General features: G+C 42.0%; 1 protein-coding gene across 2 annotated transcripts; it reads right to left on the bottom strand.

Moving 5' to 3' along the window:
- Positions 1–6,019: 6,019 nt before the first annotated feature.
- SGCE (sarcoglycan epsilon) lies at positions 6,020–48,685 on the bottom strand. Of its 2 annotated transcripts, none has more exons than XM_065398925.1 (9): positions 48,577–48,685; positions 40,019–40,123; positions 32,703–32,825; positions 29,257–29,414; positions 23,734–23,806; positions 18,330–18,528; positions 16,468–16,630; positions 7,704–7,915; positions 6,020–6,212 (listed from the first exon to the last, which is right to left on the bottom strand). In XM_065398925.1, the coding sequence occupies exons 1-9, from the start codon at positions 48,683–48,685 to the stop codon at positions 6,020–6,022; spliced, it is 1,335 nt and encodes a 444-aa protein (XP_065254997.1). The 2 variants fall into 2 exon arrangements, with proteins under 2 accessions (XP_065254997.1, XP_065254998.1); XM_065398926.1 differs by lacking the exon at positions 40,019–40,123 and adding an exon at positions 6,935–6,961.
- Between the last annotated feature and the right edge of the window lie 12,263 nt (positions 48,686–60,948).

The following is a 60,948-nucleotide window of genomic DNA, read 5'->3' as shown; positions in this document are numbered from 1 at the left end:
CTAGGGTATGTCTAGCATAGGACATGCCGCATATATTTGCGATTAATATTTTCAGTATACTAAATCAAATCCACACAATTTCTGCATGCCTAATTGTAAAACTACAAGACAAAAACTTAGGTGGCAGAAACCATCTTACATATAAAATACAGTATCTTAAAAGATTTTTTTTAACAGATGAGCTGTTTTCTGACTGACTATATCAAAAAGCAAATAGGGATACAGTTTTCCAATAATGGTAGAATAATTTCACTGCACAAAATCCATCAGTCACTATAAACATTTCCATCAGTCACTTAGTATAATGGGAACAAACTGTTTTGGTACTAGAATATTGTGAAAGGATCAATGCTTCCTGCTTTAAAAATAAATACTGAGGCAAAGCCTTGGTATCTCTTTAGCATTCATCTATCAGCAGGAGCCCATTATGCTGTGACAACATTGTATTCCAGACATAGTCTCTTCTAGAAAATATGTTGTGTCCTTTCTTGAAGGAACTTCCCCTCACTGTAGTAAAAAGTAAAACAACATTCTCAATGTAACTACCAAGAATGTACATATTCAATTGATATTTATCATATACAATATTAAGTTTTATGGGAAAACCACAGCAACCTTCACTCAGAAATATAGGACAGCATGACAATGTTACAACCTCCATCTTTTCTACATTCTTTACTTGTATCCAATTTTATAAATACATTTCAGATGTAAATTAAATTTTTACAAAGCATCCACATTGCTTGTTTTACTAATTTAGAGTAATTAAAAGTGTAGTTCTTGTTTCCATATATAACACTTATGACAGAGAATGAAACCTCATTGAAGCTGATGGGTGTGAGAGACTCCCTTCATTCAGGATAAATGAAAGAAACAGTTAAGCTCCTTATTAAAGCAAAATAGCTGAAACAATAGGAGCCACCATCCAAAACACAGGCCACAAATAAGGCAGTCAGAGAATCTGAGCTATGTGGATGGAGGGGTTTTGCTGCAGAATGAATGCAAACAAGTGAGGGGTGTGTGGCTGGGTATTGTTTGGTGAAGGTGTTTGTGTCTACCACCAGAAGAAGCACTGGAAGCATGGTCCTGAGAGAAAAAGAGGAGAGAGATTTTTGAGCAGAGTGCTGGCTGGAAAGGCAGGCCTGGAACTGTAAGCAAAGAAACTACCTCCTGTTGTTTGGTTCCTACTGTGTTCAGGGAAATGGGATTTAGTGTGCATTTTTTTGTAAATAAACAAGATTGCATCAAAGAAATATCTGATTCCATTATCAATTTCTCCACCAGATGGAAACAACCCACCAGACCTTGAAAATGGACTAGCTGCCTGGATCAAAAGAGATAACAATACATAATCTGAGAGAGGAAGTAATGAGACTATCATGTTGAAGATGATACGGACTTTGGTTCTGCTCCTATAATTCACTACATACAGACATGCTGCTGCATCTGCAAAGAACCCCCATTGAAGCCATCAGGGCTTCAAGAGGGCAGAGCAGTGATTGGCCCCTTAGTATTATCACTAGTACTGTATTAATTTTATTACAATAACAACTAAAATATGCTAGTGTTGTACAAATCTATAGGGAGAGATAGTCCTTGTAACAAGGAGCTAGATGGGGAGATGTTCCTCAGTGAGATATGTCAAATTGTGAAGTGAACATCATGAAGACTGAGCAATACAAAGAAATCTAAAAAAGTCAGAAATGTGGTCACAAAGTAAGAATCAATTTGAAAAATTATTAGCTGTCATGTGGGGCAGGAGATAACAATTGTAAAAAAGACACAGTTTTAAATTTGCTATTTGCCTACAAGGATAGCACAGCCTGATAATGGCCTCTTGCATTTTCACTTTTCCTCAGCATGTGTTTATATCTGGAACAAATGGGCTACAATCCTGATTATGGGCTGTGGGCATTACCATAATATAAATAATAATATTCCCCAGAGACAAAAAGTGCTTTCATGGAAGGGAGCTATGTCATGGAGCAGGGACATGATAGTCCCTCTTAGTAGACTCAATAATGTGAGGAATGGACAACCTTCAATTCCCATTGCATTGTGGAACTACACCTAAAATGCTGTGTTTAGTTCTCAGTACCTCAATATCAAAAGACAGATAAGTGGGAGGGATATTAGAGAAAAGCAATAAGTAAAATTAGGAGGCGGCAGAGGCATTGAATAATGAGGAAAAAGGAAAGGAACTAAATAGATGGGGGATAGCATTGCTGTCTAAAATATTTGTAAGATCTGAACAAGGGAGAGTGGTTAGAGTGGTAAATGGGGATATAAGGAAAATAACTGGATCAATAGCTAAATGGTAGGAAAAGTTATCAAACAGAGATGTGTGAGACTGTGGAATAAATGCCCAAGAAAGGTGCAGGATTCCCCATTACATGAGACATTTAGGGTCAGATTCTGATAACCTTATTCAGATTGATTAATATCTTATTTGGTAAGTAGTCACACCGAAATCAGTTAGAGGAGTAAGCTACTACACAACTTGAATAAAGATATCACAATTTGGCCCATAAAGACCGATGAAAGCACTTTAAGAAACAACCTCTTTTTGGCAGGAAGATGGACTAGCTGGGCATACACATTCTTCTCATCTCCAACATCTTCCTTATTAATGGCAGATTCTTTCTTGGATTGATTTTCCCCCACATAAAGATAAGATAAGCAGTTTCTTTGCCTTTGTTTATAATGCTCTCAGATTTGGAAATATAACAAACCTTTCAAAAAATCATGGGGGGCAGCCCTAATTTTAAACTAGAGGTTTACTGAATATGCTATGTATGCTGAAGAAATTAACTCCATCATATTTTGTTTCCTGCATTAACAATGTTATTGTGTCCTTCACATTAGATTACTACCCCACATTTGAGCATTAGCAGATTGTTACTGTATGTTCCCTACTAATTTTGTCCTATTCTCCATTACATCTTTATAACTGAAACAGAAGCCAATCAATGAAGGTGAATTTGATGTTTAAATCCATTAATTACAGCAAAAAAACAAAAATTATTTATTTAAAAGCACAAATAGGAATGCTTCTTGCTCTTGGAAATGTCAATTAACTGCTGATGATGAGCCAGCAGAGGGCGCATGGGAAAACGTTTTTGTGAAACTTCAACAGTAATGGCTATTTTTTGTTTTGTTTCCATTGACTTCAGAGGAAAAACAACTGAAAATGACTGCAAAGGGCTGGAGTAAGCATGTTTGAGCAGAGGAAAGCAGAAAAACATTTTTCTAAACCAATTTATTTCATATTCTCTAATGTATTTTTACTGAGATATCTATTTAAAAGTACAGGTTGAGACAAGACTGCAACAATGTTGCCTGAATAACTCTGGAGAGAATTTTAATCCCTTCTATTTAATCCACTATTATGATGTTGGTATCCAAAATATGTCTTAATATTTATACAGTGTAGATATGAAACAAGATTACATTACTAAAGTGACATTCAGTTAAGAACTATGTGTCCTATATGAAATACGAATCAGAGGTAGTCCTTACTCTGGCCCTAACCTGCTACATATAATTCTTCTTTAAAATGAAAATCTTATACTCTAATGCAATGACAGTAAAGAGACACTGTCGAGATAAAAAATAATACACAATGTTTTAAAAAGCTCTTTGTGTTACTAATTATAAGATTATTTTTATTACCATATGTGTTGTTTTATTTACTTTTTGTATTTCATTCAGTTTGGCTAGTGAAACTTCAATTTCACTTTCTGGTTTTCCTGCACTAGCGCAATATTATTACTGAGATTTCCAACACTCAAAGAAATTTGAAAGGTCAACAATAGTTCTAATGTAAACATTAATATTTTCTTTGGAGAACTAGAGAAAAAATAGATTTTCTCTAATTATTGCAGTGTTCTATTTCTAATATCATAGTATTGCCAAGCATTTACAAATTATGAGTCAGGCCCCAAAACAATCATGTTTTTTATAAAACAAAAAGAACCCAACATTTACTTAGCTACTGGTTTTTGAGCCATTAGGGTGCACTTAGATAATATTTTCAAGCTTCTCTTTGCAACCATAAGGCCTACACATTTTAAGTAAAAACTAAAGCTGAGATGCTCACCTAATCACATGCTTCCCACAGGTAAGGGCTTTAAGAAACACACCATATTGCAAGAGTTGGCAACACTGCTTATCATCCTACACAAAATTTAATGGTAGAAATATTTGGACTGAGGATGCTGGAGGAGAGGTAAATATAGGTTAAGAAGGGGAATTGACGAGTGAAGTAGTGTTGATCAGGAATTTTTCAACAGATAATACCCTTTTTGCATAATCAAATTTTTGCCCAAAAAAAAATTCCTGACAGAAAATTAAAATGACAGCTCAGTTTCACTTACAAGTGCCTTCCCAGCTTGTAGCCAGCAATCCTAATTATTCTGTTTTGGTTCTCTTGAAACAGAATTTTTCTGGAACTCCCTTCCCATTAAATTTTTGTCCAAATTTGGGATGGGTTTTTTCCACCCCAAAAATGTGAAATTTTTCATGAGAATTTTCTGGCCAGTTCTAGAGTGGAGTGTGGACGGCCTACTAAATGACTTAACTGCCAGCTTATTTCTTTGCTTTTTACAGTTTTCAGTGATGGAATATGCAGACTGCTAACCTTAAACCAAAGCTGACTAAACTTTTTGGTGGGGGTATTTCACAGCCCCATTTCCTGTCCTAAAACCTGCAGACTTGCCCTCACCTATGTCAACCTGTACAAACCTGTTCCCACTGTCCCCTCCACAATATGTTCTCCCTCCTGTATTGCTGGTCCGCACAGAGCTGTGGGGGGCCTAGGGGTGGCTTAAGGTGGAGGCCTGGGGGAGCAACATTGTGGAGGAGCAACTTGGAAGAAATTTGTGAGCAATAATGGAGCTGTAGGGGGGGCTCAGGATGTGCATGTGAATGAGGCTATGGGGAAAGAGGCACATGGGGAAGAGGGGGTAACAAGGTTATAGTGGAGAGCTCGGGGAAAACAGCAGACGAGCTAGGAGGGGCTTTTGGGAAGGAGCAGCTATACTCTTAGCAACTTATACTGCTTTTTCTTCCCCATTCCTATGATCAATGGTTCTTGCAGCTTGAAGTCCCACTTTTTTCCAATCCTCTCCCAACACGCCTCTGCTGTGTACCCCTATATTCCCTATTCATTTCCCTGCATCCTCATCCCACTGCTTCATGGCCCTTCACCTTTCCTTGGTTTCCTATAGAGCTGCTGTATGGTGCATTATGAGGAATTGGAAGAAGCGTCAGAATATCTGAGGAGCAAAGAGGTTGATTAAGGAAGAAGGGGAGCAAAGGTGGTGACTGGGGATATGTGGGGGTGAAAAGGTTTTTGGTGGGGGAACAAAACTGTGTAAGGAGGCTGAGAGAATGTAGTGTTTCTGCATCAAGGTATCAATACTTAAAGAGCTCCCTCAGTATTACTGCTTCTACTCTCCAATGGACCCAGGCAGTAATGCTATGGGAAGCCTATGATATGCCAGTGCCTTTGTGAAAAGGCACCTGCCTCCCCCAGCATTGTTGCCTCAGTGAACCAGGGTATAAACCCTGATCCTTCAAGCCCCACTTTCAGGCTACTGCCTCACATCCCTAGTGACTCTTTCTACAGCCACATCTCTTTCCCAGAGTCCAACCTTCCACCTTGACTCAGCAGAGATATGTCCAGAACACCACAGGTGCATCAGGGACAGAGCAAGACTAAATTTTTTGACAAGCTAAGTTTTGAAGAATGGTAATGATCATTTCTGGTTTTCAGTGATGTTTTTCCTCTAGTCTGGGAGGGAGGCTGACAGCAATGGAAGTAGCTGATGTATCTGCATAGTTCTGTTGGTTCATCTTAGTGAAACTAAGATTTCATTTCTGCTTTAAATGCAAATTTCAAAGCAAATTTAACTATGGACTTACATACTAAATTAATATATTCAGAGAAATAACATTGGCTTCCACAGCTAAATTGTATAGCATAATCATTATAGGCATTAAAGATCTAAATTGATACTTACTGCTGTGTTTGCATTAGTGGCATGCTAGTATTATCATAGCTGTCTGTGTGAAGAGGTGGTACAATCTCACCAGTAACTGGGTGAAACACAGGAAGTGTTGAAAGAGGCCATGCTATCTCTCTATTTTTGGACATCTCACGAAGCTCTTTGGTGGATTTCTGTATAGCACTGTGGTGGACCAACTGGATGCTATGTTAAAAGGAAATAAAATAAATATTTTTCTTTAAAAGGGTTCTAAGAATATGGATAGTTTTGTAAAACCATTTAAAATTGTTTTTTCTTTAAAATACAAGGACTTTGATCCATACTACAGACTATCAGTAGAACAATTATAGTAGAGCTTCAGTATAAAACAAATATTTAAGTTATTTAATTTTGAAAACAAGAATTGTTCTATCAGACTGCTGTGTGAAGAAGTATTTTTCTAAAATATCTTAGACTATGCAATATAATGTTAATATTCCATTTATTTACTGCTGTAAAAATAAAAGTTTTGGTAACTTTTATATTGTTGTTTCTTGTGGTGGATTCCTAAATACTCACAGAAGCTTCAATTTTATGGCAGAATATTATGTAGGCACGGGATACCTTTCATGAAAGTTCTTTCATCTGTCCATTGTCTTGTAAAAATGTAGACTGGGAGTCACATATGCATGAACATTAATTACATAATAATATTATTACTCTAAATGATTTTACATTAAACTGATCTTTATTAATTACAAACCCTTTTTATTCTGACCTGCTAGCCTTGCCACACCTCTCTGTTTTATAGCAGCTTTCACATATATGAATTAGACTGTGAATCAAGGAGAGTGAGAGAAGAGCATGACACATGTATGAAGCATGACAAGCTACTGAGAAATGAAAATTAAATGAGAAAGAAAAATAACGGGAAAGAAGACACTTACTCTGGTGTTTGCATGTTTCTCTTTTCCCTAAAAACAAAACAAAATTTATGAATTAAATAATAGCATTGATAGTTGGAACATTAAATCTATCTGCTGATGGAAAAAGTACATGATGTGGAAATGCTGACACTGTTACCACCAAATCAAGTTGATAGCATTTGCCACCAGGTTAATGATAAGAACTGGATGAGCACACGTATAGAGCTGTTGATACTGATGACAGACAGACAACCACACACACACAAGTGAATGAAAATGCAAGTTAAGGAAAAGGCTTCTGGCTAAAATAAATTCTATGACAAAATGAAATCAGGGTACGTGTAAGAGATGGAAGAAACTACGTTACTTGCTGCTTTTGTTTCATATGTTTGGCTTTTATAACCCTAAATTCAATTTAGGTCCCTGGCAATATTTATTTTATTAGTGTTAGGATCTTTAAAATTAATGTTCAGTGAATGAAAATTTTAGTCAAATTAAGTAATTGTCCTGAATTGGTGGGTCCTTTATTTTTATTTTATTTTTTTTGTGCATAGACAATTTAACCATTTTGAATAGAACTACAGTCCCTAAATCCATTCTCTTGGAGATTACCAATAATTTTAATGCATGTTTAGATGGAAAACAGTACAATATATATATTAAATATTTCTGCTGGTCTGTTTAAAAAGTATTTTTATGAACTGAATGATACTCTTCTACAGAATGCTTTCATATGGATTACAATCTCAGAAAAATCTACAATTACTAATTAGTGTTTTAAAGTACTCACACTCCTTCCCGTCGGCAGCACATGATATAAGCAAGTATTAGAAAAAGCACCAGTGCTACTGCCGAGGGCACTGCCAGTGTAATTAGGAAATCCGAGTAATAGTCTCTGCTTTTCAGTGTATCAGACGGTGGTTTATATTCTCCACCATCAGGTAATATTCCCTCTCCTCGGATCACTTCCTGATAGGTGGAAACTTGTTTTGTTTTATCAACCTGATACAAAAAAAAAAAGACAATTACATAACCAATTAACAAATGTCTGTGGAAAATGAAAAGAATTTTAACCAATCATAAATCAGAAAAAGCAACACTACACAGCACAGCCTTTCAAATTATATGAAATCTCACAACTCCATTTATTTTTCCAAGGACATCTTCATGTAAGGTATTCCATTGTCTTAATTAATGTTAAAGACCAAATCACAGAAAATGCTCATTGACCAATGCTGTGACTACCCCAAAATGGTACAATTTGTTATTTGAACTTGACTGAGACCACCAATTAATTTTATTTAAGTCACTGAATAGCTACCAAATAACAGCAGCGGTCAATGAGCATACAATAAACTCTCTGAAAAATTATCAAAGACAGAAAGGTACCAAATAACCATTTTTTGGTCAATATCAACCAGGGCAAGCTTTTGTACTTTTAACTAGAGCTATGGAAATTTTACAGCCAAAGAAAAATGATTCAGTGACACCAAAACATTTCTCGAATTAGTGTCAATTTAATCAAATTGTTTATTTTTTTGCGGGGTGGGAGGGATACCCCCAACATTCTGAAAACCTGAAATGTTTCATTTGGATATTTTCAAAATGAAAGTTTTGATTTTATTTGAAATTATTTGTAATTTCAAATTTTCCTTCGATTCTAAAAAGAAATAAAATACAAAAAGAAACACTGACAATTCTTTTTTTTAACTTTTTGATTGGCTGAAAATTTCAAAATTTCATTTTCGGTTCAAGCTGAATTTTTTTTTTTTTTTGGAATTGCCATTGACCAAAGAAACTCATTATTCACTCTTCTCTTCTTGTAACATAAAGCAGAAAGGGTGTATAGATCCCATTATTAATTCCCTCAGATATCCAGTTCCCCTGTTTTTAATTAGGTAATATTTATCCTGCTTCTGTTCAATTATTCATCCCACTAACACTCCCAAAGTGTACTGTAGTCACTAGAAAGTAGAAGAAAGAAGCAATGTAGCACTTTCAAACCCTAATAAAGGGGGGGAAATTAATGTCATCAATTACTGTATAATAGTAAAGCTCAATTATTTAGTATTAACTTCACAATAAGGGATTTTGAACTTAATTATATGCCCTGGTTGTGCTTGTGCCTGTTCAATCTCAATATAAAATAAAATAATCCCATATAGTAACATATATGAACTAGTATCAGAGGGGTAGCCGTGTTAGTCTGAATCTGTAAAAAGCAACAGAGGGTCCTGTGGCACCTTTAAGACTAACAGAAGTATTGGGAGCATAAGCTTTCGTGGGTAAGAACCTCACTTCTTCAGATGCAAGTAATGGAAATCTCCAGAGGCAGGTATAAATCAGTATGGAGATAACGAGGTTAGTTCAATCAGGGAGGGTGAGGTGCTCTGCTAGCAGTTGAGGTGTGAACACCAAGGGAGGAGAAACTGCTTCTGTAGTTGGATAGCCATTCACAGTCTTTGTTTAATCCTGATCTGATGGTGTCAAATTTGCAAATGAACTGGAGCTCAGCAGTTTCTCTTTGGAGTCTGGTCCTGAAGTTTTTTTGCTGTAAGATGGCTACCTTTACATCTGCTATTGTGTGGCCAGGGAGGTTGAAGTGTTCTCCTACAGGTTTTTGTATATTGCCATTCCTGATATCTGACTTGTGTCCATTTATCCTCTTGCGTAGTGACTGTCCAGTTTGGCCAATGTACATAGCAGAGGGGCATTGCTGGCATATGATGGCATATATAACATTGGTGGACATGCAGGTGAATGAGCCGGTGATGTTGTAGCTGATCTGGTTAGGTCCTGTGATGGTGTTGCTGGTGTAGATATGTGGGCAGAGTTGGCATCGAGGTTTGTTGCATGGGTACTAAAATACTTCCTAGACACCACCGTACAAATAAGCGATGGCCACGTTAATACCACCCTATACCGAAAACCCACCGACCGCTACGCCTACCTTCATGCCTCCAGCTTCCACCCCAGACACACCACACGATCCATCGTCTACAGCCAAGCACTGAGGTACAGTCGCATCTGCTCCAACCCCTCTGACAGAGACCAACACCTACAAGATCTTCACCAAGCATTCTCAAAACTACGATACCCACACAAGGAAATAAAGAAACAAATCAACAGAGCCAGACGTGTACCCAGAAGCCTCCTGCTACAAGACAGGCCCCAAAAAGAAACCAACAGAACTCCACTGGCCATCACCTACAGTCTTCAGCTTAAACCTCTCCAACGCATCATCAGTGATCTACAACCCATCCTGGACAATGATCCCTCACTTTCACAGACCTTGGGAGGCAGGCCAGTCCTCGCCCACAGACAACCCGCCAACCTTAAGCATATTCTCACCAGCAACCACGCACCGCACCATAACAACTCTAACTGAGGAACCAACCCATGCAACAAACCTCGATGCCAACTCTGCCCACATATCTACACCAGCAACACCATCACAGGACCTAACCAGATCAGCTACAACATCACCGGCTCATTCACCTGCATGTCCACCAATGTTATATATGCCATCATATGCCAGCAATGCCCCTCTGCTATGTACATTGGCCAAACTGGACAATCACTACGCAAGAGGATAAATGGACACAAGTCAGATATCAGGAATGGCAATATACAAAAACCTGTAGGAGAACACTTCAACCTCCCTGGCCACACAATAGCAGATGTAAAGGTAGCCATCTTACAGCAAAAAAACTTCAGGACCAGACTCCAAAGAGAAACTGCTGAGCTCCAGTTCATTTGCAAATTTGACACCATCAGATCAGGATTAAACAAAGACTGTAAATGGCTATCCAACTACAGAAGCAGTTTCTCCTCCCTTGGTGTTCACACCTCAACTGCTAGCAGAGCACCTCACCCTCCCTGATTGAACTAACCTCGTTATCTCCATACTGATTTATACCTGCCTCTGGAGATTTCCATTACTTGCATCTGAAGAAGTGAGGTTCTTACCCACGAAAGCTTATGCTCCCAATACTTCTGTTAGTCTTAAAGGTGCCACAGGACCTTCTGTTGCTTTATATATGAACTAGTAGACTTCAGAAAATAATTAATACATAAAGTGAAAGTTTCTTTTATTCGTTTAAATCTAAGTAACAACAGACTCATTCATTTCATTAGATGAAATATAGTCTTATCAATTATTGGATGATTTAGAAGACCAGCATAAAGTGACAAATTAAAACTTAAAAAGACAAATTTTAAAAAGATTACTAAAATATTTATTCAGTAGCTGAATAGTTGTACAAATGAAAACAGTAATTTAAAAAAACTGTTGACTAGAAGACCATTTATCTCCAAAGAATCTATGACATCACTAAAAAATAGATATTTTAAAAGCACTTTTGAAGACTCATTCTAAACATTGCCATAGCACAAGATAAACATTTTTGATCAGTCATATAAATGAAGTTAGAGGATCTATTCAAAGTTCTGGTTTCACCGAATTAAAGAAATTATGCTGATTTTCAGATATATTGTAAGTAATACTTTGACTAACTCATTCTCATCCTGCATTATTTTATTTTTATATACGGAAGTAAGATTAAATATAAACATGTATTTATTAAGAAATAGATCAATAGCAAATATCAGATTATAGTAATATAAAAATACGTCCTTTGAATTTATTTTACCAAACAACACTAATTTTTGTTATTTGATAAAATAAATTCAAAAGACCGACTTCTGTATTACAATAATCTGATTATTGGCTATTAATTTATTTCTTAACAAATACATTTCTATATTAAGCACATTTCTTAAATACTAAAAAGTAAACCCTGCCCTCTGTTGCATGAATGAGTTATGAATGACTGGAAAAAGGTTGTAGGAAGTCTCTTCTACCTGTTTCTTTGCCCCCTAGTTGGTGTTCAAAGGAAGTGAGCTGGATGCAGTACTGAATGGAATCATGACCCTGAGGGGGGCATAGTCTGCTCCTGCCTCTCTGCCACTAGCACTAGCCACTGCATTCAGCAGTATTTGCTTGCCGGGGATGTACAGATCCATGTCAGAGGACAAGAAATGGTTACTTGCAGTAATTGGTTCTTTGAGATGTGATGGAGCCATGTATTCCACTTAGGTGTGTGTGCACCCAGTGCACTGGAGCCAGAGAATTTTGTCTAGCAGTACCCATAGAGGGGTGGTATTCACACTCATGGTCCCTCCCCTGGCTATATGAGGCAGCACTGCCCTGATTCCCCTCAGATCCTTGGCACCGAGTGCCCAAAGGGTAGACTCCAATGCAGAGGGGACAGAGAATCAATCATGGGGTACACATCTGCATCACATCTTGAAGAACCACATTTACAGTAAGTAACTGTTTCTTCTTCTTCTTCTTCAAGTAGATGCAGCTGTATATTCTATGTAGGTGATTCACAAGCAGTACCCACCCCAGGAGGCAGGGCTCCGAGTCCACCTAAACAAGGATTGCAGGACTGCCCCCACCAAAGCTTGCATCCGCCCTGGAAGATGCGGTAATGGCATAACGGTTCATAAATGTATGGATGGATGACCATGTAGCAGCCATGCAAATGTCCAAGGATGGGACATCACTGAGGAACGCTATTGATGCAGCTTGCGCTCTCACCCACTGAAGCCATTTCATATGCAGTCTTGATACTGGAGGATATCCATTTAGACAGAGTCTGTGAAGAGACCTCTTGTGCCTTCATATGATCTGCATATGACACACATAGCTGAGGCAAAGCATGAAACTGTTTAGTCCTGTACAGACAGAAGGCTAAACATCACCTGACATCTAATGTATGAACGTGCTGCTCCTCTGGAGATGAATATGGCTTAGGAAAAAACACTGGTAAATATACCACCTGGTTCAAATGAAACCGAGAAACCCCTTTAGACAAAATTTTTGGGGTGTGGTTGTAAAGTCACTTTATCCGTAGAGAATTGCGTGCATGAAGGTTCTGCCATCAGAGCCTGCAACTCACAGACTCTCCTTGCAGATGTTATTACTAACAGGAATGCAGTCTTCTGACACAAACGCGGAAAGGGACAAGATACCAGGAGCTCAAACGAAGGTCCCATTAAAACCACTAGGACCGTGTTAAGATGCCACAGAGGAATCAGCTCTCAGACCGTAGGATGGAGATAAAGAAGTCCTTTTAAGAATCTTGCTACTGTGGCACTGGAGAAGACTGATCTTCCCTGAATAGGGGGACAAAACGCTGATATTGCCGCCAGATGTACTCTCAATGAGCTAAGCGCAAGGCCCAATGACTGAAGGTGCAGCAAGTACTCAAAGTTGTCCTGAATAGAAGGCAGCATTGGTTAAACACTGCAGGCCAACAACCACACCGAAAACTGCTTCCATTTTGCCAAATAGGTGGAGTCCTGCATGGATACAAAATTTGTTTCCACATCCGATCCGCGATCCGCAAAAATGATCCACAGATATCCGCATCCATGGATACAAAGCAGATATCTGTGGATTTGCAAGGCTCTATGAATAGGCCATTCTGGTAGAGGGTTTTCTACCACTGAGTAGGATCTTTTGAACAGCCATGGAACACCAGAATTCCTCCTTAGTTAGCCATGAAGCAGACATACCACGAGATGCAGGGAGCTGAGCATGGGATTTAAAGTGTGACCATGATTCTGTGTGACTAGGTTTGGATAAAGAGGACAGGATATGGGAGGCTGAGAACACCAGAGAAACAGCACTGCCTCAGTCACACTGGGACAATCAGAATGAGCTTGGCCTGATCCGCCTTCAGCTTGAGGATGACCTGTGGGATGACTGGGATTGGGGGAAAAGCATACAGACGTGCTGACTGCAGCCAAGATAGATGATGTCAGACAGGGAGTCCAGTCTGAGGCCTTCTTGAGAGCAGAACAGATGACATTTCCTGATGTTGCTCGTAACAAACAGGTTGATCATCGGAATGCCCTAAGCTGCAAAGATGGCCCGGAGCACACTAGTCTTCAGAGACCAGGGAAAAATTCCTGCTGAGATGGTCTGTGAGATGATTCTGGACCCTGGGCAAGTGGTCAGCAATCGGAGTGATACTCTCCTCGATGAAGAACTGCCACAACCTGATTGCCCCTTGGCAGAGCATCCTGGAGTGTGCTCCCCTTTGCCTGTTCACATAATACATTGCGGTGTTATTGTAAGTATGTGAATGAACCACTGAGCCCCTGATACAGTTCAGAAAAGTGTGACACGCACCATACATGGTCAGAAGCTCCAGTAAGTTGATATGCAGTGAGGACTCCTGCTCTGAACACAGACCTTGAACGTACAGTGACCCCAGATATGCTTCCCATCTCATCAGGGAGGCATCTGTGACAACAGACTTGGTTGATAAGGGCCAGATGAAGGAAACTCCATGACAAACATTCTCTAGGAGTGTCCACTACTGCAAGGAGTCCAGGACCAGTGGAGGGAGACAGACCACTCTGTCCAAAGAGTAAAGAGTGGTATGGTAAACTGTCCTGAGCCACATTTTAAGGGGGCAAAGGTGTAATCTTGAAAACTGGAGCCACATGTCTGCTTGTCCTAGGTGCAGAAGAATTGGGCATTTTCAGTTTAATTTGAATAAGTTAAATTTGCTTCTGGTGCAGTTTTCCAATTTATAATTGATTGAAACCCAAACACAACTTATTTATAGTTACATTAAAAAACACCTCAATAACTGCTAAAAGAACATTATTTAGGTTGTAAAGTCAAGCACTTAAACATTAGGAAATGCTAGATTTATGGCTTTCTGTGAAATTTTAATTCTGCCTCCTTGTGCAGCCAATCTGTGTGTTGTGTGAAACAGGTCAAGTGGAAAAAATAGTAAGTGAGCATTTAAATGCCTAGCCCTCTCCCAAACTTTTGGGAACACCTGCCCCATGTTTAACTCTGAAGGGAGGCAGATGTGTGGAGGTATGTGTTCAATGCCGGGAGATGTGTGGTCAGACAGAGGGAAATCTGAATCCACTTCCTCCTTCACTCCACTTGCTGCTATGGGAGCTGCTCTGGCAGCTACCAGATGTTCTCAGTACACTGTGTGATGAGGCGGTGCTGGAAACAGCACTGGCCTTAGAATGTTCATATTCAGTTATTATTGTGGCAGGCTGCCAAAAAATTCCTGACCAGTGCAAGCAACAGAAGGGAAATGACTGAGTTATTAATTGTAAAACTTTCAAACCTGAACAAAATTTCATTGAACAAGCAAAAGGCATATCTATATCCCCATGACTAGCAATCGACACAGAAACAGTGGATATTTTATGGCTCTTCCTTTTGCAATAATTGTCATTTTTACAGGTTTTAGGCAACTCTTCTGATTCAAAATGTATTGAAAGACAGAGGATGGGTGATCTACTGGACTGCACATGGACAGGTAATTAGGTGTGTTTACGTTTTAAAATCCCCATTTTGATAATCTCTCCAAAAAATCCTGGTAAGGCATTTCACCTCTTTTCTTCAGTTTCCTCATTTGTGAAATGGGGATAATGCTTATTAACATACCTCTGAGGAGCATGTAAAGATAAATTAATATTTGTAAATGTAATGAAGATAAGAAATGCAATGTGTTAAGTATTACCAGGTGATTCAGCTTACTCTGCTAGCTCTTTAAAAATTTCTGCATACATCTCATTTGGCCCTACTGAGATACGGGTTTTACTGAACATTCCCTAACCATCTTTGTTTAACATTGTTTGCATTACATTCTTCCCATTCCTCAATTTCTTTGATTTTTGTTTAAAACTGAGAAAAACTAACCATTTTAAAAATTCAGCCCTTATCAGAATTATTCTCCTTCCCTGGCCAACAGTAGTCCTATTTTTTTCCTTAATATTTCTCCTTTACTTGATAAACCTGAGGAAAATTTTCCAGTTTCATTTGGCTCCAGTAGTTCATCTTATTTTCATTTTCTGCCTCTTATTTAATGTGAGATGTTTATGTTCAGAAGAAGTTTTTAACAATTTATAAACATTGCAACCGGGCATGATGGCGCATGTCTGTAATCCCAGCTAACTGGGAGGTGGCGGCTGGTGGATTGCTTGAGCTCAGGGGTTCTGGGCTGCGGTGCGCTATGCTGATTGTGCGCCTAGTGCTCCTGACAGCCTAGCCAGCAGGTGGCTGAAGGAATGGCTAGAACAACACGAATGATCAATCAAGGTGATTCAAGGATAAACATTGCTAAATTACTCAACTCAGTATGTCAGTAACTGATGTCAATTTTTTTTTTAGGTTAATGAGTTAGACCTAGGCATATTAGTGCAGTGAATTAATGAACCAGGCATTCATTTATGGGTTCAAATCCTACTTAAGTCACCACAAAGGAAACTGAATTTGGTGGTTTTAGTCTTGCCTGCACTATAATACACTTCTAGCCACATAGCAAAATCCCTCCACATTCTAGCAGTCTCTGCTGAAGGAAGAGTTATGTCTGATCAGTCACAAGTGAGGTGCATTTGGCAGAGTTGTTTAGTGAGGCTTGCAAAATACTTGGCCACACTATGTTCAGCTCTAAGTAGCGCATTTACAAACACATCACTTCTTATGTTATCACAAAGTGACTCACCAAAGAGATTTTACACCAGTCAATATTGAACTCAGTACGAAATTTTTTATCGCAAGTTATTACAGGTTCCATTTCTTGGCTGCATCTCAGCTGATTTTGTGGATTTTCCACTTCTCGTAAGCATGAGGAGAATGGAACATCTGCACCAACCATAACATAGACACTGCAGAAAAAGATGTGTGACAAAGTGTCATCAGGATATCCATTAATAAATAAATATTTAATGAACACAGTCTAGTCCTCTGCATTCCAATGATCACCATAGTTCATTTCTAAAACAGCTAGTTGTGTTTTATAGGCTATGACGTCACTTTTTCCAATGTAGGCCCAATGAACTGGGACCAAACTGTTTCTCTAGCTACTTATTACATTCCTACTACTGCTTGAGTGTACTGTGTGATTATGACTAGCAATAGTCAGTTTTCATTTTAAAAAAGTTACGAAGCTCAAAGTTCAGGATTTTGAGGTAAAAACAGCAATAAATCATTGATAAAGTACTTGAGGAAGTTCTGTTAAAATAGTTCCATTTCATATAAGAGAAAATTTTGTTCAGCATAGCATTCTTGAAAATTCATGGATATATCAGCACTTCTTCCCATGTGTAAATTGTAAAATGTATTTGAAAATGCTTTAAATTAGAACTGCAATTTATTAATTTATTATTGATGCCAACCTGTCAAAACATCCAGCTTCTCTCAACAAATTCCACAAGACAGTTATGCACTGTCAATACAAAATTTTACAACATACTGAAAGCAGAGTGTGGGACAAAACAAACTGATTTTAGTGTCAAAGTAAATAAAACAAGGGCTACTGTACTGATACTATTATTCATTTTCATACTTATCTCAATTGAAATGAATAAATGAAACTGTTACAGAATATAATCTGCTGCACCAAAAAGTCACAGAATCCAGGGACCTTGAAGCAGAATTTAGGTTCAGTTTGCCAGGGAGTACACAGAGCACAGTCTGAGCAATACTCAAAAACACCACAGATGAAACTCTATGTAGCATCTTATATACACTGGTGTGGCTAACGCAGGATGAGGAAGCTGCGTATCTCTTTAGTTCATGTGTTTAAAAATTCCAGGAGTTAGTTTACTAGCCAGCATATATTACAGTAATACATAAATAATCCACTTTAAGACACTGTTCAATGAACAAACTTCACTGATACCTTACTTGGGGGTTGGGTGCCAGATTTTCTTTAGCTGCTGTTCAACTGTAGTGACAGACTTCAAGAAGCCTCTCAATCAAAAAACATTAAAAAAGGAAAATTTTGCTCAAGGCGTATTTCTCCAGTAAGTTCTTATCTGTATATTTAAAAAAAAAAAAACTTTCCTAAAACTTCTAACGCAAAGGCATGAGCCCCTTCACAAGCAATATTAATCAGTGAACTCTAAATTTAAGAGCTATAGTATTGGAAGATGTAGCTTTAAATGTGCCTGTGATGTTTGGAACAGAATGCAGCTGAGCTAATTTTAAGTTTTGTGAGGTCTATGTTATAGAACTTCAGAGTCATGAATCAAAATTAGGTTCTGCAGTTACTGGGATATAAGACTGGAATTGTAGATTAAGAGAGTCTTATTTCCTTCCACCTGTTTTGTAAGCAGGGAAAACTGTTAATGTTTCTTTGATTGTAAATTCCCAGCACCTAACAAGACCTTGATCTCCCCATCTGGGGCCTCTGGGCACGTATGTATTTTTAATATCTAATAACAATTTCCAAAAGTTTGTTCTTTAAAAAGTATCTTCCAAAAAGTCTTGAATGCCTGAAAGGAACATTAAACACTTCAGTGACACTTATTTTGAGTGCTAAAGACTTATAAACAGATTAGATATATATACACATGTGCTTACCCCTCTTTCATATCATTAATAGGAAGTGGAACTCTGCCTCCCCTGTCTAGAGCTGAGGTGATGTTTATAGCATTCAAACGCTCTGGTTGCCACACATTTTTCACTGCTCCAAGAAAATCTCCAAGAACCTCACTTGCTAACATTTCTTCTACATTCATGTTCTTTATGAAGAACTCCGCTTGATATGGTAAAGGAAAATCTAGTTGTGAAGGAAAAGAGTTATGTCTTTATTACAAAAGATCTAAAATAGTGGTTGAGTACTGCACTACTGACTTATTAAAGAAGACTGAGGAGGCACCTTCCTAAAATCCTTTTATGATACCAAGTTATATTCTGATCTGGCCACTCTTGTTTAATTATCAAACTATGTTTATTTATAATAGCACCAACTATTTTTTAAAGACGCACTCCAGCTTTGCCCTATTGATGGAGCTATTGGCAACCTGCAAATAACCTGAGGGCTGATCCTCAGCTAGTGTAAATTATAATAGTGCTGTGACTTCAATGAAACTATGACAATTTACATCTGCACAGGATCTGCCCCCTGAAGACAACACTTAATCTGCATTAAATGAAGAAAATTGCAGCTACCCTACTCTTGGGCAAAGAGGAGTGGCCTGCAACGACTACAAGTCCCAGCCTGCATTGCTTCATACACTGACCTGAGTGGCATGAGATGATTCATTCAAGATGCAATATTGTAGGCTGGAACCTGTAAATGCAATAGGCCACAACTCCATGTTGAAACTGAAGGTGATGACAGACTATATTGTAGGTCTCACTTTAGTTTCCTCTTGTCTAAGTAATCAGTAAATTCAAAATGCACAAACTGTCCACACCCACAATTAGAATGGTCTGCTAAATTTTACGGCGAGCTGGGCAAATAACTGATTTTTCAGTTGGATGACAGTTCTGAAATATATGTTTTTAAAAAAAAAATCAGTTTGGTCAAACCAAATCTTTTTTTCTGACTTTTCAGTTGATTGAGAAATTCCATATCAGGTATATTTCAGAGCAGGAATTCAAACCTCTATCTCCCATATCCCAAGTGAATGCCCTAACCACTGAGCTAAATAATATAAGGGCAGTAGCAGATGCAGCAGCATCACCACCATTACCACCACAACCTTCACCTCCTCCTCCTCTGGTTGTTTTGTGAATGGTCAAAATTATTACTGTCAAATTCATAGATTCAGGTTGACCAAAACAGATTTTTCAGTGAAAATTCAATTTGCCTGAAAAAGTTTGCCCAGCTCTAATTTTAAGACAGATCAGTGGTGTTGGTATTTTTAAGGTGACTTGTATTGTTTTCAGTTTTGAACTGTGATTTGTTTGCAACTTGGTTAACCTGAAACATCTACTTTTTTAAATGTAAAAGTTACCAAAGAACATTGTCTGCTGCACCTGAGTTTTATGTTTTATGTGCAACTATTTTTGTGGTACTGTGCATTTGCATCCTGTGCACACTCAAATTCAATATGCACATTTCATTTTTTCCCCATAGATAGATATTCTAAAAGTACTTAGAGGAGGCCAGGAGTAGTGGTCAGAGCTCTGATAAAATAAAAAGCCTTCTTTCAAATATTAAAGAAAACCCAGAAGAATTTTCATTTTACAGGTCTCATTAACTCAAATTACATGTATTTATGTCTTGTTTTCTGATTTTACAGACTACTGAATATTTTACTTACATTGTTACATACTGCAATCTGGTTACAAACTGTATTGAAGAACACAGGTTTTCCTAAATGAATATCAATATGCTTCGTTTTTAAATCCTTTGCACTCTTCTTGGAGATGCTATTTGATTTTTTCACTTGGTTTATTTATTTAGTTTTGCACTAGCTTTTAAATTTAGTAAAACAAGACTTTCACAATCTTTCATGATAAAACAGATGTTATTAGTTAAGCATGATAGGGTATATTGTACAAATCAACATAGTAACATTATGAAGATGAAAGGGATGTTCACACTGGAGAAAATTTGAGGAGAAAAAAAGTTTGCAAAAAATTGTTGTCTGACATTTTTCCTTGTTTCTTTTGCTACTTTTAGAATAGATAGATGCTTTGTGATCACATACCAGTTTTCCTTCTGAGTTTTTATGACATTTGTCTATAACTGTGGAAGTGATTGTCACACATTCAGCATTATGATTTAACTGTAGTGAATCATTTCACAGTTACCTAAATGCATTTGGAGGGATTTTCTTCGTCTGGTGATACATCAGCTATTGGCCTCTATATGTTGTGGGGATTTAGCAATAAAATAAGTAGTAAATTCAAGAGGCGTATCAAAGTTAAAAGCCTATGTGTTGCTTTTAAAATCTAGGGAATGAAGGCTTGGTATTGCAGGGCCCTGAGCATTACAGCTCTGATTCAGCAATGCACTTAAGCACATACTTAAAGTTAAGCATATGAGCAGTTCCATTAAAGTTAATGGCACTAACCATGTGCATAAAGTTAAGTATGTGCTTAAATGCATTGCTGGATGGAGGCCAAAATGCTCAGCACTCCCTATGACAATTTGAAAAGGAAAAAGAAAAAAACCACTATTGCTTTGTGGCACCCATATTTTTTTCTGATAATGGGACAAATTCTCTACTCAATGTAAGTATTACACTGCCAGTGACAAGAATAGGAGTTCTGTATATGGAATAGGAGAGAATATATCCAATGTGTTTACATAATAAACTAAAAGAATGTAGAGAAGCTGCTCCCAGAAAAAGCAGCAGTAGATAAGGATTTTTATTTGCAGGGGGGTGTTGACTAGGGCTACCATATGTCCGGATTTCCCCGGACATGTCCGGCTTTTCGGTCTATAAATAGCCGTCCGGGGGGGATTTTTAAAAATCTAAAAATGTCCGGGATTTCCCCCTGGGTCGGCTATTTATAGATAGAAAAGCGGCGGCCAAGCGCCGCTGGGCACCCAAAGCCCCTTCCCGGCTCCCCCCATCCCCTGCAGCCTTACCACGCTGTCCGGCCCCGCAGCTGTCTTCCCCCTCCTCCCCTGCCCTGAACGCTCCGCCCCCCTGCTCCTCCCCCTCCCCTGCTTCCCGCGAATCAGATCTTCGCGGGAAGTCTGAGCAGGGGCAAGCAGGAGGCAGCAGCAGGTAAGCTGGGGCGGGGGGGCGCGAGGAGGAGAGATCCGGGGAGGCGCGGCCCTGGCCGAGCAGCTCCCTCCGGCCCGGGCCAAGAGGCTCCGGCCCAGCTCGGGCCCCAGCACCCCCAGCCCGGACCCGGCCCGGGCCTCAGCACCCACGGCCCGGCTCAGGCCCCAGCAGCGCCGGCCCGGCTCGGGCCCCAGCACCCCCAGCCGGGACCCGGCCCGGGCCCCAGCACCCCCGGCCCGGCCCCGGCCCGGCCCCCAGCACCCCTGGCCCGGCCCGGGCCCCAGCACCCCCGGCCCGGCCCCGGCCCGGGCCCCAGCAGCGCCGGCCCGGCCCGGGCCCCAGCAGCGCCGGCCCGGCCCCGGCTCGGGCCCCAGCACCCCCGGCCCGGCCCCGGCTCGGGCCCCAGCACCCCCGGCCCGGCCCCGGCTCGGGCCCCAGCAGCGCCGGCCCGGCTCGGGCCCCAGCAACCCCGGCCCGGCCCCAAGCCCCGCAACCCCGGCCGGAGCGCAGCCCGATTCCTGGGCTCTTTAAAGCCGGCCCTGGTCAGGGGACGTGGGGGGGGGGGGGGGGTTGATGGGTCGGGAGTTTGGGGGGGGCTGTCAGGGGGGCAAGGGTGTGGAGAGGGGTTGGGACAGTCAGGGACAGGGAGCGGGGGGGTTAGATGGGTCTGGGGTTCTGGGGGGGCTGTCAGGGGGCAGGGGTGTGGAGAGGGGTCGAGGCAGGCAGGTAGCAGAGGGGGTTGGATGGGTCAGGAGTTCTGGGGGTCCTGTCGGGGGCGGGGAGCAGTTGGATAGGGCATGGGAGTCCCCGGGGGTCTGTCTGGGGGCGGGGGTGTGAATATGGGGTGAGGGGATGGATAAGGGTCGGGGCAGTCAGGGGACAGGTAGGGTCGTAGGGCGTTCTCAGGAGGAGGCAGTCAGGGGACAAGAAGCAGGGCGGCTTAGATAAGCGGTGGGGTCCTAGGGGGCAGTTAGTGGCAGGGGTCCCGGGGGGGCAGTCAGGGGACAAGGAGCGGGGGGGGTTGGGGGTTCTGAGGGGGGCAATCAGGGGGTGGGAAGTGGGAGGGAGTGGATGGGGGTGGGGCAGGGGCAGGGCTAGAGCGGGGCTCCTCCCCCCCGTGTCCTCTTTTTTGCTTGTGGAAATACGGTAACCCTAGTGTTGACTAGAGTATATAACAGGAAAAGTGTGGAAGAGAATGCAGCCCTTTACCTTATCATAAAACATTCTGTTATGTGCTTCTCTTATGACAATCTCTTTTGTGTATGACACTTGTTTTGCCTACCCATTGAATACTAAATCAATGCAAATTACATTTCTTTACCACTTATGCTCTTTTTTTGACTAACCTGCACTACCGTCTACATTTCTGCTAAATGTGGCCCAGTGAACCAGATTCTGGACTTAACAACACTATAGGTCTGGAGCAGTTCCATAGACTTCAGAGCTGCTCAAGATTTTCACCAATATAAATGAAATTAGAATTTAGCTCATTCTATTTATCTGGAGAATTTTTTTCAATGACAGTTGATAGAACATGCAACTAGCTGTTTTGCAAGGCAACCTGAATCTTGAAGGTCACTGCTTGTATAAAGCGTTCGATATTATGAAATTCATTGTCTTTCATAAAGACATTAAAAAAGCATATTGGGCCTCCCTGCCTCCATTTCAAAATCCAAGATCTACTATTGTTGATGACAAAATTGTGCAACTCAATTTACCTCAATGGAGCAGTACTTGATTATGTCACTGCTTAATTTGATCAAGTGTCCCTAACTTTGCAAAAAGTTTTTCATTCTATGCTTTAAAAGTCTAATCCTTCAGTTAGATATATCTTTCATTAACCAACTGAGATGCAAAATAATGCTGACATCCCTGCATGTTTCTTTGTCCTTTAACTTCAAAGGCTTGATGCACTTCTCAAATACAGCTCTCACTACTATTGGTTTCAAAATAAATACTTTGCAGAAGAAGAGATATATCCCTTATATGTGGTGTAGGTGTAGAAAATATACAGTTTGGTACAATTTGGTTCCAAAAGCAAAAAAGTTGGCTCTTCAGAAGAATTTTTAAGAACCGGGCATAAATCAGCCCTGGCAAAAACGGTTTAGCAAAAAATAACAAACAGGATGAATCAAGACAGGGAAGTTTCCCTTACCTCCTCCTCACCACTCAGGCTTTTAGTTGAAACACTGCTTAATGTTTGACAGTATTTTGTCAAATCTTAAAAATCATGTAATCTTAACAAGTTATCACTTATACAATCTAGAGCGCTGCAAAATCTCTTCTGTACATACCTTCTGCTGACATTATATTAATGATCAAGTTATGTCTTGCAGTCTCAAAGGTGCGCCTGTTATAAGCAGTGATCTAGAATAAAAACAGATGACACCAAAATGGTGTACAAATATGAAAACCAAAATTAATGAATTCAGCAAAGAAAATCTTGTTTTTCTTAAATTAAAAATATTCACTAATATATGTACCGTATATACTCGTTCATAAGCTGAATATTTTTGGTAAAAAAGTGACGCATCAAAGATCGGGGGTCGGCTTATAAACAGGTCTACACCAAAATTTGGTGATTTTAAACTCTATGGCAAGTATCGGCAACCTTTGGCGCAGGCCAAGGGATGTGCTGGCCGCCACTTCCCGCCGCCCCCATTGGCCTGGAGCGGCGAACCGCGCCCAGTGGGAGCCGCGATCAACTGAACCTGCGGACGCGGCAGGTAAACAAACCGGCCCGGCCCACCAGGGTGCTTACCCTGGCGAGCTGCGTGCCAAAGGTTGCCGATCCCTGCTCTATGGAATCATTGAATTGAATATCTAATACATTGTCGTTTTGTTTACCTGGAGCGCCCGCAGGCACGGAGCCCCTCAGCTCCCTATGGCCACAGTTCGCCGTTCCCGTGATCGGCCGAACCTGCGGACGCGGCAGGTAAACAAACCAGCCCGGCCCGCCAGTGGCTTACCCTGAAAGGCTGGGAGCCAAAGTTTTCCAACCCCTGAAATATAGGGTTGGCTTATGAAAGGGTCATACAGTTTTTTGTTATTTTTACTTATCCATCTTGGGGGGGTCTGCTTATAAACGAATGGGCTAATGAACAAGTATATATGGTAATTATTTTTATTTTTGAATACTAAAAATATAACCTCTATGGACTATATAGAAACAGGAAAGATAAATGAATGAGCAGGCCTACTGGCTTTGATGGAGCACTATATTAAATAAAGACAGCTTACTGGGATTTTCACACTAGTCTATCTAGTTATTTATACTGCACTAATATTCTCAGATACCACATGGATAACATATTTACATACAAGTGGTTGGCGTACCCTAGTCCTGTATTCTTTTCTCTCTCGGCTCCATTTCAGGAACACGAGGGAGCAGTTTGTTTTTCTGTATTTTTTTCTTCTTTTATTGACCTAACTATGATAAAGTCAAAGAGTAAAAATGGGTTTTGTATTTTGTCCTGAAGGCTGTAAGGTTTCTATTCATTCTTAGCTCCTGGTGGAGCTAACCTAACTGGTGATATTTATAGGAAAAAACATTGTAAGGTCTTTCGGATGGTGACCATCTTTTAGTTGTATATTTGTACAGAGCCTAGCACAATGGGACCTTGATCCATGAATGGGGCTTCTAGGCACTACCACAATACAAATAATAAGAATGCCAGAGTCTTTATCTTTAGGTGGGTTGAAAGCTATTGGGAGATACAGAGTATATGCTCCTTATTTTTGGAAAAAAATGTCTCTGATATAATTATGTACAAGTACACAGAAAGGTACCTTTTAAATGCATGAAGGATCTGTGGTATTCATCTGATGGCCAAACAGTCCCCAGTGATTATTCTTTGACTGTGTTGAAAAGTTATACCATGACTGAACTCATAAGAATTTTGGAATATGGTATATTGGAATTGTGTATTTTTCCCTTTCCTTTCTTTTCCCCCCATTACCCTCAAAAATACAGATGTCTCATAACACAAATAGAAATAGATGATCTCTGCCCAAAAGATCTGACAATCTAGCTTGACATGATTCAACAAAGGGAGGTAACAAAATATCAGAAGGTGGAGGGCAGGATAGTGGTTACGTGAATGAAATTATGCAGTCTCTCAGGAAAGGGTAGGAATAGCATAGTGGAGCACACTAGTTAAAAATAAACCAATAAATGACTAACTCACTTCTTGAAGGTGTCCCAGTAAAAGTGGCTCTTGAAAGAGGATAGTGGTCTGACATATCGGTTACAGGCAAATTTATGTAAGTGAAGAGAATAAAGCTTAAATTGTAAAAATAGTGTACTCTATGTAAAAGAAATGTTAATAAAAAAATAGAAAATTAATCTCTAATTTGAGAGCTTTTTAACAAAAATTAATTTAGCACTGCAAAATTAAATCTGCTGAAAAACTAACAATAACTGAAGCACTAATATTTAGAGTGGCATTCTTTCCTTTTTTTATTTGTAATTTCAGTTTAACAATTAATCCAAAAGATAGATAAATCACTTATTACAGCTACATCACAAACTATATATTTAAAACTCCTATAAAAGATGCAAAAAACCATTCACCTATTTACTATGGAGTAAATCGAATAAAACAAAATCTGTACTGGGCCCAGTCCTATTTAACATATTCATAACCGATCCGGAAAAGGGGGTAAACAGTGAGGTGGCAAAATTTGCAGATGATACAAAACTACTCAAGATAGTTTAGTCCCAGGCAGACTGCGAAGAGCTACAAAAGGATCTCACAAAACTGGGTGACTGGGCAACAAAATGGCAGATGAAATTTAATGTTGATAAATGCAAAGTAATGCACATTGGAAAACATAATCCTAACTATACATATACAATGATGGGGTCTAAATTAGCTGTTACCACTCAAGAAAGAGATCTTGGAGTCATTGTGGATAGTTGTCTGAAATCATCCACGCAATGTGCAGTGGCAGTCAAAAAAGCTAACAGAATGTTGGGAATCATCAAGAAAGGGATAGATAATAGGACAGAAAATATTATATTGCCTCTATATAAATCCATGGTACGCCCAGACCTTGAATACTGCGCGCAGATGTGATCGCCCCATCTCAAAAAAGATATATTGGAATTGGAAAAGGTTTGAAAAGGGCAACAAAAATGATTAGGGGTATAGAACGTCTTCCGTATGAAGAGAGATTAATAAGAGTGGGACTTTTCAGCTTGGAAAAGAGGAGACTAAGGGGGGATATGATAGAGGTCTATAAAATCATGAGTGGTATAGAGGAAGTAAATAAGGAAGTGTTATTTACTCCTTCTCATAATACAAGAACAAGGGGCCACCAAATGAAATTAATATGTAGCAGGTTTAAAACAAACACAAAAAAGTATTTTTTCATGCAGCGCACTGTCAACCTCTAGAACTCCTTGCCAGAGGGTGTTGTGAAGGCCAATACTATAGCAGGGTTCAAAAGGGAACTAGATAGATTCATGGAAAAGAGATCCATCAATGGCTATTAGCCAGGATGGGCAGGAATGGTGTCCCTAGCCTCCATTTCCCAGAAGCTGGGATTGGGTGACAGGGCATGGATCACTTGATGATAACCTGTCTGTTTATTCACTTTGGGGCACCTGCCATTGGCCACTGTGAGAGGACAGGATACTGGGCTTGATGGACCTTTGGTCTGATCCAGTATGGCTGTTCTTAAGCTTTGGTAACAAGTAACCTATTTTAAACCTAAGCCATATAAAATATATATATCACATCAAAATGTAGGCCTCAATCATGCATTGGTATCACTAGCATATTTCTGTGCCCATGTAGAATCTTTAGTCCTATACTGGGATTTGCTAATGCATCTGTGTACCTGTGCAAAGTCACACTGACTTCAATGGTACTTTATATAGCAGCACGAATCCATCCTCGCAGATCCTGATGCAGGTTTGGAAACAGACACCATTTAAAAAAGAACAATTTTAAAAATAGTTTCTTTCCAGGGTTCTGATCCTGCAGACTTTTCTGCACATGGTTAATGTTATGCATGTGATTAGTGCCACTTAAATCAATTGGACTAACCATGTTGTGACGCTCTGTACCTCGGGGGAACACCCAGCACCCACATGTTCATCCTTGTAAAATGATTGTACGGTATCCAATGCAAAGTTTGTCATGTCGGGTGTCTTCGGAAGGCTCATGATGCACTGAGCACTGTTGTTACAGTAATGTTATAGGTTGTAATGTCATGTATGTAGTTATGAGGCTGAAAATTTATCCTCATGGCTTAAAATAAGCCCAGGCAAAAATTCTCCAAGAGCAGAGAGGCAGTTCACACCTCATCAGGGCAGGTATGGGACAAACCCAGCCCAGCCTCACAGAAACGAAGGACGCTGGCTTAGGCAGCAACAAAAGGATCTGTTGGACTCTCAAGTAAGTCACTCCCCTTCCTTTGGCCACTTTGGGACTGCGATGAGGTAGTGCTCACTTGACTCTGAAGGGGGAGGGGCAAAGCCAAGAGGGAAGAAAGAACATGATAAAAGGGAGAGACGTTTGCCATGCTCTTCCTCTCTCTTCCACCTACATCTAAAGACACCACACAAAGTGACTGAAGCGCTGATCAAACGGGAGAGCCTGGTTGAAGAGCAACCAGCCAGCCTGTGGTGAGAAGCATCTAAGTTTGTAAGGGCATTGAAAGTGTTAAGATCAGCTTAGAATGCGTTTTTCTTTTATTTCATTTTACCAAATCCAATTTGTTATGCTTTGACTTATAATCACTTAAAATCTATTTTTATAGTTAATAAATCTGTTTATTCTACCTGAAGCAGTGCGTTTGGTTTGAAGCCTGGCAGAGACTCTCCTTGGTATAACAAGCCTGGTACATATCAATTTCTTTGTTAAATTGACGAACGCATATAAGCTTGCAGCGTCCAGTGGGCATAACTTGACACTGCAAGACAGAGATTCCTAAGGTTGTGTCTGGGACTGGAGATATTGGCTAGTGTCATTCGACTGCACAATCCAAGAAGCAGCTTACATGCCAGAGGCTGTGCGTGAACAGCGCAGGAGTGGGGGTTCTCACAGCAGAGCAGGGTAAGGCTGGCTCCCAGAGTCAAGGATTGGGGTGACCTAGCAGATCACCGGTCCAGATAACACCAGAGGGGAACATCACACATGTACATAAAATTAACCACATGTGGAACTGTTTGTAGGATCAGAACCTGGTGTTCACAGTTTTATCTTTGGAGAAGAACAAGTTAATAAAATCAAGAGAAGCAATTAATCAAGAGTTTGACACAAATATATGGCTGCCCAAGCAAAATTGGTGGAACTGGCAAGTTAATTTAGCAATTTTTTCATAATGTTGTGAGCTGCAGAGTTGCCCCATTGACTTGCTAATCTGTGGTGTGGGACCAAAGGCATGATTGAGAATCATGCAGCTTTTGTCTTTCAACTGCTGTTCAGTATATAATTAGTACTTTTAAAATTTTATAATCATATTCATATTGGTGATGTAGATACAACAAATAGTGATTTTTGTCAGCATTAGTAATTAGGAGATTAGAATAGGAAAATGTTTTGGTGTTAGTTACAAAAGTAAACATGAATAATTTACCACTGAGTGATAAAAAGTAAATAAAAAATCTGTTTATTGATTTAACAACTGTATTTGTTTGCACTGAAGGGAAAGATAAGTGGTATATTTCTAGGGAAGAGAAGTGCAAAGTTAAATATTTAGCTGTTCTTCATTTAATTGTTCATGAAGTTATTTTGCACACTATTTTACATTAAGTGATAAAGATTTAAAAATGAAATAAAACCTTCTGATGCTTTTAAAGGAAGTACCTCAATGATGGTTGGTTTGCCCACATTTTCTATAGTTGGTGATCCGTACAGCACTCCATCACTGTATGGTGTCCTCTGAATGTAGCGTAGCCATCCAGGTTTGTCAGGGTAACCCATTAAGTTGGTGTTAAATGTTATAGGATCATTACTTATCTCACCTAGATAAGATACACAATATTAGAATGTTTTCAAAAAATGAACTTTATGCACCTTGTTTTTGAAGTTTCCATTAAATAATTTTGAGTTCAGTTTTGTCATATAAACACAATTACTATAATGTTTTGTAACACATCATTGCAGTTCCATGGGGAAATACTAAAACTGTAATTTTTTATTATCAAAAAAGTGCAGTTTGAGAGAGCCACACTCCTGAGTCCATGCCTCAGCATGTGTAATTGACAGGAATCCCATATTTGAAATGTATAGCCAACAGCAGAGTGGAGTGTGCTTGTACTTTCTTAGAGCCCTAATGACCCCTTCTGCTTCCACCCATCAATTGCTAGGTCCTGGCTTCACAGGAGCCTGTGTTTCCCAGAACACCAAATCATCCAGCCTCCCTACCAACAGAAGCAAAAGGATCCAAAGCCCAGTATTTCCAAGCAACAAAAACCTTTAAATTTTTAAAGGCTCTAGAAACAATGTCTACCTCTGAGGACCTTACTGTAAGAGGGAGACTGGTTTTTTTCGCACCTTAACATGTGTGGTCGTGTCAAGACACATAGGTCCTCAACACTGACAACTGAGCAACAGATTTGCTTTAGAGAAACTCTTCCAAATTTACCCCTAGATCAGAAGATTGGAAAGAGGCAATCGCTGCCAACAAGCTTGTGCCACAGGACAGAAGAGGGAAAGGATTTTGTTTTAAGAAATTTGTGATAGCCGAAAAGACAGGAGGACAACAAGATTTCTCTGAGACAATTTTTAACTGGTAAAATAACACTTAAATATGGTGTGCTGGCCCTTTAAGGGTAGGCTCCTCATTGAACACTGTCCTGCTCCTGATTTCAGCACAGACCCCAAGAATGTTGTGATCTGTAGTTCCTAAAGCGAATGAAAGTTTGAAACTCCAGGCAAGGTATGTTGGGAATAGGGTAAATAAGCAGCTCTTTTTTCACACAGCCGGAGGATGCAGATAACGAGTAGGAGCTGTGGACAGGAAGTATCTTGGAAGGACCCTGGGCAGTGGCCATCAAAAGTACCACTTAGAGAACTGGATGGCTGGAGAAGAAGTGCCAGAAGAGGAAGCTCGATGTTTAAGACTGTTTTATTAGGTAATGTTGGGAAGGGCAAAGAACAAGTGGAAGCAAGTGAAGGAAGAAGCCTCGGGGAAGGGAACATGGGGGGTTGGGGTTTGAACCAGGCACTTGTTTTCTTTTCAGCCCAAGTGTACAGCTGCCAATAGAGAGCAGGAAGAACTTCCCATTCACTTCGCTACATGAATGGAGTGAGAGTTTGCACAGACATCCAGGAAGAGAACCTGTAACCTAGAATGAGAAACATCAGAAAAAGATTGTGCAGACTCTCAAGAAGAGAGACCCAGGAAGCAATAGTGGGAGACTGGACAAAGAAAGTGTATGATTTTGACTTCTGCTTATTTGGACTTTCAAAACCCAGATGATGGATGGTCTTCATTTTAATTGGTGAGTTAAACACAAACCAAATTCAAAAATCAATGAAACCTCAGGGTGTCAGGGGAAATTGAGAATCAACCACGATACTACAGCAATATGCTAAGACATCAGTTAAACATGTTATCATGGCAACACAGAAAGCCCTCCCAACATCACTTCTCTGGGAATAATCTCACCAGGGTGCTACAGTCACTAGAGTTCATCCTAAATTACCCCATTTCACAGTTTGAAATACATCAGCAGTCTGAGATGTGGCTTGTTTCAAAGTCCTTCTCCAGGAAAGGCTCTATGATGCTAAGGATCTGGCAGAGCAGATTTGTCATACACAATAGTTTTAAACAAGGACTATATTGCAAATGTTGGATAGGGTGACCAGACAGCAAGTGTGAAAAATCCGGACTGGGGGTCACGGGTAATAGGATCCTATATAAGAAAAAGACCCAAAAATCGGGACTGTCCCTATAAAATTGGGACATCTGGTCATCCTAATGTTGGGTCTTGATGATCAATGTGGTATTCACGATGGGGCAATTTCAGTGGATCATGAGGTCACAATTGTACAAGTCAGAGATTCACACTGCAGCTATGTAACATGCCTCAGACGTGGAGTTGAGGTAGCAATGTTCTAGAGACAATCTGCAATTAGGAAAGGACTTTCAAATTCCTTCCATTTACATCCCTAAGCTGTTATCTCAGGAGGGGACAAATTGGGCCTGAGATAGGCACATTTCACCATATTATTGGCTGACAGTAAAACTCTGTAGCTCCAGCAGTCACACACATGGAGCACAAACTCAAGAGTAAGGGTCTGTCAAGACATCCACCTTTAGAGAAGATTAAAGAAAATAAAAACAAATGAAGTCATTTTTTTCTCTTGAGAATATTTTAAACATATGACATTCAAACAAATGCTATTTTTCCCCAATGTGGTTTCAAGGCACCATGTTCCAAAATCAAAATTAAAAAGATTGTCAATGAAGTGAACTTTTCAATTTTACTTGCTTCTAGAAGGCTAAATAATTTATAAGCAAAGTGGGGGTAAATGTCCTTTATCTTCATATAGTTTTTGAGATGAATTCAAACCTATGTTTTCTATCTTGCCAATGATCTTCCTTTAGTTTTACTTCATGGATGCAAGTCAAAACACTATACTTATGAAAATATAGCCCTTTCTATGACAAAAGACTGCTTTACAATTTAAAAAAGTTACTGCATGTAGAAACAAAATAGGATTGAAACCAAGGAAGCTTTCATTTTATTTGAAAGAAAATAATCATCACTGCTCTATGCTAAAGACATTTAAAATTTTTATTTTAAATGTTCCTTGTGTATTTAAAGTAATTTTATAAAATGTATAAGATGCTTTTTGACACAAATTGTTAATATCACTATTTATTTTGTAAGAAACTGATACAATCTCAAATGGGGCATATTTTACAAAAATCACCATATGACTCAATCCTTTTAAAATTAAAATTAAGCTTGTACGACTACATTTTTAATGGGATACCAAAGAAAAGTGCTAGATTCTAATCTTAGATTCATAACATGCGTTACTGAACATTTCAAAGTCCATAACTGGGCTTCTCAAGATGCACAGCAATGCATACCTGTAGTTCATAAGCCTTACGATTTAAAACCACTTGAAATTATCCACTTACTTTACCAGTATAGAAGAGTCAACCAACGTTAAAAGTGTTGAAGTGATATATGTTCAATACTGTACCACAAAGTATTCTAGATACATTTGAGATCTTGAATTTAAAAGTAAAAATGATATTTTTCTATAATATGGAAGATCTAAGCATCCCATACCAGGCTTTGGATAAGGAGGAAACTCCCCCTTAAAGTATTCTCTCTCCAAAACATGAACAAAAAGAACTCCAGCAGAAGGATATACATTCCGATCAGAGTGCACCTTAGAGAGAATCGTGTACACTGAAAAGCAGAAGGAAAGATAAGAGACAGAAAAGTAAAAAGTGAGACATGCTCTAGACAATACAGCATGCATTACTATGGAAATTTTCATTTCTAGGGAAAGGAAAGCAACAAGCATTAGATACCTGTTAATAAGTTTTTAAAAGGTTGTGTGGGTTTAAGAATACAATGCAAAACAAATCCTCTCTTTGCCCATTATGTATCCTCCAAGTCCTGTACAAGATTCCACTAAACAAAATTAGACAGTTTTTAATATTTCAAATGCTAATCACATACTTACTTTTATTATAATAATGATAGATAATGAAGAAGCCAATGAGTATTTTTGGAAAGTTGTTTATTTGTGATATTCCATATATCAATAAAAACACATATGAGTGTATAATCAAATTTCCCCCATATTTTTAACAACAAAAATAAGGAACAGAAGGAACAAAGTAGCCTATACAGGCTTAATAACTTGTTTGTAAAATAATTAAATATGAATATTTAGTCAAATACATCCTGATGAAGGCTGTTTGTATGCAAGCAAGAACTTCATTATTATACCTTATTGTAATTTTTCCTTGTTCTTTGTTATTCTGTATTTGTACACTATCAATAGCCTCAGAACATAGGGTAATATTCTTCCACTGTTCTGCATGCAAGACTCCCACGGACATCTATGGTAGTTCTGTGCACAAATTGAGGGTAGAATGAATTATATTAATCACACCACACACCAAGGGTAAAATAAAAATGTCATAATTCCTCAGTGACATTTTTTGAAATATTTAATATTTACTACAAAAATTGAGTGCTTCTGATTACATCTCATGTTCTAAAAAGACATATTACTATCAAAAGTGTATATAAACTATGTATATACAGTTATATTTGACACAGACATAATGTGAATTTTAATTTCTTTCTGTTGCTCAAGGTAAACTTCAGAAGTTAAATTTTAAAGGAGTCTCCATCCAGCCTCCCATTTTTCACCTACAATTTTGCAGTTACAGCAAACCAGGTATTCAGATAAAAATAGACATACCATCATTTTTATTTCCCCTTATTTGCAGGTTCAAAATGGGAGCCCAATTTTAAAATCAAGCCCTATATGTGAGATATAAAATTGCTTAGTTTTATATATGGCACTAATCTAAACAATAACATAATACATTGGTGTGACACCTCATCTTCCCATAAGTGAAGAAGATTCACATTCTGTCAAACTAGAATTTTACAAGTTTATACATACTAGGATCATTCACAGCAAACATAAAAAGGGACTCAGATAAAATTCCAATCCATTTTTATTTCTCCTTTAAATTAAAACTTGAACTCTTTTAGAAACAATTGCTTTTAATGTGTGAAACCCCAATGAAGATTTTACCAAACATTGGAAAAATCAGATTGCACACACAACACAAGAATGGAGTTGGATGGGGATGATATGCAATTCACACAAATTCACATTGTGCACACCTGGAGCCTTCCATGTTTTACTCAAATTGTTCAGCTGCAGGATTTACAATTGTGGGAGCCCTTGTTTTAGAGAACTAACAACTTGTTCTCGTGAAAAACAGCTTTGATGGTAATCAAAACGAGACCCGCTCAGTGCCCTTTTCAGGGGTAAGCTTTGAAAAACATTGTGTCAAGTAGCATTTCAGATGGTTGGCATAATTATATATCACCAAAAAACCTTCTACAACTGCCTGAACCTGGAGAAGAATGTGCATTTGTCCTAAGCTATCAGGGGATGAAAATGAACTTGCTCATTGAGTCCCCAATTGTCATTCCCATGAGCCAGGCTGCAAAATATGGTGAGTGGGCTGGACAGAATATCTGCAACTCCTAGACTGATGTCATAAATTATTAAATGCATAGTATGCTGAAGATTTTTCTGGGTTTTTTAAATTATTATTTCATCTTCTATAGTCATCCTAGACTTAAGTTATTTCTCATTAAGTGCATTCACAAAAAGGATAAAGAAAAGTGTCAGATACTAGAAGACTTTTTTCTAATTATCTCCTTGATAATTTGGGATTCATTAGGATGTAATGCCATCTTCACCAAACTTAAAATAAACTCCACTTTATATTTAAAGAGGCGAACCTCAGCTCATAAATTGTCATAACTACATTGAATAGAATGTAGCCAGCTGAGGGTCTGCCCCAAAGACTGTAGACCCCCCCAAGCATAGAGTTTATTTGATAATGAATATCAATATAACTTTCTGATAGGTGCTATGGAAGAGTGTGTAAAAATAGCAGATCTGCTAATGTAATATTTAATTTCAAGATGCATGGTCTTTTGAAACAAATTTTAGTGAACCTTTTTCTTTTAAACATTCGCTAAACAAGATATGCTTGAAATTTGCTGTTTCCAGTTTGCTATCTTTGATTTAATAACTCTGTTCTTTGGCATCTTCCAAACTTTGTGTTCATTCCCATTATAAATATATAAAGACAGGCTCAATGTCAAATGTCTCAATATTTACTGTATTACTGTGTGTTAAGTGAATTATATTTACTATCATAAATAGCCTCTCGAGCTTTCTAAAATATATCCACTATTTTAAAGAACAGTACAATATAAGCAAAAGGGAATCCATGTCCTCTAGCTGGCTGAAGTGGAGCCACTACAGGCTGGCCAGCCTTCAGACATGCTCCTTCTCCAGCAGAGCTACATGTGTTTGGGGCCATGGTGCTTGTGGTGAAGCTGCCGGGTCTCTCTAAGTCCCTGTCTGTAGGACTTGCAGCTAATAGGCACAGGGAAATTTGGTGGGGGGCCCACTCTGAACTCCCTTGTTGCCACCTAGATCATCCATTTTTCACAGGGTGTGGCACCATGCCACAACTCCATCCATCACTATGCCCCTTCTGCCCTCTCCAGTTACATGGTGGCCAAATGTGCTTAACTCTCTCTGCTCTGGGCACAGCTGGGGATCTGCATTGGCAGGATCCCCACAGTGTGCTCAGTACTGTTGTGGATCCCCATCCACATGGTAGCACTACCTCTTAACCCACTGCCAGGATCAAGCCCTTATTGCTGATAACACCCAATTGAGGTAAGATTTCTTTTTTCAATTTTTCTTTAGGCCAAGCTTATTGCATGATGTTTGCTCACAAAACATTGCTGAACAACAATTAGTAACAAACATTCTATTCCTTGCACCAGATATTCTGAGCCTGGTTTTCTAAGATTAATAGCTTCAAGCGCCACATATATTACTGAGCTCCAGAAATCAATCTTTTTCTAATTATATTTATGTATTAATCCTGGTTATCACAGTTGCCTTTGCCCATTGTGAATTTTGCTTTTATTAGATTATACTAAACAGCCAGACCTTATAATAATTTTATCAATAAGAATAAATTCAAATAGTCTTGAAATGTAAATACATTTTATGAAAAAAATCTGCATTAATAAACCAGTTATTGTTAATATATTTAAAGCAGGTTTCATTTAATTAAATTAACCTAGAACAATTTGCTGCATTTAATCAAATTTGGTAAGTACACCCACCATCTTGCCTTAGTGACCCAATAAAGTCTCGCACTTGCTTTTGTAAATGAACTATAAATAGATCAAGGAAACAGAATTATATAGGAAATTGTATCTATCAAGAAAATCTGAAAAAGTAATTTGTAACATTAATAAGATTATTTACAGAACAGAAAAGGTGAGAAAAATATGCTGACTTGATGAAACCTAAAGAAAAAAAGTATCTATTTTTCTATTCCAGATGCTTTGCTTTATACCTTGAGACTTTAATACTACAGCAAAGATCAGTTTCAAAAAGGAGAATCAATGAAAAGGTAAGGTAAACTTTCTCCATAAGGAATACTTATAGAAGAATTAATACGAGAGACTATAGTGGGGAATTTCTGCAGAAAAATTATTTCTCTGACATGTCTTATGTCTTACATAGGCAGTTTACTGAATATTCCCATATACACTACAATGGGTGCTCCTGGTAATGGGACATATTCGGTTGTTGAGGTAAGTGTACCATTGAGGACTTTCTGCAGATGTAAAATGATGACGTTGGTGGACAGTTAAAACTAAGCTTCAGAGGAACAAATTAATCCTAAAAATGACCTTACCATGTTGAACATCCTAAAAGCAGCTTTAGAGTTTGGCCCACAGCTGGAATGGAAGCTAGGGTTTCTCTTTACTGAAAAAATTGGTGTTTTAAAATGTTCACTGATGTGTTTGGATTAATGTTTTTAACACTAATTAGCACCTAGTATAAAGTCATATTTTAAAAAGTTGCCTACCAGTGCTACAATGCTTTAAGTTTACAAAGCATGTTACAGACATTAGTTAACCCTGACAATAACCCTGTGAGTTAGTTTATAGTGTTATTGTAATTATTCTAATATAATCATTTATTATTATTAATACCGTTACCCAGGTGGAGTCTTGGGTTAACCAAAACCAACTAACACATTTAAGCAGTAGTCGCTCTTTCTACATTAAGTTGAAGTCCTGTTTAAAACAGTGTTAAAACTGTGTTAGCAAACATCTTTTAAAAAACAGTTCTATTTTCCTAATCTAGATTGGGCCTTGAAAGGTAGAGTTCTACCCTCTGGGTATATATTAGCTTCATTAATGCTAACGTAATTGAGCACATGCATCCACAAAAGAAAAGATACATTAATCCCACTTCCCCTTCTGTTTTAATCAATAATCCCCTGCCTTTAAAGGGCAAACTCTAAAATATTTTGAGAAAATAAACCCCCTAAATTTTCCTATTTGCAGTCTTTAACACTAGTTTCTAATCCCAGTTCCACTAATTGGTCCCTAGTATTTTAACATGTTAGCTATCTACTTACTTATGCCCTCATTACCATATTATTTAAGCTTCATACTCATTAATGGATTTTATCCTCACAGCACCCATGTGAGGTACAGAAATACACCTCTACCCCGATATAACGCTGTCCTCGGGAGCCAAAAAATCTTACCGCGTGATAGGTGAAACCGTGTTATATCGAACTTGCTTTGATCCGCCGGAGTGCGCAGCCCCGCCCCCCCGGAGCACTGCTTTACTGCGTTATATCTGAATTTGTGTTATATTGGGTCGTGTTATATCGGGGTAGAGGTGTATCTCCATTTTAGAGATGGGCAACAGAGGCACAAGGCACATTGATGGGGTTGCCAATTTTGGTTGGACATATTCCCGGAGGTTTCATCACATGACATAATCTTGCACTGAAGATTAATCTTTAAATCCTGGAGACTCCAGGACAACCCTGGAGGGCTGACAATCTTATATATTGAATAACATGCCCACACAGCCACTCAAAGCCTGTGGCTGAGCTGGGAATTGTTTCCATTAGGTCTCCCAAGTCCTAGTCCAGTACCTAATCCACTAAACCATCCTTCTTACTCATGTATAATTCAGTGTACTTTGATATATTCTATTCATTGTACAGGATGAATTTTGACCTTACATATATTTATCTTATAACCACATATGAATTGTAATAACACAACTCTGGAGACTGGTATTTGGAAAGTTCTCCTTCACAGCCTTTCCTCTCCCTCCCCCTGATGTTTCTTCAAAATGAGAAAGGAAGTGGAAGGTGAATCTTCGGTCCAATATGCCACTTGCTCTTCCTCTCCAGCTGATAAGAAAATATCTCATTTATGGATAGTTTGTTATCTTCAGGCTGTGCAGCCTTTTAACAATCTTCTATGACTGACCGATTATGGAGAAAAATGTACAACTGTACTAAAATGGCAAAAGATGTAACTGAACATTCTCACTGACTCCCAGTGTCATTTCCGTGAGCCAGATTGCCAAATATTCTGAATATTGTTCGACAGTTTTTGTGTGACTCCACCTCATGGAAGGGGAAAGTTTTGGGCTACTGTGGAAGCATTCTGTGTCTGCTACCAAAGAATATTTAATTTCTTACTAAAGGTTGTACATGATATATGGTCCCAGATTAGGTGCTCTCAAGGCATGTAGGTGGCATCATCTACCTTCACTGCACTGTTTTTGCTCCTCCTTTCCCCCCTGACTCCATGAAGGCCTTTCTGTGAATCCTGGGATGTACATGCTGGGAAGGGTTGGAAGCTGTACAGGCCTGGGGGATAAGTAGACAGGCTGGAAACAGAGGGGAGAGGAAACATAAATTGTCTTTCTCTGGCCCTGTAAGGATTCCCCTGGGGAAATAATGCTGCCTCAGACTGTATTACCTCTTATGAGAAGTGTTTCTTTTTTACCTCTTATGAGTAGTGTTCTTTCCCCATAAATACTGGGGACAGGCATAGCCAGGAAATCACCCCACTGGAGTTGCACTGTCAGAGAGCCTAGAGGCTGTGAGCTGTCAGAGGCCAGAGCTAGCAGAGAGGACCAGGATCTCAGTGTGGATGACCCTGCTCTCCCATGGATTTCAGAGGATCAACCAGGTTTGGTGACAGGCCTGCAGTCTATTCTGCATGTAAGGGGGGAAACCCATTCTTCTCAACAGCGAATGTGGGGGATCTTCACAAGGGAATCCATATAGAAGTTTCTTCCTCCAGAGCTCCTTTTCCAGGTACCCTGGGTAAGGGTGATCCTGGCCATAGCTAGAGCTCTAGGGAGATCCAGATCCTTCACCTAGCTAGATGATGCATGAAAAGTTACTGGCATTTTCTCAGATAACTGTTGGTCACAGTAAAATTCAGCTGCAATATTCTATGTAAAAAGCGACAAAGAGTCCTGTGGCACCTTATAGACTAACAGACGTATTGGAGCATAAGCTTTCGTGGGTGAATACCCACTTCGTCAGACGCATGGGTATTCCTACAGATTCTATGTGTATTCCTACAGATAAGTAATAAAAATTGTTTTTTTTCTACATATAAATATGGAATGAATTATTTTAATAGTTATAACAAGTTATTGCATTAAGCACACTGCAAAGATGTTTTTAAGCAACCAGCAGTGAGAAGAATATATGCAATATTAGATTATACACACAGCCATTATTTTAAGCAAAGCCATAGGCAACATAAAAACCCGAGGGAAACTAAACATAAAGACATACAGAATCCTGACAGTTTAGAAGATTAAAGAACTATAAGATTGTTTTTCAAAATTACTTACCTTGAGATGTCATTTTATTAATAAACATTCACTGAAAAAGCAAAGGTAATATTGAAAGCAGATGTTGACTGAACCCACAATGGGATTTAAATTTACAACCTAAACTCACCATTCTTTTCAGCAGCCCTTATTCTGCTGATAATATAACTGTTGGGTTGCTTAGTCTTCCAGTTAATTGTTCCATTTATCCCTTCAGCAGAGCTTAACAAAAAAGCTTTTCAAAATAAAATAAATGCAAACAAAAAAAGAATTAATGTCAGATTAACAGACTCCCACAGATCAAATGCCATTAGCTGGGATCAGATTCTTTTAAAGCCAGCTTTTGTTTTCAACTTTTCTCCAGAGTGTAGAAACAGAAATAAATAAAATAGATGGTGCTGGTTTATATATCCCTCTGGCAGTCACCATTTTTGCATGCAATCTCCAAATAAGGCCAGATCTACACTTCTGCCAGCCTACCTATGTCAGACAGGGTGTGATGGTATGTGATCTATGACCAACACAGCAATACCAGCAAAAGCGCACTGTGCAAATGCAGTTATACTGTACTTTTAGCAGCATAGTTTGTTTTGCTCTGGGGATGGGGGTTTAGAAAAAACTATACTGGTAAAGGTGCAGCTTTGCCAGTACAAACTGCATCCGAACGAAGAGTGCTTTGCCAATATAATGTACTAGTATACCTATACCGATAAAGTGCAATGTAGACAAGGCATAAGAGGTTGAACAACAAGTCACACTCAGTTCACGCTAATACTACACTATTAATTGGCTAACAATTTGCTGAAGACAAAGCAATTTAGATTTTCCCCAAAGACCAAGTGAATCATTATGGGCCTAAGTGTGCTCCACATCACATCCAGTATAATCATGTGCCATGTGTAATATATTTGTTTTAAAGTTCTCATAAAACAAATTCAAATCCATTGTTCAATAGAGGATTATGTTTATGCAAGTAAGCAAGGAATTTTAAATATAAAGGTTATATATCAAAGTGTTTACTCTGACAGTTAATATAAATATGTGTGTGATTTAGAGTTTACCACAATATATTATTATTGGAATGTTTGTTGTTGTTCTAAATGTATGAAACACTTATCTTAAAATCAATGTAATTTCTACCAGCAAGGCCATTTAGTTCAGAATGATAGCAAAATCAATGTTTTGTTTACCACTGATTTTTTTTTTTAAAAACCAGCCCATTAACTTACTAACAAAAGGATGTCTTAAAGAAGTTGAAGAACGTCATATGATGGGAAATGGGTAGGTTATAATCAACAGCCTTGCATGTATTCAGTTTGGGGGTAAGGACAAGTATTAATCTTCTGAAATGAAGTTAAACTGCTTTTGTCTGATTTTTAAAGATAATGTCAAGCTGTAGCTTCTTGCCTGGGACCCAAAGGTGGGAAGTAGGGATGACTGATAATAAATGGGCTAGGAGGGCAGAACCCCACACATTAAATCCCCCTTTATTTATTTAAAACAAAACCTCTTCTGGCACATGACTTTTTCTCCCTTCTCTCCAGCAGCTCAATGGAAAGCAGCAGCAGATTGGATGGGACAAGGGGAGAAGGGAATGGTAGAGTCTAGCCCCATCAGTGAAGAATCAGAATAAAGTCCAGGATGGGAGGGGCAGGTGGGCCACACTCGGATAAAAATGTGCTAACATTCAAATTCTACTTGTGCTGGCTACGCTAGGGTTTTAAAATGTCTTAGCTAATACATCCTAATAGTGAAAAGGGAAAGGAAACTGGTCAGATCTTCCATGCAGGCATAAAAACCAGTCGCAGATTAGCCACTGGGCCAATGGGGCCCGTGCTCAACGGCCCCGGCCAATTGGACAGCCCTGGAAAAATGGGCACCCCCACGCCCCGACCCGCTCTGCCTGGCGCTCCTGCTGGGGAGCGGGGTCAGGGCACGGGAGCTTGCCGTGCTCCATCCACCCGGTGCTCCTGCCGGGGTGTGGGATTGGGGCACAGGGGCTTGCCCCACTCCGTCCGCTCACATGTTGCTCCTGCCGGGGAGCGGGATTAGGATGTGGGGGAAGGAGCGTCGGGCAGGCAGGGCAGGACAAGCCCCCGTGCCCTGACCCCATTTCCCCGGCAGGAGTGCCAGGGAGGAATGCAACTGCAGGCAGAAGGGGTGGGGAGGGGCCCCCACTTGCTCTGGCCCAGGGCCCCACAAACCCCTAATCCCCCACTGATAAAAAATACTGTAACTGGCTCCTGCCCATCACATACTCTAGAATCCCTGACATAGTCAGAGGTGGGGAGGGGTGAGGGCATGGCCAGGCAAGCTGTGTGCCAACAATCCCCAGATGGTCATGGCCCCTTGGCACTATCACTAGCTGATCTATATTACAGCAGCCCTGAGACTAGAAACAAGCAAAGAATTTTCAGATTTGGAAGTTGGTAATGGGTTTAAAGGACTAAATAAAAACACAGTAAAGTCAAGAGAAGCAATCAATGTCAAGACATTGAAATTTCTGCATAATTAATGTATTTTTTTAAATTATTGTTATTCTCTTCTTGACACACTTGGACTTATGGTACTCCATTAACTCTCACTCCCCTTATTTAATTATAAGGAAACTGGATGTCTCCAAGGACTTTGAAATAAGATAAAAACATTTCACATCTATGCCATTTGCTTAAATCCAGCCAAGCTGGTGATGACCAAAAGTTGACAGAACTGGAAAACTGTTCACTGGCCAATAAGAAGTAGTTTCACTAGTTGCATTTTCTTGTGTGTGGATATTCAATTCACAGAACCACCATTACACATTTGATAAGTCTCAGTAAAGAAGCCAATGGCTAAATGAACATGGAACACATCATTTCAAAGACAGTACCTCCAGACTTTTCCTGAGCATTTAATTTTATTAAAATAAATCATACCACCTTAAAATTATTAAAACCTCAAGTGGGGCATGGTATATATACTATCCAGCCTCACTGGTACTTCAAATACCTCGCTTGATAGTACATAAAAATATTATAATTACATTCATTTCAGAACAATTTATATTTACATTCTGCATATCAATATTGTGTCCATGGTAACTCTGCTGGGTTGTGGAGTCAAACAGGAAATGGTTAAGTGGCTGAAGAGTAGATGCAGCTGGACCTCATGCACCTACCTGGCACAGCTGCTATGTATAAATGAAGGAAGACACAAGACATGGCCAGATTAGAAGGAAAGAACTAAAAGCTGTGTTTTTAAGATAGCTATTCTCCCTAAAGAAGAGGATGTTATTTTTTGGAGTTGGTTTATGTCTTACAAAGGTAAGGCTGTTTATTGGACTTTGATTATACCCTGGAAAAGAGAGAATTTAAGAGTTTATTTATTTTATAATTTTGTACTACCAGAAAGGGAATGCCTAGCCCATGATAAAAGCAAATAAGAATTTCTGAAGTTTAATTACAACATACTAATAGCCTTTAAATGTTCACTGTCAACTTGAAGTCTACCTAATTTTTTAAAAAAAAGTTAGCCACTTTCAGGTACTACATCTGGCCTACCTCCTCTACCATGATATGTGATTTTTATGCTCAAATTTTACTACTTCTGTAAATGTGTATTTTCTCTTCCCTGGTGCGATGTGAAAAACCACACACAAGCACAAGTAACTAGCTACAATACAGTAAATATTGTCAACTGTAAAAATAAAGAAACAGAAAACTTATGATAACCTTAAATTATCTTTTGCATCGGGGCTCCCAGGTAAAACTGAGATTGCTAAAAGGAGGTTTTCTCCAATCCTAGTCTCTCTCCCCTTTATCTAATGCATTATGAGAAACCATTCAACTGGCTTAAGGGGCATGGGGTGGGGGGAGGATATCTGTTACTGGTTCTTTAGTTTCTACATCTGCTTCTAAAATATTAATATTTCTTTCTGTACTACAAAGATTACTTTTTTATTCTTATGAGAATGAATTAAAATAGCAACTTTGTAGAGTTATCTAAACTGGGGTGGAAAGACAAATCTACAGGATAAAAAACAAATTCAAGAAAATGTAATTAAGGAGCTTTACAGATCTATACCAAGATTTCTAATGTCCAGACTCTATACTTTCTTCAAGTATCTGAGGGAAAAGTATCTGTATAACTATATGATGACACTTCTCAGTTTGATTAGAAACTGTAAATCCACCTTTCAAGTATCCAAAATAGTCTGTAATTTTTTCCTTCTAAATTATGCCACCACACAAACAAAAAAACTTTATTCCATAATTGCAGTCAAACCAATCAGATGACTATTGTAAAGACTCACCCTTCTGTATCTACTTATCTCATTAATATAAAAGCTTTATATTTCTTTTTGATGATGAGTTATGTCAGCAGGAAGGACAATATGGAATGGATTAAGGCATGAGCACTAGTTGCTTAGGGCTGCTCCTCCTTAAGTCATGCATGTAAGAATCTGAACTCCTACTTAAACAAATACATTTCTAGCCCTCATGGTGCAAAGAAAATACTGAAAAAAGAAAACAAAGTAGTTGATGCAGTGACGTCTGAATCTACAGGTGGACAGAAACAGTAGCTCAGAGAGTACAAACTACTCCATTCTTTTCAGTGGGTTTTATTGCCAAGACCCAGTCCACTGCTTGTGTGGTCCTGCAAACATTATTCTAGTGATCATTCTGTGGCAGGAAGAGACAAGTGCAGTGGGTCTAGCCCAGTTTCATAAGCAGATATGCCCCAACTTCTGGAGTAAGTATTGGGGGGTCTAATGTTTCTGCTGCTGCCTCTCCAAAGGGGGAGGGGACCCTTCTTACTGTTCCTGAGGCACCCATATTATTATCCCTGCCTCTACTAGAGGGGAGGAAGCCCCTGCACTACCACTCCTAATAGAGGGGGTGGGGGAATGCCAGGGCTGTGGAATGGGGACAAGGTTGCAAGGGAACAGCCACAAGAGGATGTGTGCCTACGGCTCCAGATTCCCTTAATCTGACTCTAAAGGCAATATGACTGATTTATAAAAATTTTCAAAGAGAGAAATCAAGTATGAGGCTTAATCTTGGGATAATGTAGAGGTCTTCATCTCAGACTCTAGTAAACTCTTTTCCCCATGTCTGAAATCATGACTTGATAATGCAGTCTAGTTTTAACAGCAATTATTGAATTAGTAGTTCTTTGAAATAATAAACATTTTTAAAGCTTGTTCTACTACAATATCAGGAATGTCAAGTCTTAGCTTCCCTGGCTTTGTTGGAGAACTTCCAAGGGTGGGGGAAGAGGTCACAGATGGTCATCATTAACTCTCATATCTCAAATGAAGAAATCAAGGATTCTGAATCTTAAAGTTCATTAGACAGTGGAATTAAATGTCAACAAAAAAACTCCTTGAAACAATAACTAAAAATCCCATACCCTTTCACCTTTTAGTCTCAAATGATATAACTTCTAGTCAACATGTTGTTGTTTTTTCCCCCAGGGTTAATAAAATCTTTATTTCTGAAATAAACTTTTTTAAACCTTTGTTATTTATACATCATGAAGCAAAAAGGAAAAGAGCCTGGACTTGTGCTATTGCAGATCAAGTGCTATAACTAGAGGAGAGAGTAAGATCTTAATTAGCCAAACTTGCAGAAGACAACACTTCAAGCAATGCCCTTAATCAACATGCAGACCATCTACTAGTATCAGTAGATGTTGCATGCACAGGTCAAGAGCAATTTAAAAACAAAACAATGCTTCAGTGTATTAGGGGATGTTGAATTGCTTCCAAAATCCTGATTGATGTGCAAGTAAGAATTCAGAATTAAGTGAATATCTTCAAATATATAACCCTGAATGAGATAAGACAAGTTTGTCCTGGTTATCTGAGGACAAACCCTCTGTGACATGCTACCAGAGTTGAGATCAGCAAAGAATCCTATAGTAAAGTCTCATTGATAACTTAGGGCCTTCTGTTTTGAACTCGCTCCCCATTCTATAGAGTAGTGGTCTCCAGAGGCCAGATTTATTTAATCTTTCAGGTTCAGCAAAGGTCCTTTAAGCTATTAAAGAGGGAGAGGCATGGGATGATTACCTTATGGGCAGTTCTGTATTTTGTGTGTGAACTCAGAGCATAGGTTGACATCTATAGCTATAATAGGGGTGGCCAAACTAACTGACCCTCCGAGCCACATACAATAATCTTCAGAAGTTTGAGAGCTGGGTGTGCCTGCTGGGGCTCAGGGCTTCAGCCCTGCTCTTGCTGAAGCTCCAAGCCCCAGCAAGCGCTTCCCATGGGGTTGAAGCCCGGAGTACCCCCTCCCTGCAGGGCAGAAGCTCCTGAGCTCCCCCTGCCCCAGTCTGGTAGGTGGAGAATGGGAGGAGAAGGGGAGCTCTACAAACCGCACTTTCACTGTAAAAGAGCTGTATGTGGCTTATGAGCCACAGTTTGGCCACCCCTTTTGATAAAGTTGAAGAAACAAGTAAATGAAGCTAATACTGCAATAAATACAGTATTACAGAAGTTTGATATAATGTAAATGGCAACCGCATGCTAAGATACAGTTCTTATTATTATGCAGTCTTTTAAACTACACATAGTTATCCACAACTGTATCCACACCTTGCTCACATGGGTTACACTGTCAGACCCTTTGAAAAAAGCAACGCTGTAAAGCCTCGGATGGGTTAGTTTTTCCACATTCCCACTCCAGAAACTCATAAAAACCTTTAAAAGTACTAGATTTAAAAACAAATGATAATCCATTATTTTAATTGTGTGGTTTATCCCTTCTGAAGGTACCCTTCATTGACTACACCGTTTATATCCTGCACACTGAGCCCATTCAGCTGTAATGTAGATGTAAATAACCTGAGGTCTCTCACAGTGAGTACCAGAAATGAGCAACTAATCTTCCAAAACCCATTAATTTTTTTTTCACTTTCTGTATCTATCCAGTTAAAACTGCTGAAAATTTATGGCTGTAGAGATTGGCTTAGCTCCTCCTTTTACTGACAATCTAATCCTAGCATTGTGGTGGGGTTGGGGAGAGGGGCGATGGAAAGCATGCTTCTGCTCTCCCAAGAGGGGAGCTGTTTCACATATCTATGCTTGCTCGATAGAACTGGTATGATCCTCACCTTGCATTACGTTGGTGGATTAACCACAAACGTATGAATCAAAACACTTGTTAGACTCCACCCCAAAAAAATTCACATTACTTCCATTTTTTAAATATTTTAATACATGTGGTTACCTTACTTATCATATTTAAGGTAAGTGATCCCAAATGCCACTGCTTAGTAGTTTGAGAGAATTAAATAGAAATGAACTTTTGATCACAACAAAGTGACAGAGAAACTATATGATAAAACCACCATTCTGTACAGCTATATACTCTTTTTCACTGCAAAATCCTGGTACCCTAATGATAAAGTTTGTGGGAGTGGCTGCACTCCTTTTGGTAGGGTGGCCTAACACTTTCCTTTATGAGAAATGTCTCTGCTTGAAGAGATAATGCTTTTTGTGGCAGGACTCTGAAAATAGTATGATCATGTGATTAAAGACTGTCAAACATATGCAGAAGGGAGCAGAATAAAAGTTTCCTGTACAACCTTAATTCTGGCACTCTAACCTCTGAGTGGTTGACACTGGTGTGACCATAATATTCTTAAGTCTTTATTGTATGTAATTATTTGCACAATGCCAGAAACATGCATGTTGCTTCAGACAGAGCTAGGAGAAGTGTCTGCAAATCCTATGAGGTCATAGAGGTGATGGGGAAAAAAGAATCTTTGTAGCCTTCAGTAAAACTAGATATATGCTCACTACCTGCATTGAGTAGAGAGATCTCTTTTAAATGACTGTGCCATCGGATTCTCTTCATGCATCACATCTCTTGTTCTTGCCATGATTACCTACAGCCTGTTAATCTATGGAGGCATGCATACCATATTCATTACTGTGGCATGAGGGGTACCTCTCTCCCAACTACGTCATATGTAAAGTGATGACTACTCCTAAAATGGGCATGTTGCTCCGGGTGTAGCTAAGCGGTGGTTCGGATGGGGTGGGGCTAGCCGGCAATATATTACATGGAAGGTGGCCATCACATCAATCACCTCTAGCATTCCTGTAGATTTTTATAGCGTCAGACTGCTGTTTTATAGCGTCAGCCCAAGCCTAGGGGAGGGGGCAGTTGGGGCTGTGTCAATCCTACAGAGACTGACTGGGCGATGCACTGACACCGAGGCTCTGACACTGGCTTTGCTGCAGAGACGCCTGTTTTCAGTAATGAGCCGATGATCGCAGTGGCGGATGCCTGCTAGGGCCAGGGGATGCTGCTGGGGAGCGAGAGGGGCGCGGGGGGGAGGTGTAATAAGGCTCCCATCGCTGCGGCTGCTGGTGGGCGAGGTAGGGTCAGAGGGGCCGAAGCTGCTGGCGGGGAGGGGACTATGGGCGCCGCTACTTGAAGGGAAGGTGGGAGGTTTAAAAGAGGAGCAGCTGCTGCTGCTGGGGGAATCGAGGGGGCCGCTGCCCTGGGGGTCGTGGGGTGCTTGTTGCAGTGACTGGGGGGCCGCAGGGAACAAAGCGGGCTCGAGCGGCCCGCAGCCGGGAGGTTGAGGGGTGGCCGCCGAGGCAGGTCGGGGTTTGGGGCGACCAGCGAGGGGCTCGGGGGGTACAACGGGGCCGCGCCCGTTCGATGCAGTGAAGGAGCCGCTGCGACCAACCTGTCAGCAGGAGGGTGGTGAGGGCGCCCCCGCTCCGCCTGCTCTGCGGCCGGGGCCCCGGCGCACAGCGCTGCATGGCTCCTCGCTCCTCCAGCCGCCGCGGCTGCATCCTCCGCCCGCCCGTTCCCTCCGTGCCGCCGCCTGACACCAGCCAGCGGCATCCCCCCGCCCCTAGTGACGGTCTCCAAGCAGCGCCGGTCGGTCGCCTCCGCGGGGCATGCTGGGAGGAGCCGAGCTCCCCTCAGGCCCGGGAGCGAGCCTATGCGCGCCCCTGAGCCGCGAGGGCGCGCGCAGGCCGAGCTCGCGACGTGTGGGGGGAGGCCTCTCAGGGGGTTGGGGGAGGGGCAGTAAGCTCCCGCAGAGGAGCCTGGCGGGGAGCCTCTGCTTCCAGTCACAAGTGCTCCCGGCCACGCAGGCTTTGGCCTGTACTTAACCCTGAGGTGGAGCCTGAATTTACTCCTTCCATCCCCTGCTGCACTGGCACAGAGTGAGCAGGGTTTGCCTCGCCCTGCAGCCCTCCATGCCACTGCAGCAGGGTGCAGATGGACTTTGGCTGGGTGCAGCTTAGGGTTGCCAGGTGTCTGGTTTTCCGATCGAAAAGGGACCCTGGCGGCTCCGGTCAGCACTGCCGACCGGGCCATTAAAAGTCCGGTTGGCGACACAGGCAGGCTCCATACCTGGCTTCGCATGGCTCCTGGGAAGCTGCTGGTTTCTTCCTCTGGCTCCTAGGTGGAGGGACAGCTACTAACCCTTCTTTCTGCAACCCTCCTCGCCCCAGGAGTCCGCACCGAACAACTATCTTCCCAGAATAAAAGCCACTTACTGGGCACCTCCTCTGCTGTTTGTTCTTCCCCAAGCACCGTCTGCTGCGACTGGCTACCTTCCTCCTGGCTTGAAAACCGCTCCTGGCTGCATGCATCTAGGGATGCTGGGCCATCTTCTGGCTCTGGGCCCCCCTCCTCCTCACTACCCTTGCTCCTGCTTTCCTCCTCCTGCCTTGTTGAACTCTGGGCTGCTACGGCCTCTGAAGTGTCCATGGTGCTCTTTGGAGTGGAGGTGGGGTTGCCCCCAAGTATCGCGTCCAGCTCTTTGTAGAAACGGCAGATCGTGGGGGCAGCACTGGCGCGGCGGTTTGCCTCCCGTGCTTTGTGGTAGTACAGGAAGCAAAAAGCTCAATTGCAATCTAGTTTGCAGCAGGGTGTAAGGGGACTATTGTCCCCTTAAACACTCCCACTGAGTTTTAGTTGACTAGCTCCCAGTACCAAAAGGGGAAGGGTCGATGGGAAATCAGGACCCTGAGACTGACAGTCCCCAGGGGCAATGGGGAGAGGCCAATGCTCCAGGTCCGTCCTATCAATCAGGCTGGCAGGCTAATCAAGGAGTCAGGAGGCCAGGGGGTTCCCGTCCTCAGAGCACAACCCAGAGAGAGCAGACCTGTCCTGGGTGCAGAGCTGCAGCAACCAGAGCCAGAGGGGCCAAAAAAGCAGCCCAGGAAGCAGGTCAGAGCTGGGAGCAGAGTCACAGAAGCAGCCTGCAGAGCAGATCCTGTCCTGGGGGCAGAGCTGTAGCAACCAGAGGCCAGAGAAGCAGCCCAGGGAGCTGGAGGCAGAGCAGCAGCAGCAGTCGTGCTGAGGCAGAGTGGAACTGGGGCTGGAGCAGTCTGGAGCCGGGTAGGGTGAGCAGCTGGGGAGAGGAGGGGGACCCTGGGCAGTGGGCCCAGCACAGGGAGACGCCTCAGCCAAGAGGCTCTGCACGCCAGACTTGGAGGGGGATCGTAACCCTGACAGGGCGGGGGTGACGCTGGGAAGAAGGGTCCTGTCACCCAGAGCCTGAGAGCGTGTGGCCACCGCCAGAGCAAGTGTCCGACCCACAGCATCCCTGCAGCACAGCCAGAGCCTGAGAAGGAGGCCCGGGACCTACAAGAAACAGACTGTGAACTGCCCTGACGTTCCAGAGACACTGCTTGTGATGTTCCCTGCCACAGAGCGGGGTGATGTGTTTCCTTCAATCTTTCCCATTTTTTCCTTATTCCTTTTTAAACTAATTGTTAATTAAATTGTATTGCTTTAAATCGTATGTAATGATCAGTGGGTCAGGAAAGCATACAGTGCAGAGAGAGAGCACCCCAGAGTGGGACACCCTAGCCCCTGACCTAGGTGACCACAGCAAGGTTGGGGGTCGAGCCCCCCAGGAATCCTGGGCCCAGCCTTGTTGGGGTTACGAGGACTCTGCCAGACAGAAGAGTGCAAGGGGAGTCCTCGAGGGCAGGGAGGCCTCTGGGTAAAGGAAGTGGGAGCGAGGACTCAGATCCTTCCGCTAGCCCATTTCACCGGGGTAGTGCAGAAGCCAGGAAAGTTCCCCACAATAGCGGGACCATTCCCCCGCTTACACTTACATTCCAGAGTTGATGGTTGTGATGTCCCCGTGCCACAGACCGGGGTTGTGTGTTTTCCTTTAATCTTTCCCATTTTTTTCCTTATTTTTTTTAATTGATTGCTGTTGAATTAATTGTATTTGCTTTGAACTGAATGTAACGGTTAGTGGGTCAGGGAAGCATCCAGTGTAGAGAGAGCATTCCAGAGTGGGGACACCCTAGCCCCTGCCCTAAGTGACAATGACAAGGTTGGGGGTCGAGCCCCCCCGGAATCCTGGCCTGAGCCTTGTTGGGATTATGAGGACTCTGCCACACAGGAGAGTGGAAGGGGAGCCCTTGACGTCCGGCAGGCCTCTGGGTAAAGGAAGTGGGAGCACTTTCACTAGCCCATTTCACCGGGGTAGTGTATAAGCCAGGAAAATTCCCCAAAATAGCGGGACCATTCCCCCGCTTACAAAGAGGCAAATTTGATAGGAAAATATCTGAAACTGAACAACATAGACCCGGCTTTTGGCAGTAGCAATTGTCCCAGTGCTGAAGAAATTGAGGAGCGAAGCATAAAAATGATGGAAGTCCTATTACTAAGGAATAAGCAGATTTATCTGACGATAAGGAATGGAAATGTGAGAAAAGTGATGGAGAATCGTCTAGTTTTCCTGGTGATGTAAAGGAGAGTGACGATAAAGAAGAATGTAGCTCACATGAAAAGGAGAGTAATGACAAAGAAAAATCCGGTTTACATGAAAAGGAGAGATAAGATAAAGAAGAATCAGCCTTGCATGATGACAGAAACCGCAGTGAGAAAAACTGTACACTACAAATCGATACATCAGATCTTGCTTTATGTCCGGCCATCCTAAACTTTGCCAATATTGATTGTACAATTTTGAATGGGCCAGGCAAAATCGAGGATATGACGTTTCCAGTAAATGAGCAGAAGTGACACTTCTAAAAGTCACACTGTGAAAGGGTGCTCAAGAATGGTGAGAAACTGAATCGGCGTTGGCTAGTTTACTCGAAATCAACTGACAAAGTGTTCTGGTTTTGTTGCAAATCATTTGACAAAAATGCCAAATCACACTCCCTTCAGGTTTTGGAGCGACCTTTATCTCACCTCAGCCTACCTATTTGCTCTGGCCGAATCGTTCCCAGACCTCCATTTTGAATTTCTCTGAATGTGACTGCTTGCGACTGCCATCTTGTTATTGCTATAACCACCCAAAGTATCTTTAATAATTATTAAACTTCTATAATTATAAACAACTATCCATATTTAAGTATACCCTAACACTATGATTCACTGTCACCACTCTATTTTTTATTATTTTTGTAACCCTTCTGCCAGGTGGAGCTGGCAGCAACCAGGGCCAGGTTCAATATCTAGGGGTTCCTTTTCAACAATACAACACAGAACCATCTTGAGCCCTCACCCAGTAACCTAGGAAAATTACACACCACCCTTGGGCACTGATGAGAGCCAATACTTCCCCACTCGCAAGCACAGAGTCTGAGTATAGAAAAGAATCTTTTAATGAAAGGAGAGAAGTCACCCAACATTAATTAGGGAAAATGCTGCATGCAGGAATCATAAACATAAAACTGTGAGCAAGACGCCCACCCTAAAGTGCGTGGGGCAGAGTGTTCTGCCTCATGTTCTTGAATTCTACAACCAAAAGTTCCTTTACTGTGCCCCTCTCTGCTCCCTCACCATACCCCACTCACAGCGGTTGTCCTGGATCAGTGAGGACCCAGGGTTCAGAAGTGCATCTGTGTGAGTTCACTTCCCACTCGGGGAAGAAGGCTCTGGGCTTGCTCCACCATCTGAGCACTTGCTCTGGCTGGCTGCCCCACCAGCTGCTATTCCTTGCTGCCTGGCTGTCCTGCCAGCTGCTATTCTTCACTGCTTCCCGCTGGCCAACTGCTCACCACTTTCACCAGCCACTCCCTTGCCACTTTCACTGGCCGCTCCTGCCGGTCACCTTCTGCTGCCACCTGCCTCTCTGCTGTAATCTCTGTAGGTCAGTCCCTTAGTGATTTTTAGCTCTCAGCAGGCTGGGCAGAAACACTGTCCCACCACAAGTGATTTCAGCATTTAAAATAACAAAAGGCTCCTAATGAAGCCTATTTAGCTCTATCTTTGAACAGTGGGGAGGAACAGGTTAAACCAGACCAGAGACCCTTAGGGACAATCCATACCTCCTGGCTGGGACACCTGTCCTCACCCCTCTCTGCTTTCACAGGGGTCTGGCATTTGAGCCCCTGGCTTAACAAGGTCCTTTCAGCTGAGGGTGACCCCCTCACTTGAGACAGGTTAAGCACAGTTCTGCTCCCCTTTACTCAGACAGTAAAGACAACATCATTGGTAACAACATTTCACTATCCCTGTATTCAGTTCATAAAGTAATTGGTAACCCAACACCAGCCAAAGTTGATCACTTGGCTACATGGCTCTTGTCTGCTAGATACCTATGCACAGTAGATGTGTTTGTGTAAATACAGTTTGCTCCTGAAGTCTCTCTCCCTCCCCAACTAGCTGTCAGGGGAGCGTTCATTCAGACCCTGCTTACATCTTAAACAAGCTTAATTTTGATCTCCTCCTGCTTCAGCTAGCACTGGCAGCGCAACACTCTTAGTGCTGTATTTCTTACACAGAACAGCTGAAAAATCTCTTATCAATGTGAGCACCTATGTTGAGTAGTTTGCAAGGAAGCTATGGACCATTACTGCAGCAAAACAAATTGATTGACCTTATGGCAAGGAAGGTGCTTGATAACATATTGATGCGGCTTGGCAAAGTGAAGTACTAGGCCGCAGTATTGCTACACTCCCAACATTAGTCACAGTAAAAAGATGTCATTTACAGTAAGATTTGTTGATGACAAGGATGGCTGAATCCAAGTAAAGGAACAGTTTGTTTGTTTCCAATCTGAGAATGACTCTACTGGAAACGGCCTAACAGAACTGTTAATGAACGTTTTGAATGAGAATAAAATAAAGCTTCAGGAATGCCGCAGCCAAGGCTACAACAACAGCATGAACGTGAAGGGAAGAAACAGTGGTGTCCAGGCAAGGATCCTTGTGTTGAATCCAAGAGCTTTCTTTGTGCCTTTTGACTGCCATTCCCTCAATCTGGTTGTGTTAGATGCAGTGTCATCTTTAGATTCAGTACAGATGCCCCCCGGGTCACGCAAACCCGACTTACGCAAATCTGCATTTACGGAAAAAGTTCAGTAAGCTAGAAATAGGAGGGTTTTGTTTGTTTGTTTTTGCATAATGGTCGGGTATACGTTTCCGACTTACGCAAAATTCAAGTTACGCAAGGCGTTCCAGAACGGAACGCTTGCATAAGTCGGGGAGCATCTGTATCTCTCTTCAGAGTACTGCAAAGGATATACATCCTATTTTCAGTATCAACTATCAGGTGGAAGATCCACCCAGACAGTGTTACAAATCTGACTATGAAACCGCTAAGTGACAGCATAAGGCCAGTGAGATACCAAGCAACTGAGGTTTACGATGCCTGATGGAACTGGCACAGTTGAATAAAGCTAATGCCGGTGTGACGTTGCAGTCTATATAATTTTATAAAAATATGCTAATGAGTGAATATAATGTGACTTGAATATGCTTCATGCAAAAGGTCTCTTGTAAGGTATCATTACAAAGCTTATAATCTACTGAGTGTGGTCATCCTATTTGTATAAATGTATCACTCTTGTATCTGAAACTAGAAATATGAAATATAACTCTGAGGGCCTATTGTAATTATGCAAAGTGTGGGCCATTAATGGTGGTTTGGAATCTTGATGGCTCCCATCAACCAGGACAATTGACTGTGGATGGCTCTGTTTGCAGGCAAGCCTTCCTGTGAGTCAGGCTGGGAGGAATGAAGGCTTGGGGTCTTACAGTGACATGTGATCATGTCACCTGAACTGGAATCCATCTTTAACCTAGTGCTTTTCCATTGAGAAGTGGGGGCGGGGAACCCAGAGGGACAAAGGATTCCCGCCTTATGCAAAAGATATATAAAGGGGTGGAGGAGAACAAGAGAGAGGAGCCATCATGAAGAATCCCGTAGCTACCACCTGTCTGGAACAAGAGCTGTACCAGAGGAAAGAATTGTGCCCAGGCCTGGAAGTTGTCCAGTCTGAGGAAAAAACTTACTGAAGCATCTCTGAGGGTGAGATTATCTGTATTCAGTTTGATTAGACATAGATTTGCGTGTTTTATTTTATTTTGCTTGGTGACTTACTTTGTTCTGTCTGTTACTACCTAGCACCACTTAAATCCTACTTTCTGTATTTAATAAAATCACTTTTTACTTGTTAATTAACCCAGAGTAGGTGTTAATACCTGGGTGGGCAAACGGCTGTGAATATCTCTCTATCAGTGTTATAGAGTGCGAACAATTTATGAGTTTACCCAGTATAAGCTTTATACAGGGTAAAATGGATTTATTTGGGTTTAGACCCCATTGGGAGTTGGGCATCTGAGTGCTAAAGACAAAAACACTTCTGTAAGCTGCTTTCAGGTAAGCTAGGGCTACCATACATCCGGGTTTCCCCGGACATGTCCGGCTTTTCGCTCTTTAAATAGCCGTCTGGGGGGGGATTTCTAAAAATCTAAAAATGTCCGGGATTTCCCCCCCGGTAGGCTATTTATCGACCGAAAAGCAGCTGACAGGGTGGCCGAGCGCTGCTCGCATTGGGGCCTCGGCAGCTAAAGCCCCTTCCCAGCTTCCCCCATCCCCTGTAGCCTTAGCACGCCACCCGGCAGCGCTGGGGGGCGGGGCTGTGTGCCTGTGAGGAAACGCAGTGGCGGGGCTGGCAGCGGCGGCCAGAGCCCCTCCCCCGCTCCCCTCCTCCTCCACAGCCTCAGCACGCCACTCGGCAGCGCTTGGGCGGGGCGGGGCGCTCCCTGGGGTGCGGAGCCAGACACCTGCTCTAAGCCGAGCGGCATGGTAAGGGGACTGGGGAGATGGAGAAGGGGGGCAGTCAGGGGACAGGGAGCGGGGGGGGGTTGGATGGGTTGGGAGTTTGGGGGGCTGTCAGGGGGGCAGGGGTGTGAAGAGGGGTTGGGACAGGGAGCAGGGGGGGTTAGGGGGTCAGGGGATCTGGGGGGGCTGTCAGGGGGCAGGGGTGTGGAGAGGGGTTGGGACAGTCGGACAGGGAGCAGGGGGGGTTAGATGGGTCGGGGGTTCTGGGGGGGCTGTCGGGGGCAGGGGTTTGGAGAGGGGTTGGGACAGTCAGGGACAGGGAGCGGGGGGGTTAAATGGGTCGGGGGCTCTGGGGGGGCTGTCAGGGAGCGGGAAGTGGGAGGGAGTGACTAGGGGGCGGGGCTACCCCCCAATGGAGTGTCCTCTTTTTTTGAAAGTTCAGATATGGTAAGTCTACAGCTGTTAGGGGACGTGATTCAGACCTGGGTCTGGGTTTGCAGCAGGCTAGCGAGTCTGGCTCAAACCAGGCAGGGCACTGAAGTCCTAAGCTGACAGGGCAGGAAAGCAGGGGCAGAAGTAGTCTTGGCACATCAGGTGGCAGCTCCCAGAGGGGTTTCTGTGATCCAACCCGTCACAGCTGGAATTCAACATGAGGGGCAAAGCCTGTCAAACCAAATCACTGACTTCAAATTTCTGGTCTCAGTTGTGGTTTGGCATGATACTCTGTTCCCAGTAAACATTGTAAGCAAGGCATTATAAACATAGTTAATAGACATCATGACCACTACTACTTTGATGAGAAGCTGCCTTGATTTCGTTGTGGCCAAGAGAGACAATGGATTTGAAGATGCTATCATTGCTGCCAAAGAAATGGTGGAAAACTTAGGAGTTGAACCTGTCTGCAAGGAAACTCATATTCATCAGAAGAAGAGACACTTTGGTTACGAAGGCAGAGATGAGGTAATGGGAAGCTCAGAAATAAAATTAAAGAGGAATGTTTTTGCTTGCTCTTTAACACTGCTCGAGTGTCCATCGAAGAAAGATTTGGACAAATGAAACACCACAAAAGACCTGGGGGGGGGGGCGTTGTATGACCTTAGTAAGCTGCCGGTGGACAGGAAAACACTCTTGAACAATTGTACAGACCTTCACTGGATGCTGACACATGGGGAATGTTTGGACGTCAATGATAAAGACCTCTATGTCAAATGGGACAACAGCTGTCACATTTTGCCACACGGGAAGCACTCTCCACTCCAAGTTCTCCATTCATTCATGATGCAGAGCTGAAAGACTCTTTCCCTAATGTGTGGATAGCTTTGTGGATTCTGCCCACGATGCTGGTCACAATCACGAATGGTGAGAGCAGCTTTTCAAAGCTCAGGGTCATTAAAACATATCTTCAATTGACAATGGCCAATGAGAGACTGACATTGCTTGTTATTTTATCGTTTGATAATGCCATTGGCCAGTCTTTGGATCTCTCTGACGCTTTGCTTCATTTCACAAGGGCAAAGGCGATTAAAGCGACCTTTTGAACTAAGGGTATGTCTACACTACGAGAGTAGTTCAATTTTACTTAAATCGAATTTGTGGAACCGATATTACAAAGTCAAACGTATGTATCCACACTAAGGACAGTAATTCGACTTTGTGAGTCCACACTAACGGGGCAAGCGTCGACATTGGAAGCGGTGCACTGTGGGCAGCTATCCCACAGTTCCCGCAGTCCCCGTTGCCCATTGGAATTCTGGGTCGAGCCCCCAATGCCTGCTGGGGAAAAAAATGTGTTGAGGGTGGTTTTGGGTAACTGTCGTCATTCAACCGTCACTCCCGCCCTCCCTCCCTGAAAGCGCCGGCGGGCAATCACTTCGCGCGCTTTTCTGGTGAGTGACAGCGCGGACGCCACAGCACTGCGAGCATGGAGCCCGCTGCGACCATCGCTGCAGTTATGGCTGTTGTCAACACCTCGCACCTTATCATCCACCTTTTTCAGAGTCGGATGCTGAGAAATCAGGCGAGGAGGCTATGGCAGCGCGGTGAGGACATTAAGTCTGAGAGGGGCACAGACATCTCACAAAGCACGGAACCCCGCGCCGTGAACTTCATGGTGGCAATGGGTCATGTTGATGCTGTGGAACGGCGATTCTGGGCCCGGGAAACAAGCACGGACTGGTGGGACCGCATAATGCTGCAGGTCTGGGATGAATCACAGTGGCTGCGAAACTTTCGGATGCGTAAGGGAACTTTCCTGGAACTTTGTGAGTTGCTGTCCCCTGCCCTGAAGCGCAAGGACACCCGGATGCGAGCAGCCCTGACTGTCCAGAAGCGAGTGGCCATAGCCCTCTGGAAGCTTGCAACGCCAGACAGCTACCGGTCAGTCACGAACCACTTTGGCGTGGGCAAATCTACCGTGGGGGTTGCTGTGATGCAAGTAGCCAACGCAATCGTTGAGCTACTGCTGTCAAAGGTAGTGACCCTTGGAAACGTGCAGGTCATCATAGATGGCTTCACCGCGATGGGATTCCCAAACTGCGGTGGGGCTATAGATGGAACTCACATCCTTATCCTGGGACCGGACCACCAGGCCAGCCAGTACATTAACCGAAAGGGCTACTTTTCAATGGTGCTGCAAGCACTGGTGGACCATAGGGGACGTTTTACAAACATCAACGTCGGATAGCCGGGCAAGGTTCATGACGCTCCTGTTTTCAGGAACTCTGGTCTGTTTAGACGGCTGCAGGAAGGTATTTACTTCCCGCACCACAAAATAACTGTTGGGGATGTGGAGATGCCTATAGTGATCCTCGGGGACCCAGCCTACCCGCTAATGCCCTGGCTCATGAAGCCCTATACAGGCGCCCTGGACACTGAAAAAGAACTCTTCAACTACCGTCTGAGCAAGTGCAGAATGGTGGTGGAGTGTGCTTTTGCACGTCTCAAGGGGAGATGGAGAAGCTTACTGACTCGCTCTGATCTCAGCGAAACCAATATCCCCATTGTTATTGCAGCTTGCTGTGTGCTCCACAATCTGTGTGAGAGCAAGGGGGGGACCTTTATGGCGGGGTGGGAGGTTGAGGCAAAAAGCCTGGCTGCTGATTACGCCCAGCCAGACAGCCGTGCGATTAGAAGAGCCCAGCGGGACGCTCTGTGCATCTGGGAGGCTTTGAAAGCTAGGTTCCTCAGTGAGCAGGGTAACCTGTGACTATTAAGTTTGTTTAAAGAGAAGCTGAACCTGCCCCCGTTTCTCTACCCACTTAATGTTGACTATCCTCTGCAGTTACATACCCCGTTCCCCCCCTTCCAACACACGTTTAAAAATAAAATAAATGGAACTTTGTTAATTAACACCATTTTCTTTATTACGGATTTCGCGGTAAAGTGTTGAAACTGGGACGCAGACTGTGGTGGGGAGCTGGTGTAGTGATGGAAAGGACGCTTCTAAACTCGAGGAATGACAGGCTCCTGTTCCTAGAGCGGTCCGCAGTGGTGGACTGGCTGTTTCAACGGAGCCTGCCACCCCTCCTTTTCGGGACTCTGTGTGTGGGGGCTATGTGACTTTGTGGCGGGGGAGGACGGTTACAGATCCCCTGCTGCGTGGCTCTGTGATCCAGGATAAGGACCGCTGCATAAGATCTCTAACCGCCCTCCCCCGCCACAAAGTCACATACCCCCCCCCCCGAACATGAAAACCACCTCCCAGACTGACCAGGGTGCCTAGTGACTGCAATGTGTGTGTGACCTTCTGCTGAACCTGCCCCCGTGTCTGTACCCTGGTAAAGGTGACTGTCTTCTCCAATTACCAACCCCCTTCCCCCCCTTCAAACACACTCTCCTTTAAAAGAACATGACGGAAACAATAATTAACAGAAACGTATTTTTTATTAGCAACTACACAGTTAGGGGATGAAACTGGGACGGGGGCTTGGGTGAGGCGGGAAGGAAAGGACTTATCAAATTTTTGGGAATGAGAGCCTTCTGGTACTTGAGCAATCTGCAGGGGGTGGAGTGACAGTTTTCATGGCCCCTGCCGCCCCTCCTTCTTGGGACTTTGGGTGAGGGGGGTATGGGACTTTGTGGCGGGGGAGGGCGGTTAGAGAGAGACTGCAGCGGGGCTCTGTCCTCCTGCCTCCGGTCCTGCAGAACATCCACAAGGCGCCGGAGCGTGTCCGTTTGCTCCCTCATTAGTGCAAGCAGCATTTGAGTCGCCTGCTGGTCTTCCTGCTGCCACCTCTCCTGCCGTTCGCTGTGTGCTCGCTGGTATTGCAACATGTTCTCCCTCCACTGGGTCTGCTGGGCCGCCTCGGCTCGGGAGCAGCCCATAAATTCTGAGAACATGTCGTCCCGTGTCCTTTTCTTTCTCCGTCTAATCTGCGCCAGCCTCTGGGAGGGGGATGCCGGGGTAGGTCGGGAGACATTCGCAGCTGTGGGATGGGAAAAAGGGAGTGAATTCCTCACAAAGATACATTTTTGTGAACAATGAACATAGTCTTTCTCTGTGAAGAAGACCATGCACAGCACCTGTCACATGCGCACTCAGGACAAGGTCGAATTTTCGGCCTTCGCATTCACTGCCTGGGGTCTTGCAGTGGAGATCAGACAAGCGGGGCAGGACAGCGGAATTCGGGTAGCAGGCTGACATGGTAAGCCGTAGACTTTTGGCTGCTTACAACTTAATTTATAGCAGTGTCCTCCTTTCACGTTCAAAGCAATGCTCCTAGCGTTGGCCAGTTCCTGCTGCCGGCAATCCGGCAAGCATGAACTCTGCCCCTGTCTCACCCCCTCGCGGCTGTCCCCGGGAAAGATCCCTGTATGCTGCCCCTCTCCCGCCTCCACCGCGTGGCTGTAAACCGCCGGTTACAGTTATGTAAAGGAACAGGCAAGCAGTCCCAATACTAACATTCCCCTAATTCAAAGCAGGTCACCATGAGCGACATCACTCTGATGAGGATTTCTGACACAGAGAAAGACCGCATGCTGCGTGAAACCAGCAAAAACCAGGGCCGTATGCCACCATGCTCTGCGAGGCAATGATCCCAGAGTACTTGATGATAGCCTGGCG

The sequence above is a fragment of the Emys orbicularis genome, chromosome 2, assembly GCF_028017835.1.
Source record: "Emys orbicularis isolate rEmyOrb1 chromosome 2, rEmyOrb1.hap1, whole genome shotgun sequence".
Taxonomy (NCBI): domain Eukaryota; kingdom Metazoa; phylum Chordata; order Testudines; family Emydidae; genus Emys; species Emys orbicularis.
The sequence above is the reverse complement of the archived record's forward strand: the minus strand, read 5'-3'. Positions and strand labels throughout refer to the sequence as shown.

What these genes read in the sequence shown, in the direction of transcription:
- SGCE (XM_065398925.1), bottom strand. Translation starts at nt 48,685, where the DNA reads ATGCAGCCGCGGCGGCTGGAGGAGCGAGGAGCCATGCAGCGCTGTGCG. An exon ending in GCAAACCAACCATCATTGAG is followed by an intron (nt 23,807 to 29,256) that starts GTACTTCCTTTA and finishes TTTTTATTCTAG; the next exon opens with ATCACTGCTTATAACAGGCG. An exon ending in ACTGGTGTAAAATCTCTTTG is followed by an intron (nt 7,916 to 16,467) that starts GTGAGTCACTTT and finishes TTTTTGTATCAG; the next exon opens with GTTGATAAAACAAAACAAGT.